Source organism: Salvia miltiorrhiza, chromosome 1, assembly GCF_028751815.1.
Source record: "Salvia miltiorrhiza cultivar Shanhuang (shh) chromosome 1, IMPLAD_Smil_shh, whole genome shotgun sequence".
NCBI classification, from domain to species: Eukaryota; Viridiplantae; Streptophyta; class Magnoliopsida; order Lamiales; family Lamiaceae; genus Salvia; species Salvia miltiorrhiza.
This window is the reverse complement of record NC_080387.1, coordinates 45,000,991-45,063,241: the sequence shown is the minus strand read 5'-3', so window position 1 is coordinate 45,063,241 and position 62,251 is coordinate 45,000,991. Positions and strand designations below refer to the sequence as shown.

Below are 62,251 nucleotides of genomic sequence, written 5' to 3'. Positions count from 1 at the left end.
TATAGTATCCCACTTTCTGTCTCATTTTCTATTTTATTTAATTTTTTATATATTTTTATTTTTCAATTTCAATTTTGTATGTTTTAGTTTAATTTTGTGATTATTAATTAAGATTTATTCCATCAATCTAGGGTATATGATTAATTGTTATCATTTAATTTCACTTTTATTAGTTAATAATAGATTGATAAATTCAAAGTCATGGTATATACTTTTTAAAAAAATTAATTTTTTGAAATAAAAGTTAAATATAATTCATAGTATTATAACAAATTTTATTTATAAAAAATATTTTTAAAATAATAGATATAAGCATGAGATTCAGTCACTCAATGGGACACTGGATCTCATCTCTTCCAACCGCCAATCACATTTTGATTTGTTTAAATTACTCCATTCTTCCCCGCATAAGAATATCTTCAGCTGATGAATTATTAATCCCATTTACTTTCAGAAGCAACAAATGAAGCGCATGTCATTAAGAACACTAAAACAAAAGCGAAGTCATCATAAAGGTTTTTTCCTTAACCTCATCATTTTCACGAGTCAAATGATTTTTTAGGACAGTAACTTAGGTCGATTTGAAAATTAAAATAAAAAATTTCTGATTTGTAAAAATAGGACACTAATTAATAAGTGTTGCACTCACATGATATTTCTCGGCCCATTATCAAATTTTTGGGCTTACCAGCACTGACCAAGCACATGACATCCTATCTGGAGCCATAAAAATGATGTGCTTGCCACATAACCAATCCCTCCATCTACTCATATCACTAATGAGATGATAACACCAACTTGATTAAGCCCATAAATTCGATAATGGGCCTAGAAATGTTCTGTGTGGGTGTATTGAAGTGTCCCACATTGGATTGGAGATAGTGGCATGAGCCACTTTATATGGTGAGGCAACCCTCTCCCTTACAAGGCCTTTTAAGGGAGGAATGAGCCCAATATCCATTTCTAACATGGTATCAGAGCCAACCCAATCCAATGATGGGCCCCCCCAATATCGTTGTCAACGGATGGCGTTTGGGATAAGTCCACGCTGCGCGTGCGGGGGGTGTATTGAAGTGTCCCACATTGGATTGGAGATAGTGGCATGAGCCACTTTATATGGTGAGGCAACCCTCTCCCTTACAAGGCCTTTTAAGGGAGGAATGGGCCCAATATCCATTTCTAACAGGGTGCAACACTTATTATTTAGTGTTCTATTTTTACAAGGTCAAAAATTTTTGTCCTAATTTCCAAATCGGCCTAAGTTATTATCCTAATAAACCCTCTGAGTCTCATTTTTACACTATCTACCCTTGTCTGTTGATTTTATTTGATGATCTGCGATGTCCCACGAAACCAATAACAAAATGAAGAATTTTTGCAGAAGATCTAACATATTGAAGATACATTTTCATAATACTACATTGCTTGTACTGGAAGAATACTAACAAGAATCTTAAAATTTCACCAACGAGCTCAACACAAAGCTACCCCAGAAATTTAGAAAGAACAAAAGAACAAAACCTTAAATTAATACTCCGTAAAGCGTTGATCTTGTTGGTGTATCATTTGAGCCCGTAGAGTGGAATGAGGTCTCGGCGCTGTTGGGGGAAGAGATGTTGAGGTGGCGGCTCTTGCGGCCGAGTCATATAGAAGGAGATAGAAATTGGTAGCCAATCAATTAAGCAAACAATAAGCACAAGAATATGAAAATGAAAGAATATGTCGGGATAAATCAAACCAAATCAATTATAAATCCATAATCTATTTAATCTCTAACCCTGAGGCAAAAGATTACGACTTCTAAACTAGCAAACTATGAATTCAAAGAAAAAAGAAATCATTCAACAAATAAAACTGTAGACCACTGATGACGGGCGGTCAAAAATCAACTTTTCGGCAAATTTTTTGTCAAATCACGGTCAAACCTAGCAAATACGCCTAGCTACGCGATTCCAAAACACGCTGGAGTCGCGTACCACACGGGCGCGCGTCTCGGCCGCATGTGTTTTTGAGCTTTGCGCAATGATAGTGTTTCAATCCGTCCTCCTTCATCATGCATCTTGATCCTTATTGAATCAAGCTCCACCGCTTTGCAGAAAATGGTTATTTCCCATTAAAAAGAGTCTACCATCAATGTCTTAATTTATAGGTAGTAAACCACTTCTCAGTTGCCTCGTTCATTGCTTTATACCCCTTGTATACAACTAGCCCTTGCACTTGCTCCTGGTTACCACTAGTAGCCATGCCATTAGTTGCAATCTTTCGAAGATCATCCGCTAGGAGTGACATCCTAGACTTCCTAGTCTCATCCATCCTTAGATTGTCGTCCACAAGCATCAATGTTTGTACAAGATTTTCATATGATTTTGGCAATGAAAGAAACAACATGAGTGTTTGATTTTCGTAGTCCACCTTCACAAATCACATCTATGGCCTCCAACTTTGACCTCACACATTACAATTGTTGCCTCACTATCAACCAAAAGAAAGCAACATCCCATTTTAAATGGTAGAGAATGATGGACGCTCAAGCTTCTAGATCTAACTCTTTCCAATCTTCATCTGACATTTTAGCTTCTTTACCTGCCAAAGCTTTGTGTAGTGCCCCAAAATATTTTTTTTTAGTACAAAAAATCCTCTTCTTTAATTTATTTCAATAATTAAATTTTAAGTCTTATAAATCGCGCCTAGATATTGCATGAGCACGAGCATTTAATTATAAGAAATTCAAAGCATTATTTATTTTACCTATTAGTATTATTTCTATAGTTATATTTTTAAATTTTTTTTTATATATTACATATTTTTTTTATAAAGTCCAAATAGCTATCTATTGAGAAAATCCAATTCTTTTAATTTATGAAGCCCATTTCTTGGGCCAGAAGAAAAATAGTATAAGGTTTTGCACACTTCCTTTATTTTATTTTCGTTCATAGTTACAGCTGCAAAATTTTACCCTAGTCAAGCTTTCCTTGTGAAGTCATGGGAAGAATAATTGATTGATACTATTTCTAAAAATAAACACTCAACCTCTTGTATAAATAGCAGCTCCTTTCACCTCATTTCTCACACTTAAAAATAAAAATCACCGAACTCTTCTCCTGAGTGAGGTAAACTCTCTATCTTGTGGCTTCTTTTCTAATATTTGTGTTGCGGTTCTTTCTCGTCAAAGAGAAGAACAGTATCTCATTTTTCCACTCAGCCATTTTCGAATAGGGCACACCATTTTCTTTATTCCCCAGCTTTGTGTAAGATTTTTCGTACATATAGTCTTGCAATGTTTCTTTTTTTATTTTTCTCCTAATCCTAACATGCTACTGCTGCATATATATATATATATATATATATATATATATATATATATATATATATATAATATGTAATGATTTCCTAGTTTATACTATAAACATGAGTGTCCTATATCTAACTTTTCATTTATTTTAAGCATAAATATTTATTAGGGAGTCTTCTACATACATATATATATATATATGTGTGTGTGTGTGTGGATACATATGTTTATTTTTAAGAGTTTGACTTTTCCTTTTTTTTGTAAGCGCATATATATATACACATGCTGATTTTTTTTAAATGTAATTAATTATAAGTAGTAGAAAAGAATTTTGTTTATATATATAAATATATATGTGCAATTTTTATTCAAGTATATATATATATATATATGTATATATATATATATATTCATGTGCATTCATTGATTTAAATGTATCTTAATTATGATTTCATAATTTATTTTTAGGCGAGGCGCGCAAGACTTAATCTTTAATTACTTTACACGTGTCAAAGAGAAGTAAAGGTGGGGTTATAATGTTGCATTTACCATTTATCCTTATTATACGTTTTACTCAATTTATATGTGTGAGAAGCAGGCAGAGCCTCCGGGCTATGAGACAGAAAGTTATAACCTACGGGTTATATGAGACAAAAAGTTATAACCTACGGGTTAAATGAGACAGAAAGTTATAACCTACGGGTTATATGAGACAGAAAGTTATAGCCTACGGGTTATATGAGACAGAAAGTTATAGCCTACGGGCTATATGAGACAGAAAGTTATAGCCTACAGGCTATATGAGACAGAAAGTTATATAGCCTTCGGGCTAAGAGACAGAAAGTTATTGCTTTCGGGCAATATGAAAGAGCAGACAGTTTTATTTGCACTTATATTTTGTTGTGATTCTTATAATATGGATAAATGCACCCCACTGAGTTTATTGTACCCACCCCAAAACAATATCTTTTTCAGGAGATGACTCGGGCGATGAGAGGCGGGGCGAGTGATGGTCAAGATAAAGGAAGAATAATGTTCTATTTTTCAATTGGAATAAAGCCTCAGTTTATGATGTTTATATACATTTTCTTTGAAATTGAGATTTTAGTTGTTTAAAATATTGGAATCTTATTATTTTTATTCAGAATACATTTTATTATTTAATAAGAAAAATTGGGGCGTCACAGTATGGTATCAGAGCAGTATATCATTTGCGCTTGAGCGCAGCCAAGACCTGACCCATAATCTCATGGATGCCAGCGGAGCCCAAAAGCCGAGCAAAATCGAGTTTAAGTTGCATGGCTCTCTCGAAAAGTTGGTGAACCACCGCATTTCCAAAATGATTGGCCATGCTTCTTTCAAATATTGCTCTCATCTGGAGTATGAAACTCTCAGGCTCCATGGTGCCACCAACCACAACGTTCCCAAATTCCATTTTCACAATTTCAAAACACCCATTTCTCTCAACCACCCTCCTCAGATCTTTCGCACAAGGATATACATTAGGAATGTTGAACAAGTCCACTTGTTCTTGCTCTATAAGTTCCTGCACACAACACAATACATGGACACATATAAATAAATAAATAAAAATCAAGGCCAAAAGTAGAACACCGCAACAAAATATTTCAGCAATGACATAGTAATTTTTAAATTGTGAAGCTTAAAAAGTTGTCGTTAAATAAAATTATGATATCATAACAAAAACATTTATGAGTATGTGTCAGGAAGAGAGAGACCGAGATTTTGTTATATTAGTAGATCAATGTTAGAAAAAAAAAAGTCCTTCCATTTTTCATTCTAATTTATGATAATATTATTTTAAAATAAAAATATGGAATAAAGGTGAATAAACTTTTCTTTTTTAATTTAAAAAAACATGGGATAAAAAATGTGAGGATCACTCTTATCTAATTCATATGCTTAGGGTAATTTGGGTACCTCTGTGACCATGTCCGCAAGGAGAGACTCCAAAAATCCAAAGTATAGGCTGTCGTAGTCTACAACTCCGTCGGGGACGCCGGGCACCACGATTATGATCATGCCGCCCGCCACAATCTCTTCAGCTCTTGCTCTCAAGAAATTCTCCATGTCTCGCTCGAACTGATCCGCATAGGCTTTCACCACCGCGTCAGAGGCGCCCGCATAGTGAATCCTACCAACGTTCCACGCCGGCGAGTCCTTGAGCAGCAGCTCCTCCGGCAGCTTCGACAGCCAGTGGATGGCGAACAAGCAATACGCCACGTGGACGGAGGAAGAAGGGAACAGCCGGCCGTGGAAAGAACCCGGCACGGCAGCGGCGAAGTAATTCCTTCCCTGGCCATGAGGAAGAGAGGCGAAGAGGGTGTTGAAGTCGTTGCCGATCTGGTCACTGAAAAACACTTGGAATTCGAGCTTGTCGGAATCCAAGCCTTGTTGATGGCATTTCTGTTTCAGTGTTTCGATTAAGGATTCCATGGCGTAGAATGTGTTGGGCCCCACCGAGCATCCTAAGTCGGCGACGGCGAATCTGGTACTGGTCGAACCACACACCAACTTTTCGACATCAAGATTCTTCATCAACGTCTCATTTATTGCGTCCTTCACAGCACTCACCCCATCTCTCTGTACATATATATACACCCTAAATAAATGTATTTAATCATGCATGCAATTTTGTCGACCATTAATTTATAATTCATAAATCACATGAAAATATTGATATGCATTTCGGCAGCGTCACAATAGAAATCAACAAACTCAATATTCTAAAATTTGATAGCTTCGATCATAGATGGAAGAATTTATTTGTCATGACACAAAATAAAAAGAAAAATAAGTGAATTAGGTTCAGAAGAATAGAAGACCTGCAAGATGGAATTCTTGGTGTAGCTATAGGTGCCATCCCGACCATTCATCGGAGATGATTGACTCATTTTCCTGCTTTTCTCATTTTCCATTCATTAGCTATATATGTTTTGTAAAGCTGTATATTAGTTATAGATTAAACCATTTTGATTGTATAAATAAAATAACGAGAACTGTGCGTCATCATCACTCAAAATTCAAATCGATCGGGTTTTCAATTTTATGTTTCTTTGTGTCAAGTAGTGAATGAGCTGGAGATTCCTATTCTCAATGAATTAACATAATTAATAATAACACAGTCAATCTTCTGATTCTATATATACAATATCGAGAAATGTGATTTAATATCAATCATCACTTAATCATTAATTTTTTCATAGTAATTTCAGGAAATTAAACGATAAATCAATATAGGAGTACTAGTATAATGGCTGAATCTGCTTGCCCAATGAATGGTGGTGACGGCACGTATAGCTACAGCAAGAACTCCACTTGGCAGGTGAAGTAGTTATTCCATTTAATTTCATTTTCAGTTCTTCAATTGATTGATTTACAAAATTATCCATTTTTCTTGAATTCTATGGTAAATTTCTTTTCCGTTTTATATCGCATGTCTGCAGAGATCTGGTGCAAGTGCTGTGAAGGATTTAATAAATGAGGCGTTGACGGAGAATCTTGAGATAGACAAGCTGTTATGTGGTTCGAAGAGATTCGCCGTCGCCGATTTAGGTTGTTCGGTGGGGCCCAACACATTCTACTCCATGGAATCCATCATCGAAGCCGTACAGCAAAAGTCGTCTCCTAAAAAACTCGAATTCCAAGTGTTGTTCAACGATCAGATCGGCAACGACTTCAACACCCTCTTCGCCTCTCTTCCTCAGGAAAGGAACTACTTTGCGGCGGCGGTGGCGGGTTCCTTCTACGGCAGATTGTTCCCTTCTTCCTCCATCCACATCGCCTATTCCTCGGCCGCACTCCACTGGTTGTCGAAGGTGCCGGAGGAAGGATCTCCGGCGTGGAACGCAGGTAAAATCCACTACAACGGCGCGTCCGACGCGGTGGTGAGGGCGTATGAAGAGCAGTTCGAGGAAGAGATGGAGATATTCTTGAGATGCAGAGCTGAGGAGATAGTGGCGGGAGGGATTATGGTGATTAACATGCCTGGTGTGCCTCACAGAGATGTTCCACATCGTGCTGCCGTCATGCTTAGTTTTATTGAGTCCATCCTCATCGACATGGTGAAAGAGGTATGTACATCTACTAGCTACTACCTTCATTTCTTATTTTAATTAATTTCTTCGCCTACTTCCACTTATATTGTTATAATTGTGTTGTGGCTGTGGGGTATAGGCTTGGAATAAATTAAGGCAAAGGGAAACATCGTTATAATTTTATATGGGTTGGCATATTGATGGTTTTCGACTAAAGTGGAGGCCAGTGTTAAGAATTCTCGTGTTAAAAACCGTAAAGAAAGATTTTAACTTTCCGGGTTAAATTGTAATAGGTACCCATTTTAAAAAATAAAATTTAAAAAATATACTATATCTTTTACAAAATATATAAATTTTTTAATTATTTAGGATTTTTTTTATGTCAAATACCTAGTGTATTTTGTACTGATCGAGTATATCAAACTTTAGTGTATTTTCAAAAAAGTTCTCGATCACTAATGCTCGACTTGCAATGGTGTATTGACTCAACTCTCAAAGATCGAGCATTAATATATTTATCATAAATAGACTATTGCTCCACATACTCTACATAAAAACTTTAAATTGATGTCTATCAAATTAATCTGTCCCTCTTAAACTAGTCTACATTGTTGGGTATCTTCGCCTAGCCAGGGTTACACCACTTGATTCCCGAACCTCCTGTCTTCCCCACTCGTGCTCAAGCACTAGATTCTTCGTCTTCTTCTTCTCCTCTGTAGGCCTTTGAATTCGCTGCTCTGGAGACTTGGCTTCGCTGCACAGGAGCCTTGATCTCTCTGCTCGGGCGAAGCGGCTTCTCTGGTAGCGGGGACTTGACTCCTCTGGCAGCGGGAGACTTCTCTGGCAGTTGGACTACTCTGCGCTGGACTCCTCTGGTGCGCGACTTCTCTGGCAGCGGGGAGTCCTCTGGCACACGACTCCTCTGACCTCGAGTCCGCTGGAGCTTGACTCCGCTGGACTTCGATCCCTCTGGCAGCGGGGAAGCGACTCCTCTGGCCCTTGATCCCGCTGGCCTCGTCCCGCTGGAGTAGATTCCTCTGGCGCCTCCTCTGTGATTCCTCTGACGCCTCCTCTGGCGGTTCCTCTGACCTCGGAGCTTCGATTCCTCTGCTCGGCCAGAGATGACTTCGCTGCACTGGAGTCTCGGTTCCTCTGCTCCTTCGATCCCGCTGCTTCTTCTCCTTCCCTCCTTCTTCAGATCCTAGTACCTGTAAAACACAGAGTAGAACCAGCAAGTAAAAGAGAACAACAAGGGAAAGTCAGAAGAAAAGAGAACAAGGAAAATTCAGAGGGAACTCAAGGGTGGGAAAATGTGTCCTCGGGACACTTTGGCTCAGATTTTCCCACAGTAGGCAAATGGCTCTTCCAGCAGCTCAATGATCACGGATCAAAGGGAACAGGAGAAACAGATCAGCACTCCAATCTCGATTGCACAACCATCAGCAGCAGGAATCCAATGGACATGATTCCGATGGCTTGCACACCCACAAAGTATCACCAACCAGGAAACCGATGGACAGGAATCCGATGATACGAGCTCTCAATCGAAGCGAAGTTCACACCCTTAGTCACCAATCAGGAAACCACGAACAGGAATCCGGCGACACTTTAGGAAGGAATAGCAGAGCCTTCCGATCAAACAGAGTGTGAAACTTCCTTACCATTGAGAGACATGCAGCAGGGATAAAAAGAAGTGGAGGTCATTGGGAAGGAAGGTGGAGCAATGAATTCGGAGGTGGGAATCGATGAGACGGGCGGCGGAACAGATGAAGCGGCGCAAATGGGATAGTGGGCTAGGTTTTGGGAAATGGGCCGAGTAACAGATTTGGGCTAGGGAATTAAAGATCATTGGGCCAACTCTCCACATTCCACCTTTGGCACAATGATCATTATGTCACCAGGGAAGAGCCTGCCTTTGAATTGAGCTTATCATCACAGCCATTTTTACTATCATCCTATCACAGAGACATGATAATAGTGGGTGAGAAAAATATTATGCATATTTAACTCAGTCTCAACACCAGAGACCAATCCAAGGGAAATCACCACATTCTCAAACCCAAAAGGTTATCATTGAAGACTCAACAGAACGCACACACATGCAGAGGAGAGAGACAGACACAGAACAGAGCAGAGCACACACATGCGAAGACAGAGAAGAACAGACACAAAGCAAAGCAGAACAGAAACACATAGCAGAGCAGGAAGGCCGATCAGAACAGAGCTCACGACAACAAACCAGAGCAGAGCACAGAGCTCAGACACACAAGGCACACACACACAGAGCAGAGAAAAACACAAAGCTCAGACTCAGAACACACGACACAACAGAGAACAAGAAAATAAAAGAGACAAGCAGCCACAGAGGCTAAACTTGCCTCTCACACAAGCACAGAGACACAAAAGGTCATCCAAACTCTTTCTTAGCCTTAAACAACCATTTGCATTCAACAATAGAGCAGTTATCCGGTCTTTCAACAAGAACCCAAGTTTTGTTATTATGCAGAGAGTTTATTTCAGAGTTTATAGCAGCAAGCAACTTATTAGGTTCAACATGCATATTGGATTGATGATCCACCTCAAAAGGAACAGTGGGGGTAAAAATAAACTCATACTTGTTTTGATCAATAACATTCAGTATCTCCACCTCACTTGGAGCATCAGACTGTGAGGATTCAGTCAAACATGGAAAGGTAAGTTCATTAAGCACCACATCCCTACTGATGCAAGTTTTAAACCCAGGGATAGACCTATCCCACAACCTATAGCAGTTGTTCATGATGACAAAGAGACTCAAACAGCTGCAAGCAGCAACAATCAAGACAACAACCTCAAACAACAGTCAACAAGCAACAACCCAGAACAGATCTCAACAAACACCAGAGATCACACAGCCAATCCAGATAAGCCCCTCTCTCCCTTATTTTCCAGGATACTCGCACGAGGAGACCCACAGGGGAATTCAGACGAACTGGACCAAAACAAGGAAGATCTCACTCGGCTTGGAATGCCAAGGGGTTTATCGAGATGTAGACCAACAAGCGGAAGCACAAAAGAAAACAGGATCGCAAGATACCAAGATCACAACAAGCAAATCATGCAAAACACAACAACAGCAACAACACCAACCCTAGACTCTAGGGGTTTCAGGGTGTAAGCCAATTTACCAGAGCCGAACTCTTCCGGGGGAAAGAGCTGGACTTACCCTTTCCTTGCTCGTCGGGAGCGAATCGGCGCAGCCAAGGGGCGGCGGGGTGGGTAAGATGTGTTCGGAGGGTGCCCTGGCTAGGTCACCGTGGCTTTGATACCACTGTTGGGTATCTTCGCCTAGCCAGGGTTACACCACTTGATTCCCGAACCTCATGTCTTCCCCACTCGTGCTCAAGCACTAGATTCTTCGTCTTCTTCTTCTCCTCTGTAGGCCTTTGAATTCGCTGCTCTGGAGACTTGGCTTCGCTGCACAGGAGCCTTGATCTCTCTGCTCGGGCGAAGCGACTTCTCTGGTAGCGGGGACTTGACTCCTCTGGCAGCGGGAGACTTCTCTGGCAGTTGGACTACTCTGCGCTGGACTCCTCTGGTGCGCGACTTCTCTGGCAGCGGGGAGTCCTCTGGCACACGACTCCTCTGACCTCGAGTCCGCTGGAGCTTGACTCCGCTGGACTTCGATCCCTCTGGCAGCGGGGAAGCGACTCCTCTGGCCCTTGATCCCACTGGCCTCGTCCCGCTGGAGTAGATTCCTCTGGCGCCTCCTCTGTGATTCCTCTGACGCCTCATCTGGCGGTTCCTCTGACCTCGGAGCTTCGATTCCTCTGCTCGGCCAGAGATGACTTCGCTGCACTGGAGTCTCGGTTCCTCTGCTCCTTCGATCCCGCTGCTTATTCTCCTTCCTTCCTTCTTCAGATCCTAGTACCTGTAAAACACAGAGTAGAACCAGCAAGTAAAAGAGAACAACAAGGGAAAGTCAGAAGAAAAGAGAACAAGGAAAATTCAGAGGGAACTCAAGGGTGGGAAAATGTGTCCTCGGGACACTTTGGCTCAGATTTTCCCACAGTAGGCAAATGGCTCTTCCAGCAGCTCAATGATCACGGCTCAAAGGGAACATGAGAAACAGATCAGCACTCCAATCTCGATTGCACAGCCATCAGCAGCAGGAATCCAATGGACATGATTCCGATGGCTTGCACACCCACAAAGTATCACCAACCAGGAAACCGATGGACAGGAATCCGATGATACAAGCTCTCAATCGAAGCGAAGTTCACACCCTCAGTCACCAATCAGGAAACCACGAACAGGAATCCGGCGACACTTTAGGAAGGAATAGCAGAGCCTTCCGATCAAACAGAGTGAAACTTCCTTACCATTGAGAGACATGCAGCAGGGATAAAAAGAAGTGGAGGTCATTGGGAAGGAGGGTGGAGCAATGAATTCGGAGGTGGGAATCGATGAGACGGGCGGCGGAACAGATGAAGCGGCGCAAATGGGATAGTAGGCTAGGTTTTGGGAAATGGGCCGAGTAACAGATTTGGGTTAGGGAATTAAAGATCATTGGGGCAACTCTCCACATACATAAAAACTGTAAAATGATGATTGAGCTTTTGAATTTCACAGTTGTTCTTTGGTGGTGTTAATTTCGTTGCTGGAAATCCGACAACTGAGTAATATGCCGATCACGCAAGAGTTAGTGGCAGAGTTAGAGGTCCAAATTAGTTCAAATTGCAATTCCAGATATTAGATGGCAAAATTGATATATAAAGACAATCGAAATTATGATTTTCAAAAGTCTCGATCAATTTTTAATTTCGATGTAGGATAAATGTCCAAAACATAACTTCAAATTCGTGCGAAAATATTTCAGGAGAGACGAATTTGGTATTAATTAAATGTATTGATATATAGTGCTAAGTTTAATGTTAAAGATTTAATTTGCAATTATCCCTTCAATAATTAATATTGGATGCGAATCTGTGCGCAGAGAGTTGTAGAGCAAGAGCAGGTGGACTCGTTCAACATTCCTATTATATTTCCTTGTATAGAGACAATGAGAAGAGTGGTAGAGAAAAATGGAAGTTTCGAAAATGTGAAAATGGAAATGGTGGATGGCAGGTAATAGACCTATGTCTGCTATGGAAGATGTATCGTCTCCAAAGGAAGATGAATCGTCTGAATAGTTAGAAGTTGTAAAGTCAGGGCCAATTAGATTTCTTTTATTTTCTCCATTTTATTATTTGTAATTATCTTTATCTATATATATGAGAACACGACTCACTATCTTCAAGAGGTGAGTTTCATAAAACTCTCACATGGTATCAGCCTAAGACACAAAACCCTACCTCCTTTCTTGCAGCCGCCTCCCTTATCTTCTTCAATGGCCGGTGAATCTTCCTCTGCTCTTCTCCCTTTTTCTACTCTAGTCCACATGCTCACCGTGAAGCTATCCTCCTCCAATTATCTATTATGGCGGAATCAAGTTCTTCCCTTATTAACTTGCCAAGACTTACTTGGCCTCGTTGATGGCTCTCGCCCCCCACCTCCTTCACAGATTGAGGAAGATGGGAAACTCATTCCCAATCCAGAGTTCTCTTCATGGCGCATAGATGACCAGCGCCTGCAAAGTCTTCTCCAGTCCTCGCTCACTGAGGAGGCTATGGCTGCTGTTGTTGGATGTCAATCTTCTCGTGAAGTTTGGCTCTCTCTTGAATCCGCATTTCGCAATTCTTCCAAATCGCGGGAGCTCGCTATCTTGGATGAATTACAACTCTCCAAACGTGGCTCGCGATCTGTTCGTGAGTATGCTTGTATGTTCAAATCGTTGTGTGACCAGTTGGCTGCCATCGGTCGTCCCGTTGATGAGTTAAATAAAACTCATTGGTTTCTTCGTGGTTTGGGACCGTCCTTTTCTCATTTTTCTGCTGCTCAGATGGCTCTCACTCCCTTGCCAACGTTTACTGACATTGTCGCTCGTGCGGAAAGTTTTATACTCTTTCAAGAGTCTCTCAATACCACCTCTCCACCAGCAGCTGCCTTCGTCTCTCACCTGCAGCACCGTGGTGGTGGCATCTCTCATCGAGGTGGTGGCAACTCTCATCGTGGTGGTGGTAACCACCGCTATTCCTCTAACTCTGGTCGCGGCAAGCATTCTGGTCGTGGAGGAAGTAATCGGCGTCCTCCACGTTGCCAAATTTGCAGAACTGAGGGTCATTATGCCGATAAATGTCCGGAACGTTTTGTTCAAAATTCATCGAATGCATCTGCAAATCTGGCTGAAGCTTTCAATGCTGGATGCTCTCTCTCTCCAACATCCACTTCAGATTGGTATCTCGACACGGGCGCATCTGCTCATATGACTCCTACCGCTTCATCCTTGAGTACTTCTAATTCTTATTCTGGCCCCGACACTGTTGTTGTTGGTAACGGAGATTCTCTGCCTATTTCACATATTGGTACTTGCTCAGTTTCTGATAAGTTGAACTTATCTGATGTCTTAGTCGTGCCCCGTTTAACTAAAAATTTGCTCTCTATTAGCAAATTAACATCTGATTACCCTGTTTCTGTGGAATTCACCGATTCTTCTTTTGTCATTCAGCATCGTCGCACAAAGGAAATGCTGGGGCGAGGTCGCACTAAAAATGGCCTTTATGTGTTGGAGTCTGGGCACTCTGCTTTAGCTGCTGCCGTTCTACAGTCGAAACGACCACACGCTTCTTTTGAGTTATGGCACTCTAGACTAGGGCATGTTGCATTTGATGTTATCTCTTCTTTGACTAAGTCTGGACATTTGAATGTTACTTCTTTGTTGCCTAAACCCAATGTGTGTCCTTCATGTCAAATTGCTAAAAGCAAACGTTTGCCCTTTTATGTTAATGAGAAACGTGTTTCTCATGTGTTGGACTTAATCCATTGTGACTTGTGGGGCCCTGCACCAGTTTGCTCTGTTTCTGGGTTCTCTTATTATGTTGTGTTTATTGATGATTTTTCTCGGTTTACTTGGTTTTATCCCTTGCGCCTCAAGTCTGATTTTTATGCCACTCTGTTGCAATTCAAAACTTTTGTTCAGACTCAATTTAACAGGCGCATTAAGATATTTCAAAGTGATGGTGGCACAGAATTTACCAGTACCCGAGTTCAACAATTTTTTCAAGAAAATGGCATTATTCACCGCATGTCTTGTCCGTACACGCCTTCTCAAAATGGTCGTGCCGAACGTAAGCGCCGACATATTACAATAACTGGTCTTGCGATGCTATTTCACTCTCAGGTTCCAACTATTTATTGGGTTGAGGCATTCTGTGCAGCTGTTTATACCATTAATCGCCTACCATCTTCAGTTTTGCAGGATAAATCACCTTTTGAGGTGTTATTTTCTACGCCACCCAATTATGATAATTTCCATCCTTTTGGTTGTTGGGTTTACCCATACTTACGTGATTATGCTAAAAACAAGTTTTCTCCCAGAAGTGCACCTTGTATTTTTCTTGGTTACAGTAGCAGTCACAAGGGGTTTTTGTGTTTCGATCCTACTATTTCTCGAACCTATATCTCTCGCCATGCAAAATTTGATGAATGTTGTTTTCCATTTTCTGGCCAATTATCTCATGATGCTCTTAATGATCTGCGCATTTCAGAATTTTTGGAACCTGTAGCATTGATTCCCTCTACCTCAAATATGCAGCCTACTTCTCGTGCTCTCTCTCCAGCTCTGTTGCTCATGCCGTGTTCACTATGTGAACCGCCTTTATCAACTCCATCAAATCAAATCTTGACTTCCCCGAGCTCGTCCTCTGTGCCATCTTCAACACTGACGTCATCTAGCTCAAGCTCAGCACCACCTCCCTCGTCACCTCCTGTAGCCGCTTCATCGCATCCAATGGTCACTCGTGCTAGGGCTGGTATTTCCAAACCACGACACGAGGCGGGTTTTCATTATCCAGGCCTTATTGCTGCTCTTCTTCGCTCAAAGGAGCCCAAAAGCTACAAATCTGCACTCAAATCCCATCACTGGAAACGTGCTATGGATGAAGAGATTATGGCTCTTCTAAAAAATTGCACTTGGGATCTTGTTCCTCGCCCTCTTGGTATTAATGTGATCGGCTCTAAATGGATTTTTCGCACCAAGTATCTCTCTAATGGATCCATTGATCGCTACAAAGCTCGTTTAGTTGCGCAAGGCTACTCTCAACTGCTGGGGTTTGACTATTCTCAGACTTTCAGTCCAGTTGTTAAGGCATCTACCGTTCGTATTGTTCTTGCCATTGCCATCATGAAAAATTGGCCACTTCACCAATTGGACGTAAAAAATGCTTTCCTCAATGGCGTGCTTTCCAAACCTGTATACATGGTTCAACCACCTGGCTATACTGACCCACGATTCCCAAATCATGTATGTCGTTTGAAGAAGGCGTTATATGGCCTTAAGCAAGCCCCCCGTGCTTGGTTTCAGCGGTTTAACACTTTTCTTATTGATCTTGGTTTTCAATGGAGTCGCGCTGACACTTCTCTTTTTACATTTACTCGTGGATCCTCAATTCTTTATCTCTTGGTTTACGTTGATGATATTATCCTTACAGGAAACAATGATTCTCTCATAAAATCATTCATTTCTCGAATTAATAAGGAATTTGCAATCAAGGATCTTGGCCGCTTAAGCTATTTTCTTGGCTCGGAAGTTACTTATACTAATCATGGCCTGTTTCTCAGTCAATCCAAATATGCCGCTGATGTTCTTGCCCGAGCTGGATTGGTTGATTCTAAGCCCGTTTCCACTCCATTAGCTGCTGCTCAGCATCTCGTTAATGATGGATCTCCATTTCATGATCCTAAGTTATATCGCTCCTTGGTTGGCGCTCTTCAATATCTCACAATTACTCGTCCAGACCTTTCGTATGCGGTGAATCAAGTCAGCCAATTTCTTCAGCAGCCCACAGTCGATCATTTTCAAGCGGTTAAACGACTTCTCCGTTATGTCAAGGGAACTCAGCATTTTGGTCTCTCGTTTGAACGCAGCACAAATTCGGCTTTGGTCGGCTACTCGGATGCGGATTGGGCACGTTGCACAGACACACGTCGTTCGACCTATGGGTATTCTATTTTCCTTGGCTCCAATCTTATTTCTTGGAGTGCCAAAAAGCAACCGACGGTTGCCCGCTCGAGCTGCGAATCTGAATATCGAGCTATGGCAAATGCTGCTTCTGAGCTTATGTGGGTTACACACTTACTTCGGGAATTGCATGCTTTACCCCCAGATCGACCTCTTCTATTGTGTGATAATCGAAGTGCACTCTTTTTGAGCCAGAATCCTATTGCCCACAAACGTGCGAAGCATATCGACATCGACTACCACTTCATTCGTGAGTTGGTATCCTCTGGAAAACTTGAAACTCAATTTGTTCCCTCAAATCTTCAGCTTGCAGATATTTTCACAAAGAGTTTAGCTCGTCCACTCTTTGAATTTTTTCGTTCCAAGCTTCGCCTTTGTCCTAACCCAACGTCTCGCTTGCGGGGGGATAATAGACCTATGTCTGCTATGGAAGATGTATCGTCTCCAAAGGAAGATGAATCGTCTGAATAGTTAGAAGTTGTAAAGTCAGGGCCAATTAGATTTCTTTTATTTTCTCCATTTTATTATTTGTAATTATCTTTATCTATATATATGAGAACACGATTCACTATCTTCAAGAGGTGAGTTTCATAAAACTCTCACAGCAGGGCCCATGCGGAGGCTGAGAGTGTAGTTATGCACCTTAGAGCAGCAATGGAAAGGACTATCGCCAATCACTTTGGAAATGAGATTATGGAACAACTATTCGCGAGAGCCATGCAACGCAAGCTTCACTTCACTCAAATCTTGGGAGGGACATCATCTCCAGCTAGTATCTTTGTTGTGCTCAAGCGCAAATAATATTTCCTACAAATGCTCGCACACTACTCCATCTTCTATTTCAAGTAGTGTTTTGTTTTTCAATGGATATGTCTCACATTTGATGACATCATTTATATTAGAATGTTATAAACTAGAGATGAGGAGAAGAAAAGAGTATGGAGCAGGGGCGGATATCATTAGAGGGGGAGGCTAAATTTGTTGAATTATGGCGTCTGAAAATATTTGTATGGAGGTTTGAGGGCAGGAGACTCCAAAGCAATTTTTTTTTAGCATTCTCTACTATTCATTTTTATGTATTTCTTTAACAATCACTTAATATAAAAAATAGTTGTTCGTAATTCATTTAACTCAACATCAAGTACATTGAAAGCATTTATAGACATGCTATATGCTTTTTTTTTTCATTTAAAAAAAATGTTTCATCTTCTAAATAAATAAACTAATTTTCATTATTAATAGTTTGTAATTACTTTAACTTGAGGATTAACCTAATTTCAACATTAAAAATTAACTAAGAAAGAAAAATAGGATAAAAATAACATAAATTTTACAAATCAATGTAAAATGTTAAGCAATTAGCATGGATACTATATATAGTTATTAAAACAATGTATTAGCCACACACACACATATATATATAATAAGATATTTAGAAAAAACTCAAAAATTGGGAGATCCGCCACTTGTGTGGAGAGAATAAATTTGCAGGAGTGTATTATTGTGAGGACTAATGGTGCCTCCAACAAGAACTAGAATTCTAGCTTCTAAAATGTCTCATCAGCTTTCAATATAGTTTTCGAGATTAGATAAATTATCAACATATATTAGCCACCAATATATCAAATTTCAATATCATTTATAACATAAATCAATGTCATGTTTGCGTTATGCCCTACCTGCACCATATATATGCATATTTAAAGAGTTTTTATTACTTTTAAAGAGGTTTTTATTACTTTTACGCACATTTAATTTCTCCAAGCTGGACTCTATTTCTTATCGAATTATTTCTTTATAATTTATGTGTAGTGGTATTTGGTATGCTTTCTTGTAAACAAAAGAATTTATTATGGGATTATTATTACAAATTACAATGACAAATCAAGTGATAAACTATTTTAATGACAGCTGTGTAGCCCTCCAACCGTGACATTATATCTTCTTCGATTCACGCGCGCGAAGCGGATAGCCCTCCAACCTTGACATTATTATTATTCAATTCATTCATGCGGTTAAATAAGGATATATAAATATTACTACTATATAAGACAAGAGATAAACTAATTAATGAGAGAACGTCGGCATTATGATGTTGTATTGTATCACCAATAATCCAAAAATATCGATTGAGATTCTCTGTTTCACTATTGTATCGTACCAGGCCCATTTTATTATTAATTCACCATTTTATAATTAGTTGGACAAAAAAATATTATTGTATAATAAATCATGATTAATATCTATCACTAAAATTAAAATTTGGACAGGATTACATACTCTACCTATGAATTATTAACCCTATAATAATCATTTAATAATTCAAACATTTTTGAAATAAATAAAAAATAATTTAAAATTCTAACTAAATTAGTGAACTCTAGTCGATTTTTAATAAGATCGTGTCATAACATAATACATTAATTGAAGAACTGTTTATTTTATTAAAAACTATAAAAAGTTAAAATAAAACACGACCAAAAAATGAGATTAAGAAACTAGTGTTTAATGTTTTAAATGTGGTAGGTAATAAAGTGCAAAAAAATTATTAGAGTTGTATTGTGTGAAAAAGTATAGTAGGTAATAAAGTGAAAAAGTTAATAGAATTTTCATATAAGGAAATTTATCAAATTAGTTGAAACGGCTCAAAACGAAATACAAATCAAGTTAGTTGGGACAAAGTGAGTAATTTTTCACCGCCAATTTGTTGATATTTTTCAATTACAACATCAATTAATGACAATTATTTTAGAAGTTAAATAGATAAGAGTTGATGGCAATTATATATCAAACGTCCAATTGATGGCAATTTTTGTTGGTATTTTTCGCTAGAATTTGACATAAAATTATATATACATGTGTTGGTTATTGCGAAAATCGCAATTTAAAATGAGAATTGAGAATATTGCACTTACGTCTAGACTTACTGCATTTCAAAAAAATAAAAATTAAAAAAAATCGCTCTTTTTAGAATTCGAACTTAAGCGGTGCATTTATCCATCAAGATGATGCATTCACTGATATTTTCATGATCCAAAAATTAAGAATGATTTTTCGTTCTCATTTGTACATATATATATATATATATATATATATATATATATATAATATTTATTTTTATTTATTGAAAATGTCACCTAATTTTATGATTGTCGTGGGAGCTAGGGAGAGTGTTATTATAGAATAGAACGCCAGTGCTTTAAACGTGGAGGTTAAACTCTTTACCATGCAACAGAATCAAATTATAATACTCCCTCCGTCCCACCATTTTAGTCCCCTCCCATTTTTCACACATATTAAGAAAATGCATTTAATTTTTATATTTTTATTTTTTATACCCTTATTTATTATTTTCACACGTCCTTTTCACATTTAAGTGAAGCATTAATTAAGGTTAATTTAGTAAAAATAATATTTTTATATAGTATTAATTAGAAAAGTGGACTATCTTTTTGGGACATCTCAAAATGGAATAAAGGACTAAAATGGTGGGACAGAGGGAGTATATTATTTAGAGATCGTAATCAAATGATAGTATATTTTTTTAGAGATCAGAATCAAATCATCATATTGCCACCTTTTTGATTTTATAAATAGAATATCGAGAAATGAGATTTGTACAACTTGAGGTTCATCATCACTCAAATTAAAGGGGTTTTCATTTTCTTTCTTTTTTTGTCATACAGATACAGAGGATTAATAATGGGTGAATCTTGTCCAATGAATGGCGGTGACGGTACATATAGCTACGCCAAGAACTCCACTGGGCAGGTAGCTCTTCTATTATTCTGAATTAGTTATTACAACAGAAAATTAATCCATTGTCTTTGTAATTTTTGATTCATTAGCTATATGATATCTACAGAGAGATGTGGCACGTGCTGTGGAGGATGCAATAAAGGAGGCAGTGATGGATAATCTTGATTTAGACAAGTTGCTGTGTGGTTCGACCAGATTCGCCGTCGCCGACTTAGGATGTTCGGTGGGGCCCAACACATTCTACTCCATGGAATCCATCATCAAAACCGTGCAACAGAAGTCGTCCACTAACAACCTCGAATTCCAAGTGTTGTTCAATGATCAGATCGGCAACGACTTCAACACCCTCTTCGCCTCTCTTCCTCAAGGGAGGAGCTACTTTGCGGCGGCGGTGGCGGGCTCTTTCCACGGCAGATTATTCCCTTCTTCTTCCATCCACATCGCATATTCCTCTGTCGCGATGCATTGGCTGTCCAAGTTGCCGGAGGGGGTGGCGGTGAAAGGCTCTCCGGCGTGGAATGCCGGAAAAATCCACTACATGGGCGCCTCCGACGCGGTGGTGAAAGCTTATGCAGATCGATTCGAGGAAGATATGGAGATATTCTTGAGAGCTAGAGCTCAAGAGATTGTAGCGGGAGGAATGGTAGTGACTCTTCTTCCCGGTGTACCTAATCCAGATATTCAGCACTATGCCGCCGTAGCGCTTAACTTTTTGGAGTCCATCCTCATCGACATGGTGAAAGAGGTATTTTTAACTATCATAAAGATGAGCATCTTTACTCTTTATACCATTTAAGGCAATTATTATGATGTGCAGGGAGTTTTAGCGCAAGAGGAAATGGAGTCGTTCAATGTTCCTAGTTTTTTTACTTGTATAGATGATATGAGGAGAGTGGTTGAGAAAAATGGAAGTTTCGAAATAGTGAAGATGGAAATGGTGGATTTAGCGATCAATGCGGATGCTGAGACGCTAGTAAGGCACCTTAGAGCATCAACGGAAGGAACAATGGTGAAGCACTTTGGGAAAGAGATAGTGGAGCAAGTTTTCGAGAGGGCTATGCAACAAAAGCTCCACTTCACTCGCATCTTGGATTCAATGGGGGACAAAGTGTTTGCTGGTATGCTCTTTGCAGTGCTCAACCGCAAATGACTCTACCAATCCATCTTCTGTTGCACTAGTTATCGTTCGCATTTGATGTGTCTGTCACTCGAGATCTGTAGTTAGTTAGCAGAATATGTTAGACGCTGTCGTTTCTGTTTGTTATGTTAAGGTAAACGTGTTTTTTCCTTTAACATATTATCATTCATCCTTCCTTTTAGTTGTGTAAAAGGCACGTCACATGTATGTTGTGAGTGTGTCGAATCATCAAATGTGACACTGCAATAAAACAATGGTAATTAAATTGGTTTTTATATACACTAATCACTTTTAAAAAAAAAATTAGCAGCATTAAATAAAGAAATTTAAAAGCAGCGCAACAAGAGACTCGAACCCAAGACCTTTGACCTTAGATATTAATCTCTTATGACTTGGCCAACACACGCACATATCTACACTAATCACTTATTTCGTACTGAGTGGCGCTTATAGAAATCGATTAAAATTGGTGTTGTAGATATGTAAGACATCGGTTTTAAACTAATTTCTATGAGCACTTTTTTTAGCAGTGTGTTTTATGCTAATAGACACCACTTTTTTTCCTTTAACCATGAAAGCTACTGCTCCGCGGCCCCCGCCCATCGACTCCCCATATAAGAATCTTTTATGCTCCTGGTACTCTTCCTGTGCTGAAATTCAAGTGATAAAGGTAAAATTGAGAGTAACAAACATGGACATCAAAACCAAACTAACTCATGTTCGGCTGCAATCACTCAACTCCAAATATTCGAAACTAGGGGTGTAAATTCGGGTACTTGCAGGCTAAGTTACCCTGACACGGGTACGGGTATCGAACTCGGGTGCGGATCCGAGAGTCCGATACTTAATTTTTGAAAATTTTAGATACGGGGACACCGTCCTAACTTTGGACACGGGTACGGGGATACGGGATACAACAAATAGAAATATATATATTATAAATTGTAAAGTGCATTTATAGTGAAAGATAATGATTTCGAAAGCATATATATATATATATATATTTACAAGTGAGGATAAGTGAAAAGTCTAAAATTAATAAGTTAGTAACTCCAAATTTAATAGTAGAAAATAAAAAGTCTTATAAATTTAAAACTCCTAATTGGTGAATAGTGCGGCTGAATATTGCGGCTGTTAGTATTGTGGCTGTTACTACATAGCAGCTACTACTTTAATTAAGTTAGTGAAGTCAAACAGTCAAAAGTTGGGGCTATAAATGCAAATTGTGGCTGTTAAAAAACTGCAAGAAACCTAATGCCCAAAGTCCCGTGTCCGAAATGCAAGTTACGAGTCGGACAAGGATTGGTGGACGTCGCCAACCACCAAATAATTCCTGCGGAATTACCAAAATGAATTAGTACAATGGTAAGCAGGGTCGATCCCACAGAGAGCAGTTAAAAATCATTCAAATCCCTAAATCTATAAAATCGGTGATGCCACCACGCCTTAATTTTAAGAAGAATTAATTAAACCTAAGAATGCAAAATTAATCAAATAAAAGACTCTAGAAAAATATCAATAGAAAGGTAATTCGGCTCAAATAAATCCACACTAATTCAAAGCTCTGATCATCGACGCAAAGATTAATTAATCCCTATCAACCAACCAGTTATAGGATACCGTGAATCGCAACGGACGTATCCCAATTCCTACTTACTGTGTCGATAAACAGCTGGAGACGCCAGACCTGCTTATTTCCCTTATTAAAATATAACATAGCTGGAGACGCCAGACCTAGATTTAATATTCTAATAGCATTACGATGAAGGAACCCAATTTATATCAATTATCCTAGATACGCTAGTAATAATTAATATACCAATTAATTCCTACTACGAACATGGTAGCTTTATCACTAATCAGCCCTATTCCAACAATTACGGATTGGAGGTGCTAATTGACTGTAATCCAATTTAATCTAAGTTGATCAAGCTTAAATAAAATCAGAATTATCTTTAAACCCTAGGAATAAATCGAAATCAATAGGAATCAATTTTAAAACCAATTAGGTCTCACAGATTAATAAATCAATGTTTCATTATTCTTGCCGAATTAAAAATTTAGCAACGAATCAATCTAACTAAGAAATTAAAATAAAACCAAGAACAAAATCTCCTGGAACCGTCAATCTCTAATTACCAGCCGCCACTATCTAATGTCTCTCCCCCAAGTCTCCTGCCGCCAAAGTCTGTTGTGTGTTTAAAACAAAGGGTTGATTCCTCAAGTAAAGAAAATCTCATGCCCTCAAACACCTCACGTCACTTTAATTAATGGGCTTAGAGGTGGCCAAAAAAACCGGAACCGGGAACCGAATCGGAAAACCGGACCGTCCGGGACGGTTCTGGAACCGGAACCGTGATACACGGTTCCGGAATCGAAACCGTGCTCGGCCGGTTCGGTTACGGTTCCGATTTCTCAAACCGCCGGTTCTCGGTTCCGAACCGGAACCGGGAACCGGGTTGGAACCGTGTCAGAACCGCCTTGGAACCGTGAACCGAAGGTTCCACGGTTAGAATCGGGAATCGTGGAACCGTGGAACCGTGCCTAGAACCGCCTTTTAATTTTAGTTATTTGGTCAAATAATTATTGTCGTAAGAAAAAAAATAACAATTGATATGAATAAATATAATATTTTTAGAAAAGATAAAATAATTGGAAAAAAAGAAAAAAATATAAAAAATGTGAAAATAAAAAATTAACGAAAAAATAAAAAAAATAAAGAAAATCATTTACTAAAATAAAATAAAGAAAATATTTGGTCAAATAATTATTGTCGTAAGAAAATCCTTTACTATTAATATGATGAAAGGTAATCTATAAAAAATATTACTACAATTTTTCATATTGATAGTTATTTTTTATCATAATAATAATTGCTTTGAAATAAATAAAATAAAATAAATATTGTAAAAAAAGAAGAATAGAAATAAAAAAAATGAAATAGAAAAAAATGAAAAAGAAACGAGCAAAAAATGAAAAAAAAAATGAAAAAAAAAACGTGAACTTTGATTCCTTCGGGATACGTAGGCAACTCAATTATAACTTAAATGTTATAATTAAGCTCAAGTTCTATTTCCTTTATTTCTTTTTTTCCCCAATTAAAAGTTGTAAACTAAATTGCCTTAATTTTATTTTAGCATTCAAATGTTGTAATTTGTAAATTTTATTTACAAGAGTTGTAAGGTATAACTTTGAATTATAAGTTCAATTTAGAAAATAATGTATATGAACTTTATATTTTCTTGTGTCATTTATTTTATTAAAGCAAATTTCATTAAATTTTACACAACAATACATAAAATAATAAAAATTACATTAAAAAAAAAAACAGACGGTTCTAACGGTTCGAACCGGAACCGACGGTTCGGAACCGGAACCGCCGGTTCACGGTTCGGAACCGAAACCGTGAGGGTTATTTTTCGGTTCGGTTCCGGTTCCAGTTTTTAGAACCGGGAACCGGCGGTTCCGGTTCCGGTTCGAACCGGAAACCGAACCGTGGGCACCTCTAAATGGGCTTAAGAAAATAATTCAAATACTAGCCCACTAACTAATGACTAACATATTAAAGGGAAATAAAAGGAAAATTATATAAAATTCCTTAAATCTTTAATTCCTAGCATGCTTCGTATTCTTCACAAATATGTATTCAAATTTCTTCATTTTCTTCTTCATCTACTCAACTCCATCAAAATCCATGCAAAATTCGATTCCTTCGAATTCTTCCATCCACAAGATCCATCTCCAATTTTCGCTCAATTCCTACATCCAAAATACCACAATTCATGTAAAAGCATATAAAATCATAGCAAACACACACTAAACTAGGTAACTAAAAGACACACATCAAGGATCCAGTGTCCTACTAAGTGTCATGTCGTATCGACACGGACACCTTTGCCCAAAGTGCCGTGTCCGAGTAACACAGCTTGCAGGTACCCTACCCGCAAAATGCGGGCACTCGTGGAACAAAATCGTTCAAAACCCCACCCTCACCCGTCCCGCCTACATGCTGCGGAGTATCCGCTGTGAGTATAAGGGTACCCTCATTTCCTGCAAGTTCTTGATTATTTTTAATTTTACGGGTTTTTTTGTCCTGTTGGAGGGTATTTTGTCTCGTTGGAGGGTGTTCTTGTCTCGTAATGTGCAGGTACCCTCTTTACCCGCGGGTATTTGGTTCCTCATTTTAGAATTTTTTTTGAAAATATCATTTCTATTTCATTGATTATTTATAAAACCAGTGATGAAGAAAATTTGAGTAGTGAATTGACTAGGGCCTAGGGAGTTATTTTCATATTTCCTAAAAATTAATTAATAATTATAAAAATTATTCATTTAATTAAAAATTACATGCGGGTACCCCGAGGGTACCCGATATCCACTGTTTTTGAAAAAATAATACCCGTCCCAACCCTCTTCCTTGATTTTGCGGCTATCGGGTACTCGATACCCATTCGGGTATCGAGGCGGGTGAGGGCATACCCGATACTCGCAACCCGAATTTACACCCTTGTTCGAAAGTGAGAGAATAACAAACATAGACATCAAAAATAACAAACTACCATAAAATCGTATGAATGGCTATATGCTGCCTGCGTGAGATGGTTGACCGTACAGGGCCCGAAAAAGTAGAGGTCCCCCAAAAAAATTTAAAAATAAATATCTCGAGCTCGAAATTTCGAGTGTATTTGGCTCGAGATACAAGAATGCGCAATAAATGAATTCAATTGAGAATGAAACAAGATTTGATCGAGCATATTTAGGCACGATTCGGTCCTATTCAGTCGTTGGTGCAATTTATATAATTTTTAATTTTCTAATGTAATTTTTTTTAATTATTATAATTCCCAAATTTAAATTTAAAGAAATTTTTATTTTAAATTTGAATTTTAAAAATTAGATGAAAAATCTATAAAGTCCCTTGAGCCCCTGCCCGTGCCGTGAGTCAGTGAATGGTGGCTCTATTTCTATATAGAGGTGGGTCAGCGGTGGCCACTTTTTCAACAAAATCAAATTATAAGTAATATTTTTTTAAGAGATCAAATCAGATTATTGCCACTGGTCAAGGTTCATCATTACTCAAATTGAAGGGTTTTCATATTTTTTTTCTTTTCTTTGCATCATACAGATTTCAGGAACAGATCATAAAACAGAGGACTAATAATGGCTGAATCTTGTCCAATGAATGGTGGTGACGGTACATATAGCTACGCCAAAAACTCTACTGGGCAGGTAGCTTTTCTATTATTCTGAATTAGTTATTACAAAAAAGTAATCCATTTTTGTAATTTTTGATTCATTAGCTATATGATATCCGCAGAGAGAAGCGGCGCGTGTTGTGGAGGATGCAATAAGGGAGGCAGTGATGGAGAATCTTGATTTAAGCAAATCGCTGTGTGGTTCCACCACGTTCGCCGTCGCCGATTTAGGATGCTCGGTGGGGCCCAACACATTCTACGCCATGGAAACCATCATCAAAGCCGTGCAACAAAAGTCGTGCTCTAACAACCTCGAATTCCAAGTGTTTTTCAATGATCGGATCGGCAACGACTTCAACACCCTCTTGGCCTCTCTTCCTCATGGGAGGAACTACTTCGCGGCGGCGGCGGCGGGCTCCTTCTATGGCAGATTGTTCCCTTCTTCTTCCATCCACATGACGCATATTCCTCTGTTGCGATGCACTGGCTGTCCAAGTTGCCGGAGGGGGTAGCGGTGAAAGGCTCTCCGGCGTGGAATGCCGGAAAAATCCACTACACGGGCGCCTCCGATGCGGTGGCGAAAGCTTATGCAGATCGATTCGAGGAAGATATGGAGATATTCTTGAGAGCCAGAGCTCAAGAGACTGTAGCAGGAGGAATGGTAGTGACTCTTCTTCCCGGTGTGCCTAATCCGGATATTCAGCATTATGTTTCTGTATCGTTTACTTTTATCGAGTCCATCCTCATCGACATGGTCAAAGAGGTACTTTTAATTATCATATATATGGGATGATTGCAGTAAAAATCTTGATCTTTACCATTTAAGGCAATTATTATGATGTGCAGGGAGTTTTAGCGCAAGAGGAAATGGACTCGTTCAACGTTCCTACTTTGTTTCCTTGGATAGAGGATATGAGGAGAGTGGTTGAGAAAAATGGATGTTTCGAAATAGTGAAGATGGAAATGGTGGATGTAACGTTCAAAGTGGAGGCTGAGATGAAAGTAATGAACCTCAGAGCATCAATGGAAGGAACAATGGCGAATCACTTTGGGAAAGAGAGAGTGGAGCAAGTATTCGAGAGGGCTATGCAACAAAAGCTCCGCTTCACTCACATGTTGGATTCAATGGGGGACAAAGTGTTTACTGGTGTACTCTTTGCTGTGCTCAACCGCAAATAACTCTACCAATCCATCTTCTATTTCAATAGCTTCTATGTTGTTAATGTTACTCTTGCAACACTGACAAATGCACTCCAAAAAAATATTGCTTGAGATTTGCAAGTTTGCATTTATTCACATTTTCTATGTGTCAGGACTCGAGATCGTATTCGTATATACGTTTATAGAATGAATGATGAAAGATGGCCACTCGACTTGGTGAAAACAAAATACTACCCTCACTTTTATATAGATATTAGAACTAAGGCAACTTTGAAACAGAAAACATAAAGACGAAGCACAACAATTTTAATTTTGTGGTTCGATTATAAACTTTACGTTCACGAGAAGGGAAAAGATGGATGTATTGATTTCGAAACACGAGTTTTTCGAATAGAAAAGAACTTGTAGCTCACTACTAACTACTACTTTTCCTCATTTCTCGATTCTAACTGCTTTCTTTGTAATATACAACTGAAGACAATAACTCTTTTATCGAATACACCACAAACAGTCGTATTTATAGTCGTAAGAACAACGTTGGAGATTAGCTTCCAAGAAAGTAACTAAACTAACTGATTAATTATTTCGCCGCCAACAAACTTTGTCATATCTGAACAACTAACTCTCAGTTGACCATACTTAGTGCTCGTTTGGTTCAAGTAGAGGAATGGAAAGAGAATGGAATCAAATAAAGGAATGGAATGGTAACAATAAACATTACTTTTACTAAGTGTTTGGTTTAACAATGGAAAAGAAACATTAGTAAGGGATTCATTTTCTTTTGTTTCCCCTCTATTTTGAGGGGTAACAAATTGGGTGATTGGGTTACCCTCAAGTAAGGGTAATGATTATCTCATTATCCAAACCAAACAATAAGTAATGGATTAAATTACTTGATTTCATTTCAAAATTCTAAAAACATCCAACCAAACGCGAAATTAATCGTTAATCTCCTCTCAGCTGATGATATACTTAGTTAGCTATCCCTTAGCTGACAACTTTTAGCTAACCCTCAGTTAACTCTTCCCTTGACTCTCAATTTTTCTCTTAGGGTGCATTCTTTTTTGTTGTAAAATTATCATGAGAAAATAATGGAAATAAAAAGGTGAAAAAATTTTCTCATTTCCACTCTTGTTATCTCATGTTCTCTTTGATGGATTTTTTTTTATCCTATACACATGTTCTCTTTGTGGGAAAATAATGAATAAATTGTTAAATGACAATATTACCCTTATTATTGGCTTACTTATGTTATGCCACACTTTCAATTTTATTTTATGACATACTTCATTTTTTTTATATAATTTTTCTCGCCACCTCCACCCTCACCAACACCCCCCCCTCCCCCCAATTTTTTTTTAATTTTTCTCGCCACCTCCACCCCACCCCACTACCCCACGCCCCCACCCACCCCTTCCCCACCACTCCCCACCCCAATTTTTTTTTTAATTTTTTTCGCCACCTCCACCCACCCTCCCCTACCCTACGCCCCCACCCACCCACCCAAAAAAAAAAAAAAATTAAAATTTTTCTCGCCACCTCCACCCCTAACCCAAAAAAAAAAAAAAAAAATTCTCGCCACCTCCACCCACCTTCCCCTACCCCACGCCCCCAGCCACCCCCTCCCCACCGACCACCCCCCTCCCCCAACCCCCCAAAAAAAATTTAATTTTTCTCGCCACCTCCACCCACCCTCCCCTACCCCACGCCCCCAGCCACCCCCTCCCCACCCCACCACCCCCCTAACCCAAAAAAAAAAAAAAAAAAAAAATTCTCGCCACCTCCACCCACCCTCCCCTACCCCACGCCCCCACCCATCCTCTCCCCACCACACCCCACCCCCCTAACCCCCAATTTTTTTTTTAAATTTTTCTCGCTATCTCCACCCACCCTCCCCTACCCCACGCCCCTCCCCACCCACCCCACCAACCAATTTTTTTTTTTTTTAATTTTTCTCGCCACCTCCACCCTCCCCTCCCTACCCCACGCCCCCACCGACCACCCACCACCACCCCCCCCCCCCAAAAAAAAAATTAATTTTTCTCGACACCTCCACCCATCCCCCCTACCCCTCGCCCCCACCCACCCCCTCCCCACCACCACCCACCCCCCAATTTTTTTTAAAAAAAATTTCTCGCCACCTCCACCCACCCCCCCTACCCGACACCCCCACCCACCCCCTCCCCCCCAACAAAAAAAATCTTTAATTTTTTATGTTAAAAAATTATAGCAATTTAGATAATACATAATACCTTGTCCTAGTTCAATAGAAAAAGAACTAAAAATCTGCTGTGTTTCTTTGGCTTGGTTTCCTTTCTTGAGCCACTGCACCAGTAGGGCTTCAAATATGAATGCAAGTTCAGGAATCACTGGTCTCACTTCTTACAAACCATTGTACAATATGTTATCAAAATTAGGATAATACTTTGGTATTTGATATTTGATTGACAAAAAGCATCTTCTATTCTGTCAATTGATTTTATTATAATCTATTCTGAAATATGAGCAGGTCAGATTTAATGGAGAACCAATGTCTCATTTGCAACAATTCCCTGAGGTATAAGTTGAAATGGGGCCTATATTTTCTCAACATTTGTTGCTTCCATTGTCAAACTACTTGTTTTACCTCTGTTCCAAAAAATAGAACTCAATTTGCTGCTATTTGCTGTCTTTCACATTCTAAATTCAAGCATTGGATTTCCTCTTTGTGCTTGCTTTATAACCCTTGCACCCACATAATTTGAATTATAAGAAGTGCACAATTTACTCTCACAGCCTTGGTTCCTATGCTGGGATATGAATGGGATTAAATACTACTGAATTGGGTCGTGATTTATGTCCTATATGAAATCTGATTGTGCAGGCCAGCTACTGCACTTTTGATTCAATTCCACTCGATCAAATTGTAGACTTAAATATCCAATTGTAACTTGTAAGTGCCTTCTTTAATATAAAATGCACTTACCTAAATATTTGTATGATTTAGTTGATGAAGAGTCCAGGCTTTTGCACCTTGTACATATATGTTATATTTGTAAATTGTTGATGTTTATTACATAATTGTTTGATGAAGCTTTTGCACCCTGGACATATGTGTTACCTTTGTTAATTGTTGATGTTTATTACATAATTGTTTGATGAAGAGTCCAATTTTCTGCACCCTGGACATATGTGTTATCTTTGTTAAATGTTGATATTTACTTAATTACATCATTGTTTGGTGAAGAGTCCATGCTTCTACTGGACAGACTTGAGTGAAGATGTTGTATACAAAAAACGGTACACAAGGACAAGGGACAGATACAAGGATCTTATTCATAAGATCAAGAGGTGCCAAAACAACGTGAAACCACCTCCATTCATTCCTGACAAAGAGTGGGCAAGTTGGAAAGAGTATTTGGTGTCGGGATGATGTGAAAGCAAAAGCAGAAGGTACAAAGTAATAGAAAGTCCTGTGGTATTGCAATAAGTATTTTCATAACTAGTTTTAACTAGCTTGTTTAATAGAGTGTTTAATGATGAATTATACATAGATGGAAGTGAATGAACGTGTTGAGACATTGAGCCAGCCTGTTCCCGATGCAGATGAGGTGCCAGAGGTGGATATGAATGAGATCTTCAAAAGTCTTATCCAGCCCTCGAAGAAGAAGAGACTATTTGGTGCATTGCTATATAAGTGGTTCATCTAGTACTGATTCTGAAGCGACCTCCCAGTTCGATTCAACTGCTCATCAGAAGTTAATGGAGATGCAGGAACTGTTCGATTTAGAGAGACAGTAGAGCTAGCAAAATGAGGAAATGATGCAAGCTGAGTTGAGGGGGCGAGATGAGGAGTTGAGGGCGCGGGACGAGGCACAAGCACAGATGCAAGCATAGTTTCAGGCTCAGCAGGAAACTTTTGAGCGAGCTTTATCGAAGCTAGATAGTGGTGGAGGACATCCATCATCTTCCTCTTGATTCCTTTTATCTTTAGATGTTGGTATGGAACCATTTTAAACAATTTGATTTTAACTTTTTTATGAATATTTTGTTATGTTGGAGAGTGAACATATGATCTTTTGTTATGTTGGAATTTAATGTGATATAAGACTTTTTTTGTGGTTTATATTTTGTTGAATAGATTGCATTAGTATTGTGTTAATTGGTTAAATACTTTTATATAAATAAATAAAAGAAAAAATATTATGTAAAATTTGTTGTTTTTAGCGACGGAATAAAGGAATTTTCCGTGCTAATCCGTAGTTAAATATAGACAATCAAACGGCAACAAATTTTTTAGCGACGAAAAATGTCGTCGTTAGTTTGTCATTAAAGTTAATGGCATAATACTTTTCCGTCATTATTTTTGCTAGCGACCATGAATTTAAATTTGGAATAAGTCAATCACTATTTCGTCGTTAACGGCCCTTAGCGACGAAATTTTTATTTTTAGCGATGAAAAATTCCGTCACTAATCGGGTGATTTTTTGTAGTGGTATATTATCTTACCAGCTTATATATCTCTTAATGTGTTCGTGTTTCTTTCCTTTTTTCTTTTTTTTAGATATGCTTGTTTTGAAAGCTATCATTTATATAGACCGCAAATTATTGGGTGCGACCGTCGCACATGTGTGCGACGGGTCGACCCGGCTCCAAACCCGCCCTCCTGACCCGGAACCCTGACCCGCGTGGGTTTGACCCATACTCCTAATTATTACATTTGTTTATAATAATTGTTACTTTTAATAAACATAATATATACATTTGTTCATATAAATGTATATTGATATATATAATGTTTTATATTGAATGAAGGTAAATATTTATATTAATATAAGTATACATTTGTGCGACCAAATGTATATCTTATGCTTATTAAAAGTAAATACTCCTATTAGGGTTTAGTGTTCAGGCTTAGGGTTTAGTTTTCACCTATTAGGGTTTAGTGTTCACGCTAATTAGGGTTTAGTTTACAAGGTTTAGGGTTTAGTTTATAGAATTTAGGGTTTAGAAAATATAATATTGTATATTAAATGAAGGAAAATACCTATATTTATATAAGTATACATTTGTACGAACAAATGTATATTTCATGCTTATTAAAAGTAATAATTATTATAAACAAATGTAATAATTTAGAATTTAGGATTTCGGGTCTGGAATACGGGCCGGGTCGGGCGCGGGTCGGGGCGGACCCGTCGCACACTGTGCGACGGTCGCACCCAAGACCAGCTGTATATAGACATAGTGAGTAATTTCAAATTTATTTAAAGTGGGATTGGAACGAAATTCTTGTATCTTCGTGATTAGGATAATATTGGTAATTAATGTGATATTACATTATTGCCCTTAGAGTAGATTGAAAAATAAGGACATATAGGCAAATCAAATTTAATAAAACAAGGCACTTTTATAATAGGTATAGATATGTCCTATTAAAATAAAAAACTTATTTTTTTTTAGACAAAATAAAAAAATTATTAATTGAAATGAGAAGGTATAATATGAAGAAGTGGAGAAGGAAAGTTAGACTTCCATATCATTGCTCGAAATAGAACCCTATTCGTAGCATCATCGCATGTAAATCCCCAAATGTCAGACACTGCCTTCCTCCATTCAGGTGGGATACCCTTAGAATCATTAGGCCTGTAAACTTTGATACCGGTGAAGTCTCCAACTTCAGTTTTTCCTCATTCCATCTACGCTACCACAGCCTCGTCTGCATCTCGACCAAGCTATCTTCTATATGAACGCTCATCCCCAACCTGCCACCGAGTACCTTGTAACAATAGATATCGTCCCCAACACCAAGTAAACCAACAATTAGGGAGAGAGTTTACGGAGGTTTCAGTTTTTGGGCATGGGGTGGGTGATGAGGAAGATTAGATGATGTGGAAAAATATCTTTTATTTAATAATTAATTTGTATGTGTATGTGTATGTGTAATTTCATTTTTATGAAAATAAAGTCACATTAGTTTCCGGCGGTCCATGTCATCCTCAATTCACCAAATTTTGACTCTCATTATAAATTGAACAACAAAACTAAATACATACTATACTATATTTGCAATATTTTTAAATTCAACCAAAAAGGCACTATAGAGTCAATGTTCGGGATATTTTCCGTAAAATACGCGAACTTTCAACTAATTCAGGTTTTTCTCATAACTTTAAAAATTTGAAAAAAAATACACCATATTTCGATTTTTTCTGATTTTTCCCACGTATATGAAATACCTAGAAGATGATTTTAGGGCTTTTAACTTTGATTTTTTGATACCTAAGCTTGAGGAATAATAAAAGTGGCATAATAAAGTCGATGTATCTGTGAATTAAAAATCTCTCACGCTTAAGTATCAAAAGATCTAAGTCAAAAGCCCTAAAATCAGCTTCTATTTTAGGGTATTTCATATTCGTGGGAAAAATTAGAAAAACTTGAAAGATGGTATATTTTTTTTTTCAATTTTAAAGGTTATGGGAAAAACCAGAATTCGTTGAAAGTTCGTGTATTTTACAAAAAATATCTATTTTGAAAAATAACTCAACAAAAAATACTTCTTCCATTCATGAAAAATAAAACAAAATTACCTTATTCAATGTCCATAAAACATTATCACTTTTTTTTAGAATATGAACCTCATATTTTATTCGTATAATTGAAACTTACAAACATGTACCCCTTGTATATTTACTAAACAATCACTAAATAACTATTCTACCCTTTACCCACCATTACAGGGTGTTTAGTTTAGTGTGTGTGGTACGAGTCAGAGGACTTTTTAGGACAATAACTTACGTTGATTTGGAAATTAGGACAATAACTTTCGGATTTGTAAAAATAGGACACTAATTAATAAATGTTGCACCCACAAGACATTTATGGGCCAATTACTGAATTTTGGGAATTTTTTTGCACGGACCAAGTACATGACAACCCTCACGGAGGGGTTGATTATGTGGCAACACGTCATTTTTACGGCTCCAGATAGAATGTCATGTGCTTGAACCATGCAGGAAAGTCCGAAAATTCGATAATTGGTCGAGAAGTCCTGCGGATGCAACACTTATTAATTAGTGTCATATTTTTACAAGTTCGAAAGTTATTGTCCTAATTTCCAAATCAACCTAAGTTATTGTCCTAAAAAACCCTCTGACTCGTCTGTGGTACTATCCAATAAGAGGGTGTTTGGTTTAGTATATGTGATATATAAGATTAATAGGATCAGAAGATGATTGAATAATTCATTCAACTTTGGAGTGACGAATAATTATTCAATTTGATAATTAGAGTGCGAGTCAAATTATCCATCATGGATCCTAATACTTGATCAAATTGGATTATTTTACCAATAATACATTATAACTAGGGGTGGACTAAAATACCGAAAAATCGGTATACCGCACTTATTGTATCGAAAAAATGTCGAAAATACCTTGGTATACCGTAAATTACGGTACCGCACCGAAATTCTTTGGTATGACAACGATATCAATTTTCTTCATACCGCACTTGCTAGAAGATTATTTATATTTATTTAATAAAATTTCGGTATGCATAAATACATCTACCTATGATTTTATTAAAGATTACTTTGAATCAAATGTTATATATATTTCGTAGATAAAGAGAGTAATAATTAATTACATCTGTTGTTTAGACCAAATTATTTCAAAAATGGGACAGATCAAACATTATTATATAATTTGTTGCTAGCTTGCTTCTAGCTAACTCATGTGAAAATACTAAATATATTAGTGACAAAATGAGCTGGAGATTCGTATTCTTAATCAATTAACGGAATTAATAATAAGACGATTAATCAATCTTTTGATTCTATATATACAATATCGGGAAATGAGATTTGTAATTGACCTTCACTTCAATCGAAAGGATTAATTTCACTCATTTCAGGAAAAAGATAGTAAATCAATAGAGTACTAGTAAGTAGTAATGGCTTCTCCAATGAATGGTGGTGACGGCACGCATAGCTACAGCAAGAACTCCACTTTGCAGGTGAAGTAGTTATTCAATTTAATTTCATTTTGAGTTCTCCAATTAATTGATTTATAAAAATTAATCCATTTTGCCTGTTCTAGAGCTAGTATTCCTTTTCCATTCATATTATGTATATATGTATTGCATGTAAAGGTTCGTATGATATCTGCAGAGATGTGGTTTAAGTGCTGTGGAGGATGCAATAAAGGAGGCAGTGATGCAGAATGTGGAGACAGACAAGTTGTTATGTGGTTCGACCAGATTCGCCATCGCCGACTTAGGATGCTCAGTGGGGCCCAACACATTCCACGCCGTTGAAACCATCATCGAAGCCGTGCAACACAAGTCGTCCACTAACAACCTCGAATTCCAAGTGTTGTTCAACGATCAGATCGGCAACGACTTCAACACCCTCTTCGCCTCTCTTCCTCAGGAAAGGAACTACTTCGCGGCGGCGGTGGCGGGCTCCTTCTACGGCAGATTGTTCCCTTCCTCTTCCATCCACATCGCCTATTCCTCGGGCGCACTCCACTGGCTGTCGAAGCTGCCGGAGGGGTTGAAGGTGAAAGACTCCCCGGCGTGGAACGCGGGGAGAATTCACTACTCCGGCGCCTCCGACGCGGTCGTGAAAGCTTATGCAGAGCAGTTGGAGGAAGACTTGGAGAATTTCTTGAGATGTAGAGCTCAAGAAATTGTAGGCGGAGGGATGATTGTGATTCTCGTCGGCGGTGTATCTCATGCAAACGTTCAACACCGTTCTACCGTGTTGTTTACTTTTGTCGAGGCCATACTCATCGACATGGTTAAAGAGGTAGCCCTTTAATTCTAATTTCTGCAATTATTAATAAAAATTAGCCATAATTTTCATTAACTTTGACCCAGTAGTTTTACAATTTCGACCAGACTTTGATTTCCTTGAATCCAACAAAGTCTAGACTTTGATTTCTCGAATCAAGATCTCAAACCACGAGTTTAGAGTAAAATCTTGGTCACCAAAATATTGAAAGATTGAATACTTGTTTACTACATTTTAAAAGTAAGGTTGAAATTACTCCTGATTTAAACATTAATTATCTGTAAAAATTATTAGTGTTGATCTATATAACCACTTTTTATTTTGGATATTGTGCAGGGAGTGTTAGCGCAGGAGGTAGTGGACTCGTTCAACATTCCAATTGTATATGCTTGTATAAATGATGTGAGGAGAATTGTGGAAAAAAATGGATGTTTCGAAATCGTGAAAATGGAGATGGTGGAACCCGTGGACATTGCGACGGCTGAGACTAATGTAGTAATGCACCTTAGAGCAGCCATGGAAGGAACTCTGATAGATCACTTTGGAGAAGAGATAACGGAGCAGGTGTTGGTGAGGGCCATGCGCCTCCCAACTCACATGATGGTCGACGCAGCACATGGAGGTGGCATCTTTGCTTTGCTCAAGCGCAAATAATTCTACAAATCACTCCCACCCCACCCCATCTATATCTCTTATTTCAAATGCTATTTTATTTGTTGTCTCCCTCCAGTTGAGTATGTCCTATTAAAATAAAACCTTCATTGTTCTTTTTCTTAGACAAAATAAAATGTTTTTATTAATTCAAGTAAGAATATACAATATATATTAAGAAGCCAAGAAGAAAACTTAGACTTTCAAATCATTACATCCTGAGAAACTATTTGTATCTTCCGAGCATGGCAAAAGTCAAGCACCACATACTTGCGAGTGCATGTTCAAAGGCATCCCACAAATCACTTAACAACTCCGAACCCTGATAAATATTGTCGTGTAAAACATGTATTGCCAACAACGAAACGGTGTAGATGATCACCAGACCAAGATCATGTTGGAAATCCTTGACATCATCTAATGATACGCAGCGGAAATAACAATCAAGGAAAAGATCTAGATTTACAATTAATTCATGTGTAGAGATTACAAACACACAACAGTTAGAATAACTTACTTGTTGTGTAGCAAACAATCCTGTAGAAACTCTTCTTGTAATCCTGCAGTTGAATCCACTACTATGGTATCCACGCATATTGCAGATTCGATGCAGGAAAATTCCCGATGCACAATTCAATCTTCGAAAGCTAGGAAATCTCTTATTGAATTCTATAGTGCTCTAAGTGTTTCTCTCTTGTGATTTTACATATCTCACGTGTGTTCATCTCTTAGACAAAAGAAATATATTCCTATTCTTATAGGAATAAGACATGCCTGTAAACCCTAGGTTAAATAGGCCGGGCTTTTCTTTTGTCTCCAATTAATTAATCCAATAGTCAAACTATTTACTAATTAATTAAAGCTTATTAGAATATATCAAATATATCCTAATCTAGTCCATATATCTTTCAATTTGTTTTGCTATTTAATATTGGATATTAAATATAAGCAGTTAGTATCACATGCTAAATCCCCACTAAATATAAGTCTTTTGTGTAAGCATAAAACGCGTCGTCCATCATAATTGTTTGAGCAACCCATCCTTTTCGACCAAGAGTATTTACACCAAAGTGTTTGCTCTAATCTACAAGGCCAGGGCTCATGCATAGGTTGGCACCGTGTGATGGGGTTGACTTGCTTGATCATTTGTGGCGTGAAACTCGACCAAAGTGATTTAAGGACGCAGATTAATTAGATTAATCAACCAAGAGTTGCAAAATGGTTGTTGCAATTGGCTTAGAGGCCTACTAAGTAATATTATTGTAGTCATCAGCCCAAGCAGAGGCTGCATAATATTGACTTGGATTTTGGACCACTATAATTTATGTTTAATAAATTCGTATTTTATGTTGGGGTCATAAAATATGCAAAAATAGTGGGAGCTAATCAAAACAAAATGCCTTGTTTGATTAGTAAAATAAATGTGATCTTATTCGATTCGATTTTTTATTGCTTTCTTTTATCTCTGTTTTATCTGCAACTGTATAGATATGTTTGTTGGATATGGTAAATTGACTAGGTCAAACTTTCTGGATTGACCGCACAATTTGCGTTTGGTGCTAAGGCTAGATAGGATTGACTATGTCTTGGACAAATCAATCCGCATCATCCTTAATGCGACTTTAGAAACTTTCAAAATGTTTGACAATGGAAGTTATAAGAAGCATTTGGATGATGTAACTTCTGCTAAATGTGTCGTGTTTGTGTCAATGAGTTTGGAACTGCATAAACAACGTGATCACATGTTTTCAATTGAGATGTTGATACACCTGAAGAGCGTTAATGCTTCAGAAGCTAAGACCATAAAGTATTAGATACTAATGGATCTCTTCAGGATCAATCTACTTGGAGTAGACAAGGTCTCTATGAATGTCTTGAAGAAGATTGAGTTAATGAGAGATTGACATCGATTGGATCAAGGTTATCCAATATTGTCTCAATCAACTTAATCTTGCAGTAATCATCTGTCTCATTTGTGAACTTCATACTGAATTCAAAATGAACAATAGGACAGTGACACTGCCATGAGTTTCATGACATGTTAAGAACGATTTTGAATCGTCTTCCACTAAGGACAAATAAGTTCTTATGATTAATGCTTCTGCCAATTCTAACCCAAAAAGAAAGAAAAGGTAGAAGAAGGATCAAAGAACTAAATTTTGCATCCTAAGGTGGAAACCAAAAGAAGCAGAAGTTACCCAAAGATGAAATACTTTTTGTCAAGAAAATGACACTGGAAGGGATACTGCTTGATGTTCAAAACATTGGATGTTTTGATAGCAGAATTTGGTATATTTTTCATTGAGGTGAACATGTAACAACTCATACTCCTGGGTATTAGATACGAGTTATAGTTCACACATTTGTTAAAATGTGTATTGTCTAACTAAAAACAAGAGAGTGAGACCAAAGAAATCTGACTTGTGCATTTGTTTTGAGCAATAGTTGCTGCTGAATGCATAAGGTCTTATGGATTTGATCTATCTTTGGGTTTGTGGACATGTTAGATTGTTATTTTGTTCTTGGAATTACGAGGAATATAATTTTCATTCTCGTGTTAGACATTGAAGTTTTTCTTTCCATTTTGCTTATAGAATTTATTCTACTTTGCTTAATGGAGATGAAAATATTTCACTTGAGAATACTTTTATATTTGCTCAATACGAACAAAATATCCTCAGTATGTAAAATAAACTATCACAAGCAATGCGAATAGTCCGACTTAACTTTGGCATGTAGGCTTGGTCACTTAATGAGAAATGAATAACAAGATCGAGAAAGTTAGACTATCTCACACTTTTGACGTAAAGTCTTAAAGTGCTTGTGAAATCACATCTCAAGGTTAAAATGACCAACGAGCCACTTTCTAGGAAAGGAATACAAGCTAAAGAAGTACTTGAGTTGATTCACATAGTGATATGTGGACCGTTTTCAACTCAAGCACAAAGTGGATTTTCGTACTTCACAACTTTCACAGACGATTTCTTAAGGTATGGAAATGCGTATCTTATGAAACACAAATCAGAAACTTTGAGAAATTTATGGAGTTTAAGTTAGGAGACGAGAAACAACTTGGAGAAGTATTTAATCTCTACGATTAGATCGAGAAAGAAATACTTAAGCCATGAGTTCGTCCATTGCTTGAAGTCATATGGAATCCATTCACAATGGACTCCTCTAGGGATACCTTATTTGAGTTGGGTATCCGAAAGGAGAAATCGAACATCATTAGATATGGTTCGATCCATAATGAGCTTCTCAAAACTTCCGGTGTATCTTTGGGACCATGCCTTGTTTATTATTGCTTATATTCTGAACCAAGTTCCAATTGAATTAGTTGAGTAAATATCATATGAATGTGATATTGAAAGAAGCATAGTTTTACACATGTGTGAACCTTGGGTTACACTACATATGTAGAGAAAATGTTCACTGATTTGTTGGAATCAAAAGTGAGAAGTGTTACTTTGTGGGATATCCGAAGAAAACACGAGAATACTGCTATTTTCTTGGAAAATATAAGTTCTCAGTTTTAGGATTGCGATGTTTCTTGAAAAGACTTGGTCTATAGAGAACAAGATCGATATGACTTAGATCTTGACAAGATTTGAGAGACACAAAGTCAACATGGAGGAAGAAAACTTGTTAGACGGTCTAAACAAGGATTTAGTGGGAGCTGTTCATGATCTCATTGGTATTGATGCACTACTTAGAGCGTCATCTACATCCAATAAGACCGGTATTGAAGATTTTGCAGAAATGCAAGATTCTTCAATACGGGGGGAGATATGACATTGGATGTCGAAGATTCTTCATCATGATATAGCGGATCAACTTCCTCAAGTTCAGAATAACGAAGAGCCTGCACAAATGCAACGTCGTATAAGTTCTAGAGAACGTAAACCAGTCAAAGAATTAATCTATTGGTCTAAGATCAATACGAGAAAGAATTTGAAACTGGTAATGATCTTAGAATTTATGCGAAACTATGATAGTCATAGATTCTTAGAAGTGGCAAGAAGCCATAAAATCTGAATGGACCGGTTAGACCATAAATAAGATATCATTTGGGGTAATACCTAATTGATGCTAATGATAATGTGCAAACCTGCAAGGCAAGGTTAGTGGCAAAAGATTATAGTCAGTGCGAGAGCATTGATTATGATGAAATCTTTTCGCCAATGGCAAAAGTCAAGTCCATTGAGATGTTACTTGTTGTTATGAACTAAAACAAGCTTCTAGAATATGTAACCAATGTTTTGACAAAGAAATCAAATCGTTTGATTTTGGTCAAAAGTAAAGAAAATATTGTGTTTATAGGAAACACAAGAATGAGAACACAATTTTCATCATCATTTATGTATGACATATCGAAAATGAAAATTATTGTACTCATGATGCAATCCATGAAAGACTAGTTGTTAATTTCCTTCATGGTGAAGGATTTGAATAAAGCCTATTATATCCTTGGGATCCAGATCTATTGAGTTTGAGCTAATAGACTGTTAGGCTATCAAAATCCACTTACATAGACAAGATGTTAAGGCGATATTCCATGAAGAAGTCCGAAAGGACATCTACCAATGGAATATGGCATCTTTTTGTCAATGAAGGATTGTCCTTCTAATGACAATGAGATTTAATGCACAAAGAATGATCCTAACGCTAGGGCAATAGGATGGTCATGAATGTCATGATTTTCATTACACAGGGTGTGTAGTGTATGTGCTTAGCATCGTTGGCAGATTTTAAGAGATATTAGAAACAAGAGATTATGTTAGAGCATGTTCCCACATAAGAGGACATTGCTAATCATTTTGACCAATTGTTATGCATTGTGAATCATAACAAACACTTTGAGTGTTTGGGAATTGGATATCTTCGAGACTGGCTTTAGTCAGTGGGAGTAAAAGTAATATGTCTAGAAATAATCTGTGTTGAGACTTATTACTTGATCACATTTATGACATTTGATGTCACTAATGGCATTATGCATTTATTTGATTGATTACTTTGATTATTTGTTTTCATTCAATTAAATGTTCCCATGAGTTAATATTGTTGCTAATTTAGTGGGAGGTTAGCAATAGAGTATAACTCTTAAAGAGCCCCAACTAAGGATCATCAAGATTGGGATATTGATGATATGTTATAAGTTGGCATGCGATCTGTATCACATTCTTAGAGAATATAGTTGTTCCCACGACTATGAGATATTAGATACTCGTGATAGATGCATGGATACTTTAGAGAGTATTGGCATACCCAACCAATATATCATTTGTTTTGGTGTCTATGATTATTGGTGTGTGGAGATTGTGACAGTCCTTTGACTTGAGGGCAATGCTTATCTTACTTATTGAATGGTATACTTTGACCAAGTACAATGCTTGCACTCCAACCAAAGGGGTAGATACGGCTTGTGTTGGGTATATCGGGATATAAGGGAAGGTGGTAGTTGTGCCAAGATAGGATTCATTCCTCGATTTACATTTCGAGAAGAACACTCAGTTTCTCTATATTACTTGACCGTTAAGTCACTGGCCAGTGCAATTGATATGTTCGAACTTTAAAAGTTGAACGTGATCGATGGAGGTCATTTAATAAAGATGAGATAAATTGATAGAGCTATTAGAAAGACACAATGGCAAATTCTAGGCTCTATCGAGTGGTTCGTGAATGAAAAGATGTTACTATATCTTCGCATAAAGGTTTTGTTTACAGAATCCACGTAAACGTTCTTCATATATCGAGTTCGCTACACAACGCAGTCTAGGAGTTTTGTGTAGACTTTAATTTGATTATCGACGATAATGAAGGCCTATTGGGTCACACTTTATGTGTATTGTTGATTCGCTCAAGGGTGCAAAGATAGTGCTTGGTGTTTAATCTAATACTAGTCCAAGTGGGAGATTGAAAGATATATGGACTAGATTAGGATATATTTGATATATTCTAATAAGCTTTAATTAATTAGTAAATAGTTTGACTATTGGATTAATTAATTGGAGACAAAAGAAAAGCCCGGCCTGTTTAACCTAGGGTTTACATGCATGTCTTATTCCTATAAGAATAGGAATATATTTCTTTTGTCTAAGAGATGAACAAACGTGAGATATGTAAAATCACAAGAGAGAAACACTTAGAGCACTATAGAATTCAATCAGAGATTTCCTAGCTTTCGAAGATTGAATTGTGCATCGGGAATTGTTCCTGCATCGAATCTGCAATATGCGTGGATACCATAGTAGTGGATTCAACTGCAGGATTACAAGAAGAGTTTCTACAGGATTGTTTGCTACACAACAAGTAAGTTATTCTAACTGTTGTGTGTTTGTAATCTCTACACATGAATCAATTGTAAATCTAGATCTTTTCCTTGATTGTTATTTCCGCTGCGTATCATTAGATGATGTCAAGGATTTCCAACAGATCATGCTCGAAACAGAACCATATTCCCAGCATCATCGCATCCAAGAAGAACTGTTGGTGTATATCCAACTTGTCGACTCACTGTTGCCACCACCAAGCCCAAGTGATCTCTATGATTCGGAGCTTTCCTGTGGCAGATTTGTCTTAGCTCCCTATGCTTAAACCTCACATAGCCCACAACTTAAAGAACCAAATCTCCAGACCTTCAAATGTCCTTACTTAATTCCTCCATATTCAGGTGGGATAGGGATTATACAGTAGATCTCGTCCTCAACAAAGGGAATGCCAAGTAAACAAACAATTATGTGTAACTTTTGCTTTCAAAATGGAGAATCTTGGCTAGAAGAGAGTCTGGGTGCTTGATAATCTTCCATATATATACTTGGTTGACCCACCCTATGCCTACTCTTTTCTCTCTCTTCTCTTTCTTTGTGGGTGTTGGAGATATCGAAGAATCTGGCGCATTGTTGACGGAGGTTTGGCAGTCAAGGGTGGTGGTTAGGGCATGGGATGGATCAAGAAATGAGATCTCCATCCCATAATTTAGTGTGTACCACTCTTAATTTGTTATAATTTATAATTATTTTTTCTTTAATTTTATTTTATTATGTTTTAATATAATATAAAGATAATTAACAAGAGTTCACTCATCCAACTAGGATTTATAATTTTTTTAATATTTATTTGAATTAATAATAGATTGTTTGGATTAATTAATTCAAATATAGGATATATATATTTTTTTAATTTCAACTTTTACTGATAAATATTAATTAGAGTTCATAATATAATACTAATAATTTTTATTTTTATAAAAATAAATTATAAAATAAAGAAATTAAGAGTGGCACATGGTGATACACACTAAATTGTGGGACAAATTAAACGATCCCATCCGAGAATAGGTGGGTGATGAGGAAGATTAGGGAGAATAGAATATGTGGATAAAATATTTTTTATTTATGTGTATGTTTAATTTTATTTTTATGAAATAAAGCCACATTAGTTTCCGGTTGTCCATGTCATTCTTAATTGATGGGAATTTTGATTCTCATCGTAAATTGAGCAACAAAAAATAAATAAATAGTACAATATTTGCAATATTTATAAATTCAACCAAAAAAGGCAATACATGGTCAAAGTTCGGCATATTTTTGAAAAATAAGCCAATAAAAAATATTCTCTTCGTTCGCGAAAAAATATAGCACAATTATCTTATTCGACGTTCATAAAAAATATATCTTTTACTAAACAATCACTGCATGGCTATTCTACCCTTTACCCACCATTAAAAATACATCCACCTATCTTTTTATTAAAGGAAATTTGCGTGAAAATACACCAACTATGGATAAATTCCATTTTTAACACCAACTTAGGAAAATCCAATAAAATACATGAACTTAGAGTTTTGTCCATTTTTGACACGCCAGTTTTTCTTTAATTAGAAACTTGCCCCTCTTTTTAACCAAAATATCACAAATACCCCTAATGTTTCTTTCCCCATACAAAATAATCCTTATGAGCTTCTAAAAATTATAATGTCAAGATCAAATCAAATTATCAGGCCCAACATGCTTCCGTACATACTTCAAAATAATTCCAAAATTAAATCAACATTATACCTTTCGCCGACTGGTCATCTTCAGGAGTCAGTCCTTGTTGCGTTTTACGGACCATCTGCCCACCAGGCTCCGTCCAACCACGCACTCGCAAGAGATGGTTGCAACCTTCCTCCTTCACTATGCTTCGACGTTGAATACTTTGTTGAAAAATGAAAGAAAAATCTTTACTAACCCGGAAAGTTGAGCAAAAACAAAGCGTTTAATGAGGAATTATAAAATATTTAATTTATTTCATAATATCTCCCAAAGGGAGGAGACAAACTTGTTTAGCTACTCATTAGTAGCTAATACTTGTATACATAAAATAAAAAACTGAAAACTTTTAAAAACTAAAACTATAACAAAATTTTAAAACAGAAAATTAAAATTACAAGGATAAATTCTAGAGAGAGAGTGTGTAATGTGAAGGTGTTGTGATTTTCGGATCCTCTTCCTCTCCAGAACTTGGGGTCTTATAGAGGTCTGCTGCCCTCTATAATTGCTTGGTAGTTGGCATTGGATTCCTTATTCGTGGCCAGCTAACTTGGATGGTGACAGCCACTTTCTTTTGTCGGCCATGATTGCCAACACTAGTTAGTGCCTTCACATGGAGCTGAACCTTCCTTTTATTGTTGATGTGGACCACCTCTTTTTGATAGTGAAAGCCATCTTCTTTTGTCGACCATTATTGCCGATACCCTCTAGTGCTTTCACATTTATTCGTGGTCCATCACTCCATTATTCGGCTGATCATGCTGTGGGGGCCTGCAACTTTTCCACCATCCTTTGTCTTCTTTTGATGAGTGGAGCTCCTGTAGAATTACCCACTTCTGCCAGTGGGTAGTTGGCCTGTATTATTCTCCACCCACTTTCGTCGTTTTTCTTTTAGTGGGTGGTCCTCCTGTTTTGAGTCACATGACTCCTTTGTCCTTGTCGGGCATCTCACTTTTTTGGTGCCCGAGGTGCTCTTCCACGTGGAGTCCTATACTCCTCATACTCGTCGGACCGGAATTTCTTCTTGTTAGGCTTAGGTAGGAAGCCTTTCCCAAACTCCGGTTCCTTTTGCGTAGGACATTCTGCGCAGATGTGATCATTCCAATGGCCCAAATGAGCCATATTACAGAACTTGCGACGAGTCTCTTTGCTCCCCGCCATCTTGTTACGCCAGAGTGTTTGCCTTTTTTCTTCAAAGGCCTTCTCGGCGAAGCTTGTGGTTGTTCATGTCATGGTATTCAACAAGAACGTTCCAAGTCCTGAATTATGAGAGAACTTGAACTTAAATTTTACTTTGTCCATCTCTGTGAGACAGACCCATAATCCCCATGCACGCTTGGTGGAGATCTGATCCTCCGAGAAGGTGGTGACGATAGAGATTTGGTGATCTGGTGCCTTAATCTGGTTCAAGGCCTCCGTATCGGGTCTCCGAAGCCTAATGAAATGAAAAGCCTCGTGATTCCATTTTCCTGCTGGTTCTGGTGCCCCACTAAAGAAATACAGTTCCAGAACATCTTCCCTGTTAAGGGATGGGATGTTCGACCAAGCATCATAAACAGTCTCTTGGATCCATCTTGGTTGACCCTTGATTTCGCTGAATGCTGGCGATATGGTATAAACTGAGGCTAGTGCCCCGAATTCATACCACTCTTTGACCTCCTGAGGATTGGCTCCGGTGGTCATCCAAACACGAGGATATCTTCCTCCGATATCAACCCGGCTATATCCCGGATTAATACCCTTCCTGATATTGAGTTTTTCCCATCTGGACTGATACATCTGCCAAACAGGAGATATTTCAAGAATATTAGTATCAATCTTAGATTTGCCTGTTAATGGCCTAAGATTGATCTCTCCCTCTTTTACCCCAGAGGTGGAGGGTTGACATGTTAGTTCGGGCGGTGATGCCTTAGTAACATCTTTTTCTTGAGGTTCCGGTTTTGACACCTTTTCCTCAGAACTTGTGCTAGGGGTACTTGAATCCCCTGCTACCGGTAATCCAGCCGGTACGGTAAGGCCTGCTTCGATTAGGGGAGCCCTAATCCCGCGCGGGAGCGGCTTGTGGATTGCATCATGAAGATATGTCATCTTCTTAATACATTCTTGTATACGGTTAGATACTTGGCTTCATCAGCCGTCTGCATCCTTCCAACTTGTATGGCATGGAGTACACATTCTTGCCATTCTTGTTGTAGCATCTCCATATCTTCATGGAGCTGTCTCTGGTTTATGATGATGGCATCAACCTCAGTTGGCTCCATCTCTAGCTTGTTAAGAAATCTGCAAGAATATAATCATCAGATTTCAGAATGACAATATCAAAATCATAATATTGGCATTCAGCTTGCCATCTAAGTAATCTAGCCTTTTCAGGTTTAGATTTTATTTTCTTGGTTAAGAAAGCCTTAACATTAGTGTTATCGACTTTCAAGATGAATTTTTTAGCAAGTAGAAATAACGGCCATTTTTTGAACGCCTTTCTAACTGCGTAGAATTCTTTCTCGTTGATGTGCCATCGCACAGCCTCACTGTCTGAAAAGAGACCACTACAGTATCTGCATGGTTCTTCTCCATAAGGAGTAATTTTTGTGAGCACGGCTGCCCACCAAGAATCACTCACATCTGTGTATAGGACTAGGTCGTCCTCATCTTGTGGTATTGAAAGCTTTGGGAGATTTTTGCAAATCTCTTTTAGTTTCTTCATACCCTCACGATGTTCTTCCTTCCAAATGAATGGAACATCTTTCTTCAGAAGTGGACTGAAGTTTTTTCTGTGCTCTGCAAGGTTTTTGATAAACATTCCTGCAAAGTTAACAACTCCCAAAAAGCTTTGGAGCTGCTTCTTTTCCTTGAGATCTTCTGGAAAATTCTGAACTTTTTCCACAATATGATCTTGTTGAATAATTCCAGACTCATCGATCTCGATTCCCAGAAACTCCATCTTCTGGGTGGCCACGACTGCCTCTTTTCAGACAGCACCAATCCTTCTTGTTGACAAACATCCGCAAAGATCTCCAGATGCCTGACATGCTCATGAATGTTTTTTGATGCAATAAGAATATCATCAATATAAACAAACATGAATGAAGAATAATCTTTGAAAAGATTATCCATCTTCCTTTGGAATATCTGAGGCGCGTTAGCTAACCCCATTGGCATGACATTCCAAACATAGTGTCCTTGTGGAGTTGAGAAGGCTGTGAACTTCTTACTCCCCTCCTCCATGTGAATCTGGTAAAACTCTGATTTGCAATCAAACTTTGAGAATACCTTTGCACTTCTGATGCAGTTGATAAGGTGTTCTCTGCTTGGGATGAAATATCCATCGAACTCAAGAATGTCATTAATTCCTTTATAATTAATGAGCAATCTTGGCTTCCCTCGCTTGATCTCCCCATGATTCCTCACCAAAAATCTAGGACTGCTGTAAGGCGAATTCCCTGGTTCGATCAGCTTTAAATCAAGATGTTCCTTTATTATACTCCTCATATCCTGTTGATCTTGGGTGTTCATCAGGATAGGTCTGAACCCTACGAACTCATGCTCCTTTCCAGTATTAACTTTCAAGGTTGCTTTGAGCTGGTTCTTGTCCCACCATGCCAAAGGGTCCTCGTGATAAAACTTCTGGATTCTCATTTTGACGTTGGCAATGGACACCTGTTCTTCTTCCCTAATATCTTTGTGTGATATCAAGGAAACTTTGAGGATTTACGTTTCTTCCTCGGAGAGATCTGGGAATCCCTCAGCTCTGCATTTGAGCAGAACGTCTCTGAATCTCCGTTGATCCTTCATTTGTGGTCTTCGGAGTCTACCATCATCACCACGTTTGCTACGGAATTTGACTGGCATCGAGCGATTAAAAGCTCCTTCGAGCCTTTGCACAATGATTTTGTGATCACAATTGGTTGTGAACACCAGCCTCCTGGCTTCATTATCTTGTGTATACCTTTTGAAGGTTTGCAGAAAATTATTCCCGAACAAAATATCTGCTCCAGTATCATGGAAATAGATAGGTGGAGTCTTAACCTTGTACCAAGGTGTTTGCCCTGCTCCGCCAATTAATATTTCTGTTTGTTTTACTCCATTTGATAAGAGTAAAATCTTATTTGAGAAATCCCTTCCCGCAATTTGAGGCAGTTCTTCTTCAACTTCTGCTGGAAAAACTCCTCTTTTTGCTGTACAGATTCCTGCTCCTGAATCGATATAAGCAGTAAAATACTCTGCTTTGAACTTTTCATATAACATTCCTATGGAGATGTATATCGAGAATGGACTCGTCATTGGATCATCAACCTCATTCCGCCGATTGTGATCTCCATTCCATTTGCTTTCCATGACCATGATTGGTAATTGTCAAGGAAATCTCGTCCGATGATTAGGACGTCAGCTTCTAGTCCGGCTTTGCCCTCAACCTGGATCTCAAAGCCTCCAATCTCCAGAATTCCGATATATCGGTTGTTTTCTGGATTTGCCAAATAGTACAACGTATTGCAAGGAAACTGATCTTTCCTTTCAGTTGTATCAAATCTTGTGGAAACACTTCTCCATCCTTCGGGGCATTTGAGTTTTACTCTTATGCCAAGAGCTGATGTTTCCTGGATTGCCATTCTCTCGTATGAATAAGAGAGACTTCTTTCTAAAGGCCTTGAGGTCAGCCTATCTCCTTGGAATGATAGCCTTGGTGCTCCCAATCTGAGATTTTGATCATGTTTCAGCACCTGCTTATCTCCCACTTGGATGTCAATTTCCCTTATCAAGGAAATCTCGACCCGGTCAAGGCTTACTGCCTTGGCTACTTCTTTGAATATCTCGGGGACTTCAATAAAATCCTTCCCCAGAAATAAATCCGTATGGTGGGAATTTGATAGGGCATACGAGACTTGATATGTGATCGAGTATGGCCTATTTCCTCATGTTAATAGATCCTTCCTCTTGAAGTCCTGGTAGAGTGTCAGGGCTCGACTGAAGGATGAATCTTGAAGATTATAAGCGATTTGTGGATATAATTCGGTTATAATCTTCTTGGCGTAAAGATTGCCTGAAAAGGCTCCCAGTACTGAATCTTTCGCATTTCTGACCCTCTTGTCACAAATTGCAACATCAATTGGTGTATCCGTCCCTGGTTTAAGTCCGGACTTGATTACCAATTGAATGGCTCCAATATGAATCCATTTCATCATTCTAGCGACTTCTGGCTTCATTCTTCTGAAATCCCTCCGCACATCTTCAGCTGGAACTAATTGGATCTCCACTTGATTGTTTATTATTTCAATTGGAAGCGCCAACTCCCGACTCGTAGTGCCAAAAAAGACATGATGCTTCATTTTGAATGGATTCAAGCTTTGTATAACTTGATTCACTTTTCCGCTTGAAAACCCTTGGAATGTTTGTACGTCCATGGATTTTTCTTTGAGCTTTTTCACGAGCTTATCCATCACTTCTTTTTGAGGAATCAGGAAATGGCTGGTAAATCCTTCCTGATCCTCCTTCTGAAAGTTGGTAACCTCGTCCTCCTCTTTAGTCTGACTCGTCTTCGGATGATCCATAAGGTGTATCCGAATCTTCAGAGCTAAAGACTTCTTCTTGTTCGTATATACTCTCATCAGAGGATATATCTTCAAACTGATATACGGGTATCAGCTCCTGGTTGTAGAGGGCGTCTTCGATATCCGGTGTGGATTCGAACTTCCTTATTCCTCTTTTCTCGTTGTCCGGGCAATTGGTAGAAATATGCCCTTTCGCACCGCACGTCCAGCAGTTGCAATCTTTAAAAGTTTCATTTGAGTTGGCTTGGGTACGCCTGAAAGTTTTTCTTGCCGGGATTCGCTTTTGAGATGAAAACCGGCTCCTCGATGGTCCGCTCCGTTGGCCTGATTTGTAGGAGCGTGCCTTCTGTCTGGTCTATAGAGTTCTTGGCCTCCATGAACTCCGCCTTGATTTTCTTTCATAGGGTTGATACCTATGTTTCTTCTTTCTCCTTTGTTGATGCAGCAACTCAGCTCCAATCTCTGTTGGAAGGTCCAGATTGTTGCACATTAGTGGAGATTCTTTATAGAGTCTTCTCAATTTCTTGAGATTTCTCTGGTCCGCCGCCTTCTGGCACCATTCGGACAGCTTCTTGTGGACATATGACATCCTTCTTGATGCACTATCAAGTGGATATTCTCCTGGTGATATGTACTCGTTGATGAACATCTCCCTCCATGGACTTGGAAACTTTGTGAAAAAGAGGTCCCTGGCGATCTGATCATCAACTACCCCCATATGGACATATAGGGCGTAAAGGCGCAGAAATTCATCGAGAGCTTTTGGCTCCAGCACCACCAATCTTAGATTGTAAAGTGCATGTCGATATTTTTTGCGCTTCTCTTCTGCGGATGTTTCAAAGAAACCCATTCCAAGAAAATGGATTTTGATCTGGTGAGCGGCACTTTCAAGGATTTCCAGAGCTGATTCTTTGGTGAACAACTCATTCTTCCCTTTCGTGGATGCCTTATCCCAGAATTGTTTTACCATGCCGGCAAAACTTGCCTCGAAGATTTTGATAAATTCATTTTTATCATATTCTATCGTGGCAATTACGACCTTCATGGCTGAAGCTCAGTCATCGATGAGAACTTCCTAATCTTTAAAGCTGGCTTCATCGAGGTTGAGAATCAATCCGTAAGGGTGGATTGGTTCGAGTGTAGCCTTCCCTACAGGAGTATCCTGCATCTTGGGCCGGCGTCTTCTGGTTCGTTGATAATGGCTCGCGTCTTCACGAGCCCTATCTCTCCTGGATGTTTCTTCTTGTGGGTGCTCTGTTTTGGGCACCTCTCCTCCTTGGTTCATCTTTAGATCAACCATTTTTAAGTTAGCAAATGAGTCTGCTAACTCTTGTAGATCCTCTAATCCGATTCGATCAAGGTTATTCATGTTTTTTCCCTTTCACGATTCGAATTATGTCCTCCGGCTGCAACTCCTTGGGTGCTGCATTGAGTGGTAGGGGATACGTCGGGTCTTTGGACCAAGCATTCCGAAGTTTTCCGGAACATGGTTTTCGCCTTTTGATATCCTCCACATCCTTCTGAATATCACGCAAGAGTTTTAGAATTTCCTCTTGTTTAAGTGATATTTGGCTCATCTCCTTCGGTAGATTATATAGTTTGATGCCATAATATTCCACCGTTCTTTGAATCTCCCACAAGTTGACGTTGTCGGAAGAGTTTGGCTCGATCTTTTGGTAGCTAGGATAAGCTACCCCCGCCTTGTCCTTCTGTTCCATTAAATATGTTGTTGATGGAGGTTGGCTCTGGCTCGTTCATTTGCCGATTTGGCTTCGGCAATTTCCAGTAGGGCATCAAGATAACCCTGTATGTTCGTAATAATCTCACGAACAGTCTCCTCGTCCTCATTAATGTGAACCGCTAGGGTTCACCAAAACACTCGTAATTCGCCTAGTAAGCGACTGTTTTCTCTTTCCAAATGTTGGAAAGAAATCCTATATACAAGACATCTCGGACACTCGTCCGGATCCATAAAATTTAAATGGAGTCTCCTCCCACATTGGTTAATTATAAAATAAATTAAAAATAATATAATTCCTCATTAAAAACCCGCTCTGATACCATTTCTGGCGCGGATATATAATTAGAAGAAAACATCATAAGGATATAATATTCTTTGGGTTAGGATGTCCCAAATTATAACATAAGTGAGTTTTGGTGTAATTAGTTTCAAAAAGGGGTCATTTCTTGAATTTTTAAGAATTGAGCCGTGTCAAATTTGGACAACAATGAAAGTTGGTGTATTAAATTGGAAAATCCTAAGTTTGCGTTAAATTTGGATTTTGATCAAAGTTGGTGTTTTTTCATGCAATTATCCCTTTTATTAAAGACAATATTGAATCTAATATTATATACTTTCCGTATAGTACTAATTTTTGGAATCTCTATAACACAACAAACTAGGACGCCACTGATACTAGCATTTTTGTAGTGAAAATGGAAACGGGATAGTCAAGCATTACTATATAATTTGCTGCAAGCTTGTTTCTAGCTAACTCATGTGAGAATACTATACTATATGTTAGTGACAAGTAGTGAATGAGCTGGAGAGATTCGTATTCTCAATCAATTGCCATAATGAATAATAAGACGATTAATTAATCTTTTGATTCTATATATACAATATTGGGAAATGAGATTTGTAATTGACGCAGCAAACTTACCAATCTGACCAACCCATACGGGCAATCTCGGGTAGCATGTTCCATTGATTCTTCAGCTTCCCCGCATCTAGGACACAGCGGGTTAATAGTATAGATTTATGCCATTATTAATCAAAAGTAGAGAAAATTTTCATTTCAATCATTAACTTTAGGGGTTATAGTGGAAAATACTCATAATTTGTTATTTTTCTGATTTATAATATGACCTTATAATTTGATCAAAAAATACATCAATTTTCAATTTAATCACAATTATAATATGACTTTGTAGCTTGACCAGAAAATACACCAATTTTCAATTTAATTGTAATTATAACACGACCTTATAATTAATTTAGTATACTAATATCAAAGTTTAACATTAAATATTTTTAATTTAAGGGCTAATTAATTGCCGCTAAATCCATATACTTTTCCAATTTTCGGTTTTTTTCCATGACAAAAAAAATCTACTTTAAAATCCATGAATTGAAAAATCGATTGGAAATTTCCCCCGCGTCCAATTTCCGGCCATCGGCGAAATGAGTCATATCCTATATGGCGAAATTCATTCCAGATGTTAAGTTTAATGAATGACATGGACGCCACATAAGATTTTAAAAACTGAAGAAAAAAAAAATTAAATGCCACATAATACTGTTTTCCTCTCCTCAAGGCCACCGTCTACCCTCAACGCCGACGTCTACCATTTCGACTCCGGCACTCCTTCCGGCGGTAACTTCCGCAAGCCAAAACTACCCCATTGTGTTGCAAGATTACATCATAAATGGCTGTTTCAACACTTCCAAAACCCCAAAACCAACCCTAATCTTCACTCCTCTCGCCGAATCCAATGTCCGATCCATCGTGAGATGCGCGAAAAAGATGAAGCTGCATCTTAGAATCCGGAGGAAACACGCCCTAACCGTCGACAACATGGTCTATGCTAAAATAGTCGATGCAAATGGAAGAATTCTCGACAGGAAGGCGCTGGGGGAAGAGTATTATGTGGCATTTAATTTTTCCTTTTTTTTTCAGTTTTCAAAATCTTATGTGGCGTCCATGTCATTCATTAAACTTAACATCTGGAATGAATTTCGCCACATAGGATTTGACTCATTTCGCCGATGGCCGGAAATCGGACGCGGGGGAAATTTCCAATCGATTTCCAATTCATGAATTTTAAAGTAAATTTTTTTTGTCATGAGGAAAAATCGAAAATTAGAAAAGTATATGGTTGCAAGCCTCAGCCGTTACCCTATGATACAAGTTCCAAACTTTCAAAAAATGACAGTTCTCCATTTTCCAACACCACACTATATCGCAGCACTATAGGTGCCCTTCAATACCTAACCCTTACCCGGCCTGATATCTCCTATATTGTCAACAAACTTAGTCAGTTTCTTCAGTGTCCAACCGATAATCATTGGAAAGCCTGTAAACGATTACTCCGCTATCTTAAAGGCACCATTCATCAAAGTTTTGTCTTCACACCATCATCCAATCTTCATATCAAAGCATTTTCGGATGCTGATTGGGCAGGCTCAGTTGATGATCGCAAGTCTATTGGAGGGTATTGTGTGTTTCTGGGATCAAATCTCTTGTCATCGAGTTCTAAGAAACAGGATGTGGTATCTCGAAGTTCCATGGAGTTTGAATATCGGTCTCTTGCCGATTTTGCTGCTGAGGTAGTCTGGATTCAATCCTTAATTCATGAACTGGGATTCTCTATTTCTTACCCGCCTATTATCTGGTGTGATAACAAGAGCGCGGCTGCTATCGCCTCTAATCCTGTCCAACATGCCCGCACGAAGCATATAGAAATAGACACCCACTTTGTGTGTGACAAAGTTCTCAAACATGAACTGGATGTTCGCTACGTCCCCTCTGATAACACTCATGTTTCCATGGTTTTTAATGTTCTTATGATGTTAATTTTATAGGAAATTGAGTGTTTGATGATTGTTTTATGCTTAAATTGCTTTATATTGTGAAATATGTTACTTGCTCGTACTTTGATGAACTTTACAGAAATATGGAGTTCGAATTTGGACTGTTGATCTTAATGAAAGTTGTAGTTCGTCTCGATACGAGTTCGTAGGCGCAAACGGTTCGCAAATCCGAGTTCGGACGAGAAAGATATGGCCGAAACAAGAAAGTCGCGCGCAGAAGTGAATAGTGCCCAACGGGAATTTCCGAATTTTCGGGATTTTGCGGGTTTTTCGGATTTTATCAGTATTTTCGAGCTCTATACTGTATTTATCCTCTGTGCCTATATATAGGTCCTCTTTTGACCTATCTAGGGTTCCTTTTTAGTTCCCAACTTTTATTTTTAAAATTCATAGCTTTAGAATTTATTGCTTTCCAGTTTTTACTGCTTGGATTGGAAATCTACAAGATTGAAGATTCAAGCTATTCCAATCGTTCTTATTCAGTTTTTATTTAATTCAGTTTTTATTATTGCTTTCTTATTAATTATGTTTATGTTTTATTTCAGTATGTCTGGCTAGTTTCCTTTAGCTGATTCTAGGGTTTGTAAATAGTTAATTGAATTTATGTGATTTATTTGTTAATACCTTTGTGCCTTCCAGTTTATGATTCATAATTCCTGGTGCTTAATTTCTTGTGGATTATCTGGCCAATAATTTGCATGTGTAGCTATTCGGTTTGAGACCTAGCGGAGATAACTGTTTAGCGGATTCAGGAATGTATGATATGTTTTTAACCTTGAGACCTAGCGGAGATAGGTGGATCATAGGGAGCTATTCTTAGGAGCTATTGGGAGTTAGTAGATTTTCTTGAGACCTGACGGAGATAGATAATTTACTAATCTACGATCGTTGGTGCTCTAGCGAGAGTAATTGATTAATTAAGTGATCTCTCATCATAACTGGATTAAATTGGTACATAGGATTAATAGATTAATTGCATAGATTTAGTTAATGAATTTACTGCCCTAGGATCAGTTGTCTTTTAATATTTGATTTTTCCTACGTGCTTTTATTTATTGCTATTTGCGTTTAGTGTTAATCAATCCTCTTTATTTTCGTTTGCCTGAATATTACTAGAGTTTATTTAGGATTACTTAAGGTGATTCGTTATAATAGTCCCTGTGGATACGATACTCTGCTTGCTGTTTTTGTGCTACAATTATACTGTTTAGTTGCAGTTATTGTTGTTAAGAAATTAGCGATCACCCTCTGAAGATCAACTCGCTGACATTCTGATGAAGCCGTTATCCATCTCAAGATTTCAATACATTCTTCACAAGTTCCCACTTGAAAAAGGATAGGCGCTTGTTCAGTCAGGGTTGTATTAAATAACATCATAAAGTTGTTATTTAGAGTTAGTAAAACGTCAGTTAGTTAGGAGCTGTCAAGTGTTAGTTAGATGATAATTATCATTATCACATGTAATCGGTGCATGAACACCACTTGTAATTATCTCTATAAAAGGAGAAGTGCAGAAGCAATAAGATCAAGCTTTTCCAGATTTAATTCTCTCTCTTGTAAATGACGTCTATCTCATAGTTCAATATCAATTTTTATTGTAAAAGTCATTTTTCCACTTGTTTCACAAACTCATTTCTCTCATAAATTTTAACAAACACATTGTGTGCTCTGTCAGGACCAGGCTCAAAACTCCTCAAATCTGAGCTTAATCACCCAAATTCGATTATAAGTTCTTATTGAAAGATATTATGGACTAGATTAGGATATATTTGATATATTCTAATACTAAGTAAGACAGTTCAAGTGTGAATTCCTTAGTCGTAATTGTTGACTCAAGTGTGAATTCCTTAGTCGTAATTGTTGACTAAGGAAGACAAGACAATTTAGAATTGTCTTCTTCGCTTATAAATAAGGGAGCTTGGTCTTACGAATCTATATATGAAAATATACGAAAACATTAGAAGCTTTTGCTTGTGAAACACCTAGAGAGTACTATGGTTTCAATCGGAGATTTCCTAGCTGTCGAAGATTGAAACATGCACTGAGAATTGTTCCTGCATCGAATCGACATACACGTGGATACCTCTAGTGGTGGATTCAATTCGCAGGAATCGAGATGCAAGTTTACTACACAACGAGTAAGTTAATTTTATTGTTGTGTACGTTTGTAATCTCTACACATGAATCAATTGTAAATCTAGATCTAATCCTTGACTGTTATTTCCGCTGCGTATCATTGGATGATGTCAAGGATTACCAACAGTGGTATCAAAGCCCGGGGCTCGATTTACAATTGTGATTGTGTTCTAATTGATTATGGGTTAATGAAATTAGATTTTAGAAATCTGATTTTGAAGTATGAATTTAGAATCGAATAATTCATTGAATTGGGATTGATTTTCTTATGTTGCTGAGCAACGAAGAACATGTATTGGAATTAGAAATTTTCGAAATTTGATTTTGAGAATTGGTCTTCTGGAATTGGGTGAATATTGCTGGGCAATATTCGAACCTTTCGCCGGAAAATTGTTTAAGCCGCTAGGCGGCGGCAAAACAAGGGTTGAGGGCTGGAAACTTCGCTGCACGAGGCAGACGACGGGTGGCTCGGGGCTCGCCGTTGTGCTGTGCCCGACCACCTGTCACCGTTTACGTCGTTCGCGACTCCTAGCCCACGCCCGCTGCCTCTCTGTAACAGTCCCTCCGGCGCGATTTTGGACACCGGCGCGGGAGGTGACTGCTGCTGAAAGAACTAGCACAGTCGGACCCTTAGAGGGGCGGCGACGACGTCGATGTGGGCGGCGGCGAGGAGACCTTTGCCACTGCTCTTGGACGCCTGTTCGACGGAAGGAGTTGGAGATGACCGGCGAAGGCGTGCCTTAGCCGGACGTCACAGCCACTCCTCCGACGCGACTTCGAGCTGCGATCGGCGTGGAGACCTCCGCACGACGTCTGGTGGCGTCGTTGCTCCGAGGGCGGCGGCGCGCTCCTGGAGACGTCGCGGCAACCTCTGGAACGGCTTCGAGCCGCAGCGATCGGCGTCGAATTCGCGGGCGAACCGCGCCTGTGTTCGGAAGAGCAGCGACTGCTGCTAGTGCCAAGGGAGAAACCCTAGCTGGGCCTCTTTCTTTTGTTGGGCTGCTAGCCTGCTACTGCTGGGCCTAAGATGGGCAAATATTATTCCTTTGGGCCGGGCCTTATGTTTTAATTAATTGTCCATTTGGCCTTTAACTAAAAGAAAAACTGTTATTAATTTTGAATTAATAATATTAATCCCAATTTCAGAATGGAATTTATTAATTAGATTAATAAATCTTGTTTATTATTATTTTTGAAATAATAATATTAATTGTATATTAATTTGGAATTAATATAGATTAATCCTTTAATAAATTAGATTAATGAATCTTGATTTAGTATTATTATTTTGAAATAATAATATTGAATGTATATTTATATTAATTTGGAATTGATATAAATTGACTAATTCATTAATTGGATTTAAATCATGAATTATTATTATTTTTGAAATAATAATATTTGATGAGTTTTATATTAGTTTTGAATTAATATATGAAATTATTATTTTTGAAATAATAATGTTGTATTAATTTGGAATTAATACAAATTGATTAACCCATATTTTAATTGGAGAATAAAATTTTAATTGGATTAAGGAATTTTATTCGTAGAGATTTTATGTTGTTTTGTGATAAGCATGCTATTTGATTTTATGCTTATTATTTAACTATAGTAGTTAGAGACCGCTTTAATACTTGGGTAGGCGGCGCCCTGTATATGTAGTCCGCGTTACTATGTATGGGTAGGCGGCACCCAATATGTGTGGTCCGCATTTCATATGCCTGGGTAGGCGGCACCCAGTAATTGATTTGCTATTTAATATTGGATATTAAATATAAGCAATTAGTATCACATACAAAATCCCCATTAAATATAAGTCTTTGTGTAAGCACAAAACGCGTCGTCCATCATAATTGTCTGAGCAACCCATCCTTTTCGATCAAGAGTATTTACATAAAATTGTATGCTCTAATCTACAAGGCCAAGGCTCATTCATAGGTTGGCACCGTGTGATGGGGTTGACTTACTTAAATTATTTTGGAACGCAAAGCGACCAAGAATGATTTAAGGACGCAGATTAATTGGATTAATCAACCAAGAGTTGCAAAATTGTTGTTGCAATTGGCTTAGAGGCCTACTAAGTGATATTATTGTAGTCATCAGCAAAGCAGAGGCTGCATAATATTGACTTGGATCTTGGACCACTAAGATTTATATTGATTATAAATCCGTATTTTATGTTGGGGGCATAAGATATGTTAAAATTAGTGGGAGCTAATCAAAACAAAATGCCTTGTTTGATTAGTAAAATAAATGTGACTTTTTGATTTGATTCATTTTACTGTTTTCTTTTATCTCTGTTTTATCTGCAACTGTTTTGTTATGTTTGTTGGATACGGTAAATTGACTAGGTCAAACTTTCTGGATTGACCGCGTAATTTGCGTTTGGTGCTAAGGCTAGACAGGATTGATTGTGTCTTGGAGAAATCAATCCACATCATCCTTAATGTGACTTTAGAAACTTTCAAAATGTTTGACATTGAAAGTTATAAGAAACATATGGATGATGTAACTTCTGCTAAATATGTCATGATTGTGTCTATGAGTTTGGAACTGCATAAACAACGTGATCATATGTTTTCGATTGAGATGTTGATACACCTGAAGAGTGTTGATGCTTTAGAAGCTAAGACCATAAAGTATAAGATACTCATGGATCTCTTCAGGATTAATCTACATGGAGTAGACAAGGTCTCTATGAATGTCTTGAAAAAGATTGAGTTAATTGAGAGGATGGCCACGATTGGAACGAGACTATTCGATATTTGTCTCAATCAACTTAATCTTGCAGTAATGATCTGTCTCATTTGTGAACTTCATAGTGAATTCAAAATGAACAATAGGACAGTGACACTGCCATGAGTTTCATGACATGTTAAGGAACGATTTTGAATCGTCTTCCACTAAGGACAAATAAGTTCTTATGATTAATGCTTCTGCCAATTCTAACCCAAAAGGAAAGAAAAGGTAAAAGAATGATCAAAGAACTAAATTTTGTATCCTAAGGTGGAAACCAAAAGAAGCAGAAGTTACCCAAAGATGAAATGCCTTTTTGTCAAGAAAAGGACACTGGAAGGAATAATGTTTGATGTTCAAAACATTGGATGTTTTGATAGCAGGATTTGGTATGTTTATCATTGAGGTGAACATGTCTACTAACAACTCATGCTCCTGGGTATTAGATACAAGTTATAATTCACACATTTGTTAAAATGTGTGTTGTCTAACTAAAACAGGAGAGTGGGACCAAGGAAATTTGACTTACGCATTTGTTTTGAGCAATAGTTGTTGCTAAATGCATAAGGTCTTATGGATTTGATCTATCTTTGGGTTTGTGGACATGTTAGATTGTTATTTTGTTCTTGGAATTACGAGGAATATAATTTCCATTATCGTGTTAGACATTGAAGTTTTTCATTCCATTTTGCGAATAGAATTTATTCTACTTTGCTTAATGGAGATGAAAATATTTCACTTGAGAATGCTTTATATTTGCTCAATGCGAACAAAATATCCTCAATGTGTAAAATAAACTATCACAAGCAATGCGAATAGTCCGACTTAACTTTGGCATGTAGGCTTGGTCACTTAATGAGAAATGATTAACAAGATCGAGAAAGTTAGACTATCTCACACTTTTTGACGTAAAGTCTTAAAGTGCTTGTGAAATCACATCTCAAGGTTAAAATGACCAATGAGCCACTTTCTAGGAAAAGAATACAAGCTAAAGTACTTGAGTTGATTCACATAGTGATATGTGGACTGTTTCCAACTTAAGCACAAAGTGGATTTTCGTACTTCACAACTTTCACAGACAATTTCTTAAGGTATGGAAATGTGTATCTTATGAAACACAAATCAGAAACTTTGAGAAATTTATGGAGTTTAAGTTAGGAGTCGAGAAATAACTTGGAGAAGTATTTAATCTCTAAGATTAGATCGAGAAAGAAATACTTAAGCCATGTGTTCGTCGATTGCTTGAAGTCATATGGAATCCATCCACAATGGACTCCTCTAGGGATACCTTATCTGAGTTGGGTATCCGAAAGGAGAAATCGAACATCATTAGATATGATTCGATCCATAATGAGCTTTTCAAAACTTCTGGTGTATCTTTGGGACTATGCCTTGTTTATTATTGCTTATATTCTGAACCAAGTTCCACTTGAATTAGTTGAGTAAATATCATATGATTGTGGTATTGAAAGAAGCATAGTTTACACATGTGTGAACCTTGGGTTACACTACATATGTAGAGAAAATGCTCGCTGATTAGTTGGAATCAAAAGTGAGAAGTGTTACTTTGTGGGATATCCGAAGAAAACACGAGAATACTACTATTTTCTTGGAAAATATAAGTTCTCAGTTTTAGGATTGCGATGTTTCTTGAAAAGACTTGGTCTATAGAGAACAAGATCGTTATGACTTAGATCTTGACAAGATTTGAGAGCCACAAAGTCAACATTGAGGAAGAAAACTTGTTAGATGGTCTAAACAAGGATTTAGTGGGAGCTGTTCATGATCTTATTGGTACTGATGCACTACTTAGAGCGTCAGACACATCCAATAAGAGCAGTATTGAAGATTTTTGCAGAAATGCAATATTCTTCAATACGGGGGGAGATGTGACATTGGATGTCGAAGATTCTTCATCATGATATAACATACCAACTTCCTCAAGTTCAGAATCACGAAGAGCCTGCACAAATGCAAAACTCAGCGTTGTACATAAGTACTAGAGAATGTTAACCAACTAAAGAATGTACCTATTGATCTAGGATCAAGATGATAAAGAATTTGGAATTGGTGATGAACTTA

The 62,251-nt window shown here is 38.0% G+C and overlaps 4 protein-coding genes, 1 long non-coding RNA gene and 1 pseudogene across 5 annotated transcripts; 5 read left to right on the top strand and 1 right to left on the bottom strand.

The window, feature by feature from the left end:
• Positions 1–4,395: 4,395 nt before the first annotated feature.
• LOC130985774 (loganic acid O-methyltransferase-like) lies at positions 4,396–6,207 on the bottom strand. Its single transcript, XM_057908900.1, has 3 exons — positions 6,139–6,207; positions 5,234–5,896; positions 4,396–4,838 (listed from the first exon to the last, which is right to left on the bottom strand). Exons 1-3 carry the CDS (start codon positions 6,205–6,207, stop codon positions 4,500–4,502), a joined length of 1,071 nt encoding a protein of 356 aa, XP_057764883.1. The 3' UTR covers positions 4,396–4,499.
• Positions 6,208–6,354: 147 nt separating this feature from the next.
• On the top strand, positions 6,355–17,577 carry LOC130985753 (loganic acid O-methyltransferase-like). Its single transcript, XM_057908868.1, has 4 exons — positions 6,355–6,638; positions 6,760–7,386; positions 12,326–12,456; positions 17,056–17,577. The coding sequence occupies exons 1-4, from the start codon at positions 6,567–6,569 to the stop codon at positions 17,246–17,248; spliced, it is 1,023 nt and encodes a 340-aa protein (XP_057764851.1). The 5' UTR covers positions 6,355–6,566; the 3' UTR covers positions 17,249–17,577.
• A 2,480-nt stretch (positions 17,578–20,057) lies between these two features.
• On the top strand, positions 20,058–21,371 carry LOC130985744 (loganic acid O-methyltransferase-like). The gene is made up of 3 exons (XM_057908855.1): positions 20,058–20,218; positions 20,313–20,951; positions 21,024–21,371. Exons 1-3 carry the CDS (start codon positions 20,150–20,152, stop codon positions 21,354–21,356), a joined length of 1,041 nt encoding a protein of 346 aa, XP_057764838.1. The 5' UTR covers positions 20,058–20,149; the 3' UTR covers positions 21,357–21,371.
• Positions 21,372–26,436: 5,065 nt separating this feature from the next.
• On the top strand, positions 26,437–27,837 carry LOC130985738 (loganic acid O-methyltransferase-like; annotated as a pseudogene).
• A 2,857-nt stretch (positions 27,838–30,694) lies between these two features.
• LOC130985768 (uncharacterized) lies at positions 30,695–31,805 on the top strand. The gene is made up of 2 exons (XR_009089077.1): positions 30,695–31,132; positions 31,234–31,805. It is a non-coding gene; the product is annotated as an uncharacterized LOC130985768 (long non-coding RNA).
• Positions 31,806–35,544: 3,739 nt separating this feature from the next.
• On the top strand, positions 35,545–37,278 carry LOC130985759 (loganic acid O-methyltransferase-like). Its single transcript, XM_057908881.1, has 3 exons — positions 35,545–35,695; positions 35,850–36,488; positions 36,810–37,278. The coding sequence occupies exons 1-3, from the start codon at positions 35,633–35,635 to the stop codon at positions 37,125–37,127; spliced, it is 1,020 nt and encodes a 339-aa protein (XP_057764864.1). The 5' UTR covers positions 35,545–35,632; the 3' UTR covers positions 37,128–37,278.
• The last annotated feature ends 24,973 nt before the right edge of the window (positions 37,279–62,251 follow it).

Bases quoted from the DNA above. Each gene is read 5' to 3' on its own strand.
- LOC130985774 (XM_057908900.1), bottom strand. From the start codon at position 6,207: ATGAGTCAATCATCTCCGATGAATGGTCGGGATGGCACCTATAGCTAC. The intron at 5,897-6,138 runs GTCTTCTATTCT...ATATATGTACAG, and splicing joins CCAAGAATTCCATCTTGCAG to AGAGATGGGGTGAGTGCTGT. The intron at 4,839-5,233 runs GTACCCAAATTA...TGTTGTGTGCAG, and splicing joins TTGCGGACATGGTCACAGAG to GAACTTATAGAGCAAGAACA.
- LOC130985753 (XM_057908868.1), top strand. From the start codon at position 6,567: ATGGCTGAATCTGCTTGCCCAATGAATGGTGGTGACGGCACGTATAGC. The intron at 6,639-6,759 runs GTGAAGTAGTTA...GCATGTCTGCAG, and splicing joins GCAAGAACTCCACTTGGCAG to AGATCTGGTGCAAGTGCTGT. The intron at 12,457-17,055 runs GTAATAGACCTA...CTCTCACAGCAG, and splicing joins ATGGAAATGGTGGATGGCAG to GGCCCATGCGGAGGCTGAGA.
- LOC130985744 (XM_057908855.1), top strand. From the start codon at position 20,150: ATGGGTGAATCTTGTCCAATGAATGGCGGTGACGGTACATATAGCTAC. The intron at 20,219-20,312 runs GTAGCTCTTCTA...TGATATCTACAG, and splicing joins CCAAGAACTCCACTGGGCAG to AGAGATGTGGCACGTGCTGT. The intron at 20,952-21,023 runs GTATTTTTAACT...TATGATGTGCAG, and splicing joins TCATCGACATGGTGAAAGAG to GGAGTTTTAGCGCAAGAGGA.
- LOC130985759 (XM_057908881.1), top strand. From the start codon at position 35,633: ATGGCTTCTCCAATGAATGGTGGTGACGGCACGCATAGCTACAGCAAG. The intron at 35,696-35,849 runs GTGAAGTAGTTA...TGATATCTGCAG, and splicing joins GCAAGAACTCCACTTTGCAG to AGATGTGGTTTAAGTGCTGT. The intron at 36,489-36,809 runs GTAGCCCTTTAA...GATATTGTGCAG, and splicing joins TCATCGACATGGTTAAAGAG to GGAGTGTTAGCGCAGGAGGT.